Source organism: Cibotium barometz, chromosome 14 (assembly GCF_041138505.1).
Source record: "Cibotium barometz isolate CiBa-2024 chromosome 14, ASM4113850v1, whole genome shotgun sequence".
NCBI lineage: Eukaryota > Viridiplantae > Streptophyta > Polypodiopsida > Cyatheales > Cibotiaceae > Cibotium > Cibotium barometz.
Window position 1 is genome coordinate 18,720,850 of NC_141059.1, and position 72,089 is coordinate 18,792,938.

Below are 72,089 nucleotides of genomic sequence, written 5' to 3' on the forward strand. Positions count from 1 at the left end.
TTAAAAAAAATAATCTTAACATAAACCTTAATAACCCTAAGGATTGATTCACACCGAATTTACAAACCTTATCATGAAAGTTTTCACGTGAAATTCACATGGGTCCTCTACATGGCTACGGCCAAAATGAGTTGTATATTTTTCTCTCTTATGTACCTTGAAATAGCGGGTAAATATAGGCTTTGGTGGCAAAAGCCGTGGATGTTGATCATTATTTTTTGAGACGGGTGCCCTGCCCTTGCATAGCGTAGAAAAAGGTTTGTAAAATCATCTCACCCAGATTTATGAGGGCAATCGTGCCGCCCGAGCAGCCTGCGTGCTCAAAACGGAAAAATTTTTAAGATTCTCGGTGAGTTGGTAGGTGTCTAAGATGGTAGACACACGCACACATGTTTAGTTGAAGGACACTCCAATGTATATCATTGAGGGGAAGTGTTGAGAGGTAGCGATTGCGGTTGTGCAATGCTACATTGATGGGTGATGGGTTAGTGAGAACACCTCGCTTCAGGGGGTGTTGAAATATGTAAACTCGATTTATGCGTGTGTGGGAAAGTACCCTAGAGGTGCAAGATAAGAATGCTACCTGTAATATTGAATGGTGTGTGAGTGTTGACCAAAAGAGTGGAAAAGGAGTTGCCACTTGGATGATGACATGTAAAGTGGGATAAGGCTAGAAAGCACCCTAGAGGTGCAAGATAAGAATGCTACATGTAATATTGAATGGTGTGTGAGTGTTGACCAAAAGAGTGGAAAAGGAGTTGCCACTTGGATGATGACATGTAAAGTGGGATAAGGCTAGAAAGCCTATATCATTGTATGGTTCATTGGTGATATGCAATAGAGCTTGGTGTTGAGTGTGCAATCTCTCTCTCTCTCTCTCTCTCTCTCTCTCTCTCTCTCTCTCTCTCTTATGGAGTTCTTAGTGTGGTTTAATCCACCTTAATTATGTTGCTTAATCTATGTCTATCACCATGACAAGCCCATTTTAGGATTGTTTAACATGAATGACCAAAGAAGCAAAAGCATGTTACAATCCAATGTGTGTGATAAAGATTTAGAGGTATTATGTTCAAAAAATTACTTAAAGGAGGGTACATTTATCACATGTGCAAGGGTTATAAGTTTAAGATTAGCTTATTAAGGGTCATCATGCCATGATACACATGAAAAGCACGAGGTTGCTTGGCTATCAGAGGGCACACTAAGCTAGACTAAGTCTTAGCTAGTGTAGGCATGTTCATACGCATGTGGAAATGCTTAAAGAGGGCTTGATGTTTGAACTAAAATATATAACTTGGGACTTTAAAACATGGTCCTTATCTTAATCTTAAAATTTATAAAAGCAAAGATGAATTGGTTGTGGCTCATGCAATTTTGCAGAATAGCTAGTAAGTTTTGAAACGGGTAGGAGGAGAGTGTGCTGAAAGAAAATTCAGGTCCATGTGCACTTGCGATAGGCAAGTGTGCAAGCACTCTATCTTCCCTTTTGGAGGACGACTAACTAGATTTGCACTCAGGGTTTGGGAAAAGAGAGGTTCACTTCATCCACAACCTGCTTAGCTTTGGGAAAAACCTTTTCAAATTTGCACAAAAGAAGGAAAAGTCCTCTTGAAGATTTTGAAGTTTTAGTTATATTTGTTAAAATTGTTACTCAAATAATGGGCGAGACCTCAATAATATGGCACATAGACCACCACCTCTTCATTATTTCTTCCATTGCAAAGACCAACATTGTATTGCAGAGTGCCCTCTCAAGGATCTTGCATTGAGTCCCCTAATAATACGGCACATAGGCTTCTGCCACTTCAATGTTTCTTCTAATGCAAAGGCCTACACCATATTACAGAGTGCCCACCCAAGGCTCTTGCTTTAATAGGCACGTAGGCCCCACCACTGTTTCAATATTTCTTCTAATGCAAAGGCCCACACCATATTATAGAGTGCGCTCTTGCATCGAGCCCTAAGTGCTCCAAGTACACTCCAAATTTAGTGCTAAACTTTAATAATCGTTCCATATGGAGGCACACATTATAAGTGTGGATTTGAACATGCATATATGGATTGTCTCAAAAGAGTGACAATTGCCTTAGTGGTAAAAGCATCAATCGTCGCTTCGATGCTTTTACCTAGTTAGTGAAATCATAAGCCACTTTCATGAGCCTTGAGCCTTAACTTGTTGAGTATACAAGGACTTACAGTCCCCCTTAATGTCATCACATGGCTCAAACCTAAAATGAAGGTAGTGGCCAAGGAAACATCTCCAAGGTTGCAAAAAAGAAGAAAGCTCAAGTTGTAAAATTACCAAAACGAGAGGTCCAAAAGAAGAAGTCATTAAAAAAAACACACATGATAAGTCATGAAGGACAACGACGTTGTGATGAGAGCTTTAAAGCTACCTCCCTTGGGGAAGCAACATACAATCTCTTGCCTAAGCTAGCTTGTTGATGAAGAGAAGAAAGTTCATACTATCAAAAGTATTACATTATCATGCATTAAGGTTCAAAGTCCTTTATTACATGCCTTAAAAATCTATTATATGTCTTCTAAGAGTTCAAGTTCTTACAATAAATGTGATGATATGAAAGGTGAGTATGAAAATATTTATATGTGAAACGTATACGTTGCTTTTGCTCATTAAATGGATCTTCACTATTATTATTTGTCTATGCATGACATGAAATACATGTTGCCAAATCTAGTCATAGTTTAGTGGTTGGTCAAACCTCTAAACTATAGAAACTCAAAAATAATCTACTAAGGCTCACATTATTAATTGGAGAAACTCATTTGAGGATTTTCTAAAGCTTTAGAGATCCTCACTCATGGACATGGATATCCTCATCCATAAATCCAACATCCATACCAAGCCCATCTACAATTGTACAAAAGTTATGCAAAACCCCTTAAGAGCCTAGCAAAACATCTATATCACTTACACATAATTGATAAGTTCATATTATATGCACATATATACACTCACAAGCAAATAAATATTCATATGCCAATGGATGTCTATTTGTATAAAAAATAGGAGGGGTTTCAAATATAGATATCTTTTCCTAAAAAGAGTTGCTTGCATGAGTCATGTGTAGAGAAGAGATGGAAAATTTGGAGAAAGAGGCTCCTTTTAAAGGCCTACATATATGTAGTAAAAATCTTTGGAATAAGCACAAGGCATTTTTCTTGAAGTTTGTATATACTTACATTGTGCCTAATCTTGATTAATTGTTGGTCTCATTTGACTATTTTAAGCTTTGTCTAATCTCTTACACAATCGCTAGTCTAATGCATTTCAATCTTGCCCACGATTTCTCAAAATTGAGCTCCTCCCCTACTAGAAGTGCCTACTAAGAGAGGATGGCCTAGCAATTTCTCTCTTTCAATGACAAGATAATGGGAGTCTTTTACTTTAGATTTTCTACCTTCGTATCTTCATGATCTCTGCTAAGCGGGCTCTAGTGATGCCCTAGACAAAATCAAGGAGCTCAAGAGGATCAAACATTTTCATGGGCTTCATACATGAACTTTTAATCAATATCTCACACAATTTTGCATTACTATCTAAGCTTATTTTCAACACTACATCTCAATGAAAAAATTTGAGGAGGTCCTATTAAAAACCAAAACAACTTTGTGCTTCTCATGCATAATATCGCTTGATTTGTTGTATATCTAGGTGGTCATTGGTTGAAATGCTCGCATTCTTGTGCTTTACTACTAGTTTAATTACTCTCAACATGAGCTATGACACTATTGCTTGTCTTTCTCAATGCACTATTGTAGCCTTGATTTCTTCTTTAGTCGGGATATGTATGTTAAGCTGCCAAGTTGTTGTTTGTGCCCTTCATAGTAGCACCCTTCTTCTCTTGATGTGCCTACAAGTTTGTGCTTAGTGACTTTGTGTTGCTTCTACTTCTTCTTCTTCTTGTTTGCATCTTCCTTATCGTGTGTAGCTTTGAGAGTATATTAGCACCCTTCTTCTCTTGATGTGCCTACAAGTTTGTGCTCAGTGACTTTGTGTTGCTTCTACTTCTTCTTCTTCTTGTTTGCATCTTCCTTATCGTGTGTTGCTTCTACTTCTTCTTCTTCTTGTTTGCATCTTCCTTATCGTGTGTAGCTTTGAGAGTATATTAGCTACCTATTGGCTGTTAATATTATAGAAATATCTTGTTGAGCTTGAATGCCACCCTAATCACATGGAGGAAACAACGAAAAATTAGAGAAATCATAATCTAGGCAACCCTACCAACACATAGCATAATCTAGGCAGCCCTACCAACATGTAGCATAATCTAGGCAACCCTACCAACACCCCTTAACCTAAGCTCTAATACAAATATAAAATTGAGAATCAAGGGAAAAAATCAAAAAATTTCAAGAACTTCATGGTTGATTAGGGTAAATATAAGAACCACTAATTATAATTATGAGAAGATAATTAATAATAAACAAGGCTCTAATTTATTTCTAATGAAGCTCACAAAATGAGCAAAGAATTGCACCATTTTATATCTATGGAAGCATCTAGATCACATTTTACTTCATGATTCTCTCCACTCATAGCATAACCTTACTTCTAACCTTAGAATCTCAAAACTTTTCACCCATTTAATGAACCTTTCTCAACACCATACAATTTGACGTTTCCATCTAAACTAAATTTTAATACCTTGGACCCCCAAGACATGCACTAAGTAGTAGTAAGAGCTGATTAACTTGGTATATCTAGCATGCCTGAGGACGTGAGGCTATTGATGCATATGCACCTTGTCATCACATAGACTATCCATTGCACTTGTCTAAAGATCATTCACATCCTCTGATGGATTTTGGACAACTTTATGAATGATTTATAAAGTATAAAGTACTTTACATCTGATTTACAAATGCATGATTCATACAATATAGACGAGCTGGTGTTAGGCATAGAACATATGTTTTGTCCAAACCTTATTCACATCCTTCAAGGGATTTTGGAGCTCTTTACAAATGATTTATACAATGCAGAGTAGCATGCCATGCATCCTTTTTTGCATTTTAAGACTAGGTTACTTTCACACCAAAGAAAACGATCATGCATTTGGGAGAGGATGAGAAATCCTAGAGGGGCCCATTAAATGTATTTTTATGATTTAGTAAGAGGATTAGAAAGGGAAACAATGAGGTAATACCATGCTTAGAAAAAGTATTGTGTTCCTTGTCTCCTCAAAAATATCCTCAAAAGATGTGGTCAAATATTTGTTAAAATGTCCCTATTACTCCTTTTAGATGTAGGAAATAGATTCTCCCTTTTTTTGCAGAGTCTATCTCATTTCCCCTCCCTTTATCTTCTCCCCTCCGAAGCTCTCCCTCTAGCCATCAACCTTCACACTAGTCCTAGGCTCCGCATTTTCTCTCTCATCTTCCCTACTTTCTCACCTCTTTCCCTTCTCTCACATCTTTCCCTTCTTGTCTCACCTCTTTCCCTTCTTTTTTCACGTCTTGTTTCTCTCCTATGCAAAAGCTCTCTCCTCTTTCCCTTCTCTCACGTCTTTCTCTCCTATGCAATAGATCTCTCCTCTTTCCCTTCTCTCACGTCTTTCTCTCCTATGCAATAGATCTCTCCTCTCTTTCTCTATTGTTCACCACATTTGAAAGATCTTCTTCTACTTTTGAGAGATCCTAGGAGCTTTGTATCACTCCATTGAGCCCTACATCACCCCTCAGCAGTCAATCTTTAAGCTCTATGACCTTTGAGCATTGTAGCACCCTTCATGCCACCCCTAAGTTTTGGAGCACCTCTCTAAGTTTTGTAATACACCTTTAAGCTATGTGACATCCCTTTGAGATCCCAAGCACCTCTCAAAGCTCTATAGTGACACTTGAGCTCTATAGAACCCCATTTTGATCACCTCCTTCCCTTCTCTTGAAAATTTCAAATATTACCCCCACTTGCTAGGAGAACTCCATTTCTATCACTTCCCTTCCCTCTCTAGAAAATTTCAAATATTTCCCCCACTTGCTAAGAGAACTCCAAAAATCATCATTGATTCCATGCTCTCAATAAATATTCAAGGTAGGGAAAGGCAGTGGGGGACCTATGGAATTTAGCAAGCTAATGTGGGCTACCATGACCTGATGACCTGTCTCAACAATGAAGGGAGAACATAGAATACAAAGATGGTATATCTCACCCCCCATCGACCATTGGAAGCATCAAATTCTTAATATTCAAATATTCAAGAAGGGAAAATGACTTGTGATGAAGATTCAATATGTCTACGCACCACTATTGTTGAAATTGGAGCCAAGAAAGAGTGTTTTCACTTTTTTTATAAATTGGGAGTCACAGCAAAGGCAAAAAAAAAGGCTTACATCATTGAATTCCAAGCCCCTTGCGTACTATTAATGAAATATGGTTAGGAGTAAAACAATTTGATTAACTTATAAGTTTTATAAACCATTAATTTTTAATAATCCAAGTTTTATATGTGATGGTTTTTTCATGCTCTAGGGTTTGTAGTTGGTAATGTTACGTGATGGTTTTTCATAATCCAACTTTTGTATAGAATGGTATGTTTGTACGAATGGTACAAAACCTTGAAGCCTAAGGATAAAGTTAATTTCACTTGCCTTAAAACATGTTTGTGCCAAGTTTTGCATGATAAATGAAGCCCAATGGTACAACTCCATACCATCATGCAACAAGAGCATGAGTCAATGAGGGATTATGTCTCTCGACTAAAACATCTAAACTCTTGATGTAAGCTTCAATAGAGCTTGATCAATGACCACTTATTGCCATGTTTTTGAGACCCAAAGATGACCAATTATTGCCATGTTTTGTAAGGGAGTATGAGACCCAAAGATGTATGATTATCTTCTCTTATCTCCCAGAACAACTTCTATGGATACATGTTGCAAAATGACCATAGAATTTAAAGACAACATGCTTAAGTTACCCCACCCAAATGATACAAGGTCTCCACAATGGATGTACCATTTGGAAAACTTAGAATGCACTGTCCTAGATTGAGCATGCTTTAGAATGACTGGCTAGAGAAGAAGCCTACAACTTCTTGAATGGTTTCTCAGGATATAATCAAAAGTCTATTATCCCAAAGACCAGCACAAGGCCGGGGTCATGCCCCTTAAATTAAGAAATGCACCTGCCACATTTTAATGTTTAATGTGCAATGCATTTAAGGACTATTTGTAAAAGTGGAATGCACCTGCCACATTTCAACGATTGATGTGCATTGCTTATTTGTAAAAGTAGTTAGAATAGATGACTTATGTGTCCACTGAAAAGATCATCTAGCTTGCTTAAGAAAAGTAGTTAGAATAGATGACCTATGTGTCCACTGAAAAGATCATCTAGCTTGCTTAAGAAAAGTGTTTCTAAGGTGTTGATTATCTCGGATATTCTTAAACCGTCTAAAATGCCATTCTGGGTAAAGCATGGGATAATCTTGAAACACATATGTCTAAAAATGGTATTTCCATTGATGATAACAAAGTCAAACTTATCTTACAATTATCACCCCCAACAAATAACAAATTACAATGGAATACAAAGATTTATGGACCATGTTGGATATTATCAAAGTTTATTACATTCTATGTTAAAATTGCAAGATCATTTTATAGACTATTAATAATCTTTGATTGGACGAAAGAATGTCAAAAAGCATATGATGATGAATGAACTTAAGAATGCACTAGCTAGTACACTTATCTTGAGACCACCCAACTGAGACTTAAATCTTTTACGTACACACACACTTTTAATTTTGCAATTAGGTTTTGCCAACAAGCAACTCTTATCATTGAGCCGAATTATACCATCACAAAAAAACAAGAATTGACCATTTATATTGTAAAAATATCGGCATTATTTTTTAACCTATAATTTTGTTTTCTTTGTGGACTATCACGCTTTATTATAACTTGTAAACAAGCCTCACACAATAGGACATCTCTGGTCGCTTTTGCTATTGACCATAGTTTGTATTGTAAAAATATCAACATTATTTTTTAGCCTATAACTTTGTTTTTCTTGTGGACTGTCATGCTTTATTATAACTTATAAACAAGCCTCGCACAATAGGACACATCACTAGTTGCTTTTGCTATTGTAATTCGACTTTACGATCACTATATGAAAAGAATCCCAACATGTTTTAGCTGATCATTTGTCTCGAATTACTAAGAGTGAACATGACATCAGTGTCAATGATGACCTTCTAGATGCTTGTTTAATTTGGTATCTAAATGGAGTGATGTGATATCGTAATTCCTTATAGTTTTCGTAAGATCGACCATTGATCAAAAATACGATACGACGACTTATCAAGCTAGTTACACTTTATCAACTAATAGCGAGACAACCAAATAAGCTCGAAAAAGAAAAGGCTAGAGAGAAACAAATAAATACATGCTCCTAGAAAAGAAAGAATAGCAAATACACAAGCACCCATTCTGAACAAAGAAATGAAACCTACAAGAACATGCTACAATGCCAATGGACACCCTAATACTAAATGAAGCAAGAATTGAGATGTTCAAGGCAAGAGCTAGATAACCTCTGATTACACTTGCCAATAACCTCTCGAGGAAAGTCCAAGTATGATTATGTCCAAACACCCTACAAAATCATAAAGATGCGAGAGAATCGAAAAGGAGGTAAAAGTCAACTGGTAGTGAGTTTTTCATGACCGAAAAAGACTCCAGCGTTTTTCATGCCACGAGGAGCAACACACAAATCATATATTGAAGGCCTCCATAACCTCTCCATCAACTCTAAGACACCAAGAAGCAAAAACTGAAGTGGTTGATCAACCTTGAGAAACTCTAGCTTTTCATGGCCGTTAAAAACCAAGAGTTTTTCATGCCTCCAAAAAGTAGTTGTATACCTCACTTACGTTTTCTAACTTAACCCTTCAAAGTCATAACATCAAAAATCTTCAATTTTTTGCACCATGAACAACTCATAGCTTTTCAACCATAAAAAATATTCATGTATTTTTACGTCTCCATGCATTAATGTGGTTGACATGTTTTATGGGTGGCTAAATGCACTTCATAAAGATGCAAGGCTGAGAACAAAAGACAGGTTAACAAAACATCAAGTTTTTCACGACACAAAAAAACTCTAGTTTTTCACGACCATGGAAATGCCCACTTTTCTGCTTTTGATTTTTTTTCATTTCCTTCGCTCTTCATCTCCTCGCCATCGCCTTTCTGCACCATTGCCCACTTTGATCCATCAGACGCTTCCATCGCTTGCAAGCTGCAACCTCCTCAAGAAACCCATAGCCTGCTTACATGTGTCTTCTCTTCTTCATGACTTTACACATCTTCAGCACGCCTAACCCTCAAAGAAAATCAAAGAAAACACTACCATGTGCTGCAGAGCAGTCTTCCAACTCCATGAGAGTGCTTCATCAAGCTTCAAATCAAGAGAATCTAGTCACAAAACTTTTAAATGCTACAATATGTCAAGTTTAATCCCGCTTATACATGGTTCACAAATACATGAAAACGATTGCTAAAACGCATTCATTTCCTAATTTACAATGAAATCGCATCAAAACCAGCCAAGTCAAAAGCTCGTGTACATTTGTTACACCACAAATAAGCTATACTTTACAAGGAAGATCTAGACCAAACTTACCAAAACACATCTAAAAGTCCAGCCTTATCCGCATGGATTATGTTCTCAAGTTCACTTCAATGATGTCTTCGTCCTCTATATCCAAATCTTTGGGGGTGTTACTCCCCAAGATTTGTTGGCCATCAAATACGAAAACCAGTTGCGCGGGTGATGTAGAAATTGACTCAGCATATGTTAAGAACAGCTTCTCAAACTTATCATCCTGCAGGTGAAAAAAAATCCCATCAAATGCTAGAAAAACCTCAGCATCAGTTAGTATGAAGCATAACCTAAGCGAAAAGAAAACCTTCAGAGATCCTTTAAGAAAGCATCTTGTTAAGGAACACAAGCATCAGCATTGTGTGCTCAAATGTTACAACAGACTTGCATGAAGGGTGTGGTTGGCATCTCCACCATTATGACCTAAGTTTGACCGAAGGCTAGCTGACATCTCCTTTGTCCAGTTGTACCAGAGGTCATTTAAAGAGTAGAAAGGTAAATCAAAGGTTCCAGAGGGATCACATGCAATGCTAGCTCTATGGTTTGCGGATGAAAGCATTCCCTGGAAGTTGCCATATAGAACTCTTTGCAAGGAATATAATCATGTGAAGGCTTTACACTAATGACACAATCTGGCCGACCTTTCAATCAAGCATATACCATGGAGCAATACCATGTCAACTCTAAATAATAGCTGTCCCTGCCTGATGGGGACATCTCATGACGATCACCCGATTTGCTAAAACTCTGTAAGAGGTGGAGATGGAAGGTAAACTGGGAAATCCTAGATCTATCCAATATCCTGATGAGTGGTTTACATAAAAGTCATCAATCTCTCATAGCCACTTCACTTGGAGGAGGAAGAGGCCCAACCATGTGTGTGTGTGTGTGTGTGTGTGTGTGAGAGAGAGAGAGAGAGAGAGAGAGAGAGAGAGAGAAAGAAAGTCATATTAACATCCGCGGAATGCCTTGAAGGCATATGGGACCAAAAGACATGACATCACAATCATTACAATCCACTTCGGACGCAAAGATATGTGTGTCTGTGTGTGTGTGAGAGAGAGAGAGAGAGAGAGAGGTTTCGAACGCAAAGGTAGCACCCAAAAAAGCATCACTTGAATACATGAAAAAAAGTTACTACCCAATATTGAAAGTGCAGAATGTCTTGCGTCTCATACCTTGAATACTCTGAAAGCTTTACAAACCCCATCCTTGTTTTGGATGGATACCAGCACTTTCTCTCGTCTACCAGCAGCAGACATTTGTTGGTGGGCACTGGCGGACATAGGTTCAGGAATTTTTGAAGCAGAATTTTGTGCTCTGCTGTCCTCTTCTAGCTTCCTTACAGCTGCCTCCGAGGAAACAGTCAACCGTATCAATTCCTCTCTTTTTTGCCTGCAGCATCAAGAATTCTTTCAATACTTACTTACCAATTTTAAAAAAAGGAAAAAGCAAGTCCATTAGTGTGTAGCCTGGTGCTGATGGGTTTGGTCTCCCAGGGCAAGGACCAGGGTTCAATACCCACTCAGCCATAATATCCCCCCACCCCAACCCAAAAAGCAAGAAGTTGAAAACTTAAAACTTATGTTCAACTAACAAGTGCCATAGCTCAAACCTTATTTCACGTACTGTTGGATCCTCATTAATCTTACTGTCAAGAAGTGTTTTAGCAGACTTTGGTGGGGGTGGCAGCCAGTCATCATCCTCCTCTGTTTCTTTGTCAAGGTCCTCGTGTATTCTTTTCCCTGAGGGACTCTGTGACTTCAACTACAACAAGGGCCTTGGCCTTCAGGACCTTTACCTTTGCCAGCATAGAAAAAAAAAAAGACATGCGATATGGTAGGGATTTCAAGGTTAGTTAAACCACCACCGATGATGAGAGCATGTTGCGACCTCCATGTTTGGTAGCACTTTGCCAGGCCTTGCCATCAAGTATTCTTACATCCTCATCTGAATCATCTGGCAAAGACGAGAGCAATATCTTTAGTACTAAATCCATGCAATCCAGGAAGATCTATCATGTGCAAGAATTGGTATAAATGGTATCAACACTGTAAGGTAGTATAAACTAAGGTTACCTTGAAAGACAGTTGGAGGCTTTTTTATCAAACTTCACATGCATAATCTCATATCAACTTTTAACTTGGAAGAAATGCAGTCTGTCAAGTCATATTGGAGTTTTCACAGCAGACTGATATAGGGAGAGGTTCAGAGAGTGACCAGGGCCTAATATGAGCTTGGAATATGTGGAAAAAGATGGCAATCAAGAGAGCAATAAATATTGAGTAGAAGAGACAGAACCACTATACATTAGAGTGCAGACCATATTACCTTCAGCATCACTGACATGCAGGGCAGATTCAGGGCAGCGGGTTTAATTCAAGGCAGAGACTGGAGAGACGTAGCAGCAGAACCTTCAAAAAGGAATGCCATCTTGAAACCAGAAGGCTTGCTAGCAAGAGTTTATAAACAATGAAGGCCCCCTGCTTTGCATCACCTGCCAGCAAAGTACACAGCTATGCCTCTCTTTTGTGCAGCAGAAGAGCAGCTTATTAATGCCATGTGCATGTACAACTTGTCCATTTCAGCTTAGCAGATCTAAGGTGGAGTCCAAAGGACCCCCTCTATGAACAAATACAAGGACGTTCATAGAGAACGGTGTCACATGCATTGCACACTTGGATGCCACATGGACATACTACACCAACTCAAGTGTAAGGCCCTAAGGCTGGACCCCAGGCATTTTGTCAGCCCTTGTCCAGGGATGAGTCACCAATGCACTGCCAAGGAAGGGGTAGTCAAAGTCGTGCACGTCCCGCACAAGTCAGTGACATGCCCGACCCCCAGTCATTTGTAATCATCTTGTATGATGTAAAACGTTTTCCTGTCCCAGGGACTTATTAGGCCACTTGGTCAGGTGCCAGTCATTCAATGTTTGAATCGCAGTGTGTGTGAACCCATTCATATGGTACTAACAACACCACTTTTGGGGGCAATGGATTAAGGTTATCCAACAGGCCATGGGGCCCCACATTTGGGGGCCATGGATGGGTAAGGTGCCCACAGCCAAGGGCCATGGTCCACAGTGGAAGGCTCCCATGAAATGCACCAAAAAGGGGCATTTTCAGCCCACGAGAAGCCTTGTCGGCCAGCCCCACATCAAGTCGGCTTGCTCCCCATTCATAAACTTAGGCATTTTCAATTTCGAGATATGGAGTATTTTAAAAAGGAGGGAAGCATCATATTATAGAGGAAGCTCAAACAGCCATAGACAAGCAAAAACAAGACCATTACTCCCAGAAAAATTTATAAAAATGGAAATTTTTTTTGGGGAAAAAAAAAATATTTTGTTTTCGAAAAAATCCGTACGATATTGTATCGTTCAGTATTCTGTACAATATGGCGTCGTACGCCGTATGGAAACAACTATGGTTTCATGGACCCGACATCATCCTACGCATTGCTTGACCACGATGGTTTGCAGCTAGCGACTCACCACCCAACCGTAGGTTTAGTGCCCGAACCCCTCTAGGACCCCACACCCAAGCTAAGCCTTATCTTGATCCTGGGTTAACCCTAACCCTAATCATGGGTTTACACGCCCCTAGCCCTAATCCTAGGCCTGTCGAGACGTAACACCGAAACACCATCAAGGTTAAAAAAGCCCGTGTTAGTCTCGAGGTCCATACGGTGATAGAATTCGGCTAGCCACTCTCCTCCTAACCATAGGTCTCGTTTCGAAACCACCCCCAGGCATGAGGTCCATTTTGCCATGAGTCAACCAGGCCCTAGCCCTCACATCCCGTACCACCCGACTGCCTTACCCACCTACAACTACCTTTCACCTGAGGTTTCTCATCTTGGTAGACGTCTCCACCACAAGGATCCCTCATAATCATTGTAAGTGAACCTAAGGCACACTTATATATTAATAACCCGGCTATAATTGACCAACCACTTTTATTATTAGCTTTTAGCCATATTAGCCTCTAGTTAGTTTTAGATTGACCCAAGGCCAATCCAAACCTCATCCTTGCTAGCCCTTAGCCTCTTGGGCCCATACTATCAGCCCCCATGCTTCGCTAAGCCCTAACCCTAACCATTTGTTAGCACATCCCCTAAACCTTGGTTATCCTACCCCAATTAACACTGTTCCTAGGGCCTGTTAGGGATGTAACTTTGGTTGAACACAATGGTAATCGATACACTTAAATACACTAAGATTTGATGGACACTTATTCAAATACAAGAAGTAAATTGCTGAATTGACAAGAGACACACAATGAGCCGGAACAGCCGATCCCTCCCTCAAATAAAGTATATTGATCTTGGGAGAATCAAGTACATAGTGTCATGGGCATTTCTGACCATATTTCCATACCAATGCATATGAATACAGTATTGCAAACAAGTGGTTGTCGATGTAGACTTGCAACCCACACTACCCTCTCAAGTGCCCATGTTCCCTACCATCTGCTCTCTATTGTTCCACCAACACATGGTAGCAACAATCTGCAAGAGAGCACGTAGGACATGAGAACACTACACAGGGTATGTGATCTTGTAATCCGATTCCTCCCTCCTGCTACTTGCTCCCATATTTAAGCATAAAAGCTTACCAATAGCAAGTAGAGTCGATGACAGCGGAAGTCTTCGCGATGGAAATCCTTGAAGTGTTGAGATCTTTGATTTGTCGCCTTTCTTCGCAACAAAAGTCTTCAAGAGAATGAAGGGAACCTTGGGAAAGCTTCCCCTATGGTTCAACTTGAGAAAGGAGAGCTGAAATTAGGGTTTTCAACAAAAAGACCAGAAATTACAGCAAAAATGACAGCTGTTTTGCTAAATTTCAGTCATTGGGAGTGAGTAGGAGAGTGATTAGCACTTGGAAACACTCTTGGAAGCTTGGAAAACACCCTAGCAAGTTGGGTATAGCTATGGAAAGCTTGGAAATGGAGAGAAATAGTGGAAAAACAGAGTTTTCAGCCTCCAAAAATCTTCATGAAAAGAAAACACGAATTTTCTCTTAATAAGTAAGTGAATTGGGGTCCAATCAAGTGAAGGGACATGGGTTGATGCTCATTTATGAATAAAAAGGGAGGATCACGTCCTGGATATTGAATCTTGTCCGCCTCGGGACTTCAGTGAGTGTGAACTTGGAAGCGATCATAATTTATAAGTGACTTTTGAGCGCCCAAACTTTAATAAAGTGGGAACGCACTCACTTATAAATATTGGCTAAGTTCTAAGGGCTATTTGAGCCTAGATTGGGTAATACTTACCACCTGTTCACATGCCACACAACCATGTCAGCAAATAGTTTCACACGCACGGTTCACGGGCGAGCGTCCCCTTACCCGGAACTACACATTGGTCAAGCAAGCATGAAAACAGCATGCAATTTCAATTGCAAGCAAGCAGATAAAGATGCTATGCAATGCAGCATTGGTATGGACAGTCCCCGTTCATGAGACTATACCAAAATAGACATGCTCCAGGCAAGTACACAAGGTACCAGACCCAATGGAACACCAATCCACCAAGCATTTCCGGGCATGTACACAGGCACAAGTCCCAACGGAAAGCCAAGTCTACAATATCACATGAGTGGCATCAATCCCTGGCATAAACAACTGCCATGGACACCAGTCCAATGTACATACATGATAAGAAAGCACGGATGGATCAATTGGGTGGCCAAATGGTGACATCCCCCCGGCTTCTAAACAGTTGTCCACAACTGAAAAGCATCCAAATATGTCTGAAGCACATGCGGGCAATCTCTGAAGAACTCTTCATCTACCCATTTAGCATCAATGGGAAGATAGTTCTTAAACTTCACAAGGTAACGCCTCACAACTTTGCCTGTAGCAAGCTTGCGTTCCTTGTGATACACAATCTGCTCTGGCTGCAAGATCTCCTCAAGCTCATCCACTTCTGGTGGATCCTCAATGACCATTTCACTCGACTCCGGCCCTACATACTTGCGAAGGAGACTCATATGTGCCAATGACTAGGTAATGCCAATCTGAAAGCCACTTCATTGATCTTCTCGATCACTCGAAAAGGCCCATAGTACCTGGTTGCAAGCTTAGGATATGCACCCTCTTTGCCAGGCCTCTTTGCAAGTCTTGCTTTCTCAAATTTCAGCAATACCCAATCACTCTCTTTAACATCCAATATCCTTCTATGCTTGTCGGCAGCCTTTTTATGCTTGTCTTGTGACCTTGCAATGGCTGTCCGCACCTGAGCAAAAGCAATATCCAAGTCTCTTACATACTCATCAGCTACAAATATCTCATCCTTTGTGCAAAGGATGGGTGGCAAAACCACCTTACCATAAAGAATCTCAAACGGGGCCTTTCCCGTAGATGCATGCACCGTGTTGTTGTATGCAAATTCCACAAGCAGTAAGTACTTCTCCCAGGAAGACTTTTGATCTGCCACATAACATTTCAAGAGATCCAACAAGGCTATGCTCAGCTTTGATGGTCTTTTTGACCGGCAAGAAATGAGCTTGCTTGCTAAACCTGTCCACAATTGTCCAAATTGCATCATTACCCTGTTGGGTACGTGGCAAGTCCATAATGAAATCCATTGTAATACTTTCCCATGGCTGCGTGGAAATAGGCAATGGCTGAAGCAAACCTGGTGCCTTATGCCTATCAAATTTGACCTTTTGACAGGTGATACATGCACGTACATGTGCCTCTATGTCCTTCCGCATACCTGGCCAAAAGAAATACCGCTCAATCATGTGCGTAGTAGACATTATGCCTCTATGGCCAACATATGGAAGAGCATGGCACTCATCCAAAATCTTTTGCCTCATGTCAGACACCACACATAGGCAATTATCTTTCATGAGATAACCCTCTTTGATCACATATGAGGCATGTGCATGACCAGCCATCAAATCAGCCCAAATAGTGGCAAAATCAACATCCGTATGATACAAATCACGCATGGTAGACAAGTCCCTATGAGAGGCAACTGAGATAGCTGCCACATATGGCTTTCGTGACAATGCATCGGCCACTACATTCTTCTTTCCCAGGGTGTGCAAGATCTGAAAATGAAACATAGAGAGGAAATTGGCCATCCTCATATGCTTCTCTGACAACTTAGTTTGAGTAAGAAAATACCTCAAACTCTGGTGATCTGTCTTCACAGTGAAATCAGCCCCAAGAAGGTAATGTTTCCATATAGTAAGTGCATGAATTACAGCCAAGAGCTCTTTCTCATAAATGCCAAGAGATAGCTCTGCATCATGCAATCTACGACTCTCATAAGCCACAGCATGTCCCTCTTGATTAAGGACAGCTCCTATGCAATTTCCAGATGCATCACATTTCACACAAAAAGGCTTTTGCAAATCCGGAATGATCAACACTCGACCATGAGTAGTTGCATCTTTCAATTTGAGGAATGCATCTCTCTCTACATTAGTCCATTTGAACACGGCCACCTTCTTTGTAAAATCATGTAAAGGAGAAGCAATCCATGCAAAGTGCTGAATGAACCTGCGGTAGTAAGAGCATAATCCAAGAAAAGTACGGATCTCATGCACCGAACTCAATTCGGGTCAATTCCGAATTGCATCAATCTTTGCAGGATCCATCCGCACTCCATCTTTGGACACAATATGCCCAAGATAATGTATCTCTGACAAGAAGAACTCACTCTTCTTTGTATTTATGAAGAGTTTATGTTTATGGAGCTCTTCAAAAACAATAGCCAAATGAGCTTTATGCTCTTCTTCGGTCTTCGAGAAGACTAGGATTTCATCAAAGAAGACACCTGTAAATTTCCTGTACCCACGGAATATGCGATCCATCATTCTATTGAATGTAGCCGGGGCATTTGTAAGACCAAAAGGCATAACAAGATACTCATAAAGCCCAAATGCTGTCCTGAAAGCAGTTTTGTGTACATCTTCAGACACTACACGCACTTGATGATACCCACTCTTGAGATCAATTCGGCTAAAGCATGCCGATCCATCCAACTTGTCAAGGATGTCGTCTATGCGTGGAATCGGAAACCGATTCTTGATAGTAAGCTTATTCAAAGCTCTATAATCCACACACATACGAAAGGATACATCCTTCTTTTGAACCAAGAGGACAGGTGAACAATATGGGAAAGAGCTTGGCTGAACCAAACCCTTCTCAAGAAGCTCATTCACTTGCTTCATGATCTCCTCTTTTTGGGATGCACACTGGCCTATTAGGTGGTGAGCTACCCCGCACAAGATCAATGCGATGATCTTCCGGTCGTGCAGTTGGTAACTCATCAACAAAACAATCATTGTGCTTTTGCAAAAATTTCAGCCTATCATTACTAAGAGTGTTTACATGTACATTATTTTCAACATGATCTCGTACAAAAATCAAGTATGCAAAAACACTCTTTTTCATTACTTTCTTAATTTGTACATGAGATACAAGGGGAATGGTATCACCCTCTTCACCAGTATAAATTACATGCTCTCAGTCTTTATGCATGAAGGTGATCCTGCTGGTCTTATAAGCCTTGCACGGATCAATACGTGTATGCCAAGGCTTTCCAAGCAATACATCACAGCCATTCAAAGACACCACAAGAAAATCCTCATGATCCACATAGCCTTGAATGTGTATGCGCAACTTGCCAAAAATAGGCATGACCTGCACATCTCTACCAACAAAGACAGCCCCTGCTTCAATTTGAAGACCCATGTCCTCGACTTCAATACCCAAAGCAGCTGCCATCTGAGTGGATATGAAATTTTCAGATGCACAATCATCAAACATGAACAAAGCGGGCTGATCTTTGAGCTGTCTCGAAGCTTTACATACAACCCTATCTTTGCTACCATGTGAAGTGTTACCCTACACATCTGGAACCATATGCACATTAGGCTTTGATACATTTGCATTATCACGCTGCTTCTTGTTTGGGCATGCCTTTGCAATATGCTCGGTGCTACAACAAGTAAAGCATTTCCCCTCACTCATATATTGCTTTTTCTGTTCCGGAGTGAGACCATAGTCTCTCAGTTTAAAGGGACGCTTCTTAGTAGTGTTATTTTGAGCCTTTGGACCATTTTTATCTTGGTTTTGATCCTTTATAGGTGACTGTTCATCATTTTACAGGTTTTGGATGACCCTCTCTTTGCCTTGAAATGAGGGTTTAGCCTTATTGGATCGACTCAATTTGAGTTCCAATTGCTCGGTGGCGGTGGCGGTTGCAATTAATTGGTGTAAGGTATGACCAGGATACATTTGTACTCCCGCTTTGTACACGGGTTGCAATCCCGATTGAAACCTTCTCTTCCTTTCCGCCTCGGTGACATGCATAAATGGAGACACCTCCAAGAGCACTTTCCAAAACTTTTGTACATATGCATTTATCGATTCTCCCTCATTTTGCTTTACCCAATCCCACTTCATTGTTATCTCATTCAATGCATTGGGAGGCAAGAATTGAGTATAGAACCTCTCCTTGAACTCTTCCCATGATCTAACAGGATTCGGTGAGAGCTTCTCCGTGAGCCACCAATGGGCAGCAGTGCCTTTCATGAACATGCTTACATGCCGGATCATGGATTTCTGAGTGAAATCCTCATCACTGAAAGCAATATCAAACTGGGCAATAAAAGCAAGTGCCTTTGATGCATCATATTCCCCATGATATGTGTCAAACTTCACAGATTTGTCTCCGGCTTTGAAGTCACGAGACTTTGATGCATGTGTGTGCATCTCAACATGTTTTTCCCCATGTTTTTCCATTGGGACAGCCCTTGTGACTGGCATCATTTTTGGACCAAAAGGTGATGCATAAGGCTTAGATACATGTGCCCTGTAAGCATGAGGCATGGCTGACCCCTCAACATGCATTGATACATTTTCAGCCGTAACTTCTCCCTCACGAGCACACTCAAAGGCGTGAGTGGCATGAGAGATACGCGGAATACCTGCACCAATAAAAAATTGCAACCCATGTTGCATGTGTTGTGCATGCACATTTTCAGCCGGCAATGGCATTTGACATACATTTTGACCACTGCCATAAACATTGTATCCTTCACGGGCTACATTAGGTGTTCCTGCATGGCGTGAAGTCATTGATTGTTTCTCTCCCATAGCATGGAGATTCATCCTCTTAGACATAAGTTCTTGTTCGGGCACTTGTGGGGATTCCAAGACATGTGGGATGGTTGCCTTTTCTGCATAGGCATCCTTCATCCACTAAAACACTGATGATCTGATAGGTGATGATGCGCTTCTATTTATATGCGGGTACTGATGCAGGTCGGCCACTTTGCTGCAGTCGGCCAGCTCTGAATATGCTCACGACTGCCATAAAATACTATAAATGCCATAAATGCTATAAAGGCTGGTCGGCTGACTTGAATGCTGTCGACTGCCTCCACAAGCCCCAATGCTTTTGTCTAGATGATTAATATGATGCTACAATGCTGAATCCAACTCATACCATGTGGTACATGTTGAAAACATTCATTTAAATGTCCATAAAATGCCTGATGATGTTTATGATGCTAAAATGATGCCATGTCACTGTACACCTGAATGGTGTGCACGTGACATTCCCCGCTGCTAAACTGTTGCTAGGTGGTATACCTGGCAACCTTCGACTCCTCTGGTGATCCTTCTCCTCTGAACCACTGCCCCTTCTGTCTTCTACTGCCAAGATTGAGGTCGTCTGCAGGAGTGAAATCCTTTGAGCCAAGACTCTATGTACTGCGGGAACTGAATGGCAAATGCTGCTAAACTACGTGGAAATACTTGAGTCACCCCTGACCTGCCTGTGGAAACCTTTCACCTACCATCTCCGTCGTTCCTGAAGCTCTGAACCTCCTGAGGCGATGTTGGAGCAAACTTCCGTCTTCTGTGGAAGAGAAACTCCCTGCTGCTGCCAGTTGAAGCCCAAAACTTATGTCCTCCTTTGATGATGGATGTCATTCTTCCCCAGAGAGTTCATGGGCAAACATGTATGCCTTGCAGATGCAAGACTGACTACTAAGATGTCTGCTATGCAAGCCATGTGCAACCCTATATGCTGTACAAGAATGCAGATGGATGGGTTACTAATGCATTCCTAAGGGAAAATCCCTAAGGGTGTGTCACCATTTGGCCACCCAAATGGTTCACTCTTGCTTTCACACTATGTACATATTGGATTGGTGTCCATGGCTTATGGAATATGCCTATGTAGGTGATTGACACGTGTCATGCTGTATAGTTGGATATGATATTCCGCTGGGACTTGATGTTATCATGCCCGGAATATCTGGAGGACTTGGCTTTCCGCTGGGACTTGTGCCTTTGTGTACATGCCCGGAAACGCCTGGAGGACTTGGCTTTCCACTGGGTCTGGTATTGCGTATACTTGCCTGGAAACGCCTGGTCTTATATGGTTTCATGAACGGAAATTGCTCATGCCAATGCTGCATTGCATAGCATCTTTATGTGCTTGCCTGCAAATGAAATTGCATGCTGTTTTCATGCCTGCATGACCTATGTGTAGTTCCGGGCTAGGGGACGCCCGCCCGTGAACCGTGCGTGTGAAACTGTCTGCTGACATGGTTGTGTGGCATGTGAACAGGTGGTAAGTATTACCCAATCTAGGCTCAAATAGCCCTTAGGACTTAGCCAATATTTATAAGTGAGTGCGTTCCCACTTCATTAAAGTTTGGGCGCCCAAAAGTCACTTATAAATTATGACCGCTTCCAAGTTCACACTCACTGAAGTCCCGAGGCGGACAAGACTCAATGTCCAAAACCTGATCCTCCCTTTTTACTCATAAATGGGCATCTCCCCATGTCCCTTCACCTGATTGGACCCCAATTCACTTACTTATTAAGAGAAATTCGTGTTTTCTCTTCATGAAGATTTTTGGAGGCTGAAAACTCTGTTTTTCCACCATTTCTCTCCATTTCCAAGCTCTCCATAGCCATACCCAACTTGCTAGGGTGTTTTCCAAGCTTCCAAGAGTGTTTCCAAGTGCTAATCACTCTCCTACTCACTCCCAATGACTGAAATTCAGCAAAACAGCTCTCATTTTTGCTGTAATTTCTGGTCTTTTTGCTGAAAACCCTAATTTCAGCCTTCCTTTCTCAAGTTGAACCATAGGGGAAGCTTTCCCAAGGTTCCCTTCATCCTCTTGAAGACTTTTGTCGCGAAGGATTGCGGCAAATCGAAGATATCAACACTTCTAAAGCTTCCAACGCGAAGGCTTCCGCTTGCAACAACTTCTATGAAGACTGGTAAGCTAATTGGACAATGTGTTGTCATTACTTACTCAGTAGAAGGGCAGGACTCCTTGTTTAGCCGCCCTGTGTAGTATTTCTCTTGTCCTATGTGCTCTTGAAGATGTTGCTACCTTGCTTGGTAGAACATAGAGCCAATGGTAGAGAATATGGGCACTGAAGTCGGGCCGGGCATCAAGGCAGCTCCTTGGTGATCTACATCGACATACCATTGTTTTCTAAATGCTGAATTTCATATGCATTGGCATGGAGGATTTGGCAATGGATGCCCGTGAAGCTATGTATTGAATTTCTCCAATAGTAATACAATTTACTCAAGGAAGGGGTCGGCCGTTCCGGCTCATTGTGTACCTCTTGTCAATTCAGCAATTTGCTTCTTGTATTTGAGCAAGTGTCCTTCAAATCTTAGTGTATTTAAGTGTATTGATTAGCATTGTGTTCAACCAAGTTACATTGGTATCAGAGCATACGGTTCTCTTTCACTTCTATCGTGAGAGACGATCACTGTGAACACTAGCTATCTCTACACTTAGAACATTATGGACAGCCATACAATGAATGTTGGAGATGCTAATACAAGAGGCAGGGACAATGAAATGCATGCCTCCAATGTTTTACAGGATGAGCAAACTCATGTGGTGCACAATAGGGAACATGAATATGTGGGACAGCCGTCTCGTGGCAAAGAGAAGATGCAAGAAAAAGAGTCGATAGTCTTGAGGGCTGAACTTACTCGTATGCAGGCTCTTCTCCAAGCACAACAAGAAGAATTGAATCTCTATCGCCGCGAGGATCCATTGGTACATGACAGTTTGAAGACCAAGAAAGCTGAATCTTATATGGATCATGCAATGGCGATGATTGCTCAAGAGTTGCACATGCAACCAAGGGATGCAGCACGTGCATACTTGGCTCGTACCGAGGATGCCTATGCAGAAAAGGCAACCATCCCACATGTCTTGGAATCCCCACAAGTGCCCGAACAAGAAGTTATGTCTAAGAGGATGAATCTCCATGCTATGGGAGAGGAACAATCAGTGACTTCACGCCATGCAGGAATATCTCATGTAGCCCGTGAAGGATACAATGTTTATGGCAGTGGTCAAAATGTATGTCAAATGCCATTGCCGGCTGAAAATATACATGCACAACACATGCAACATGGGCTGCAATTTTCTGTTGGTGCAGGTATTCCGCGTATCTCTCATGCCACTCATGCCTTCGAGTGTGCTCGTGAGGGAGAAGCTATGGCTGAAAATGTATCAATGCATGTTGAGGGGCCAGCCATGCCTCATGCTTACAAGGCACATGTATCTATGCCTTATGCATCACCTTTTGGTCCAAAAATGATGCCAATTACAGGGACTGTCCCAATGGACAAACATGGGGGAAAACATGTTGAGATGCACACACATGCATCAAAGTCCCGTGACTTCAAAGCCGGAGACAAATCTGTGAAGTTTGACACATATCATGGAGAATATGATGCATCAAAGGCACTTGCTTTTATTGCCCAGTTTGATATTGCTTTCAGTGATGAGGATTTCACTCAGAAATCCATGATCCGGCATGTAAGCATGTTCATGAAAGGCACTGCTGTCCATTGGTGGCTCACGGAGAAGCTCTCACCGAATCCTGTTAGATCATGGAAAGAGTTCAAGGAGAGGTTCTATGCTCAATTCTTGCCTCCCAATGCATTGAATGAGATAACAATGAAGTGGGATTGGGTAAAGCAAAATGAGGGGGAATCGGTAAATACATATGTACAAAAGTTTTGGAAAGTGCTTTTGGAGGTGTCTCCATTTATGCATGTCACCGAGGCGGAAAAAAGAGAAGGTTTCAATCGGGATTGCAACCCGTGTACAAAGCGGGATTACAAATGTATCCTGGTCATACCTTACACCAATTAATTGCAGCCGCCATCGCCACCGAGCAATTGGAACTCAAATTGAGTCGATCCAATAAGACTAAACCCTCATTTCAAGGCAAAGAGAGGGCTGTCCAAAACCTGCAAAATGATGGACAGCCACCTAAAAGGGACCAAAACCAAGCCAAATCAGGTCCAAAAGCTGAAAATAAGTTTGCTAACAAGCGCCCTTATAAGCCGGCAAACTTTGGTCTTAGTGCTGAGAAGAAGGAGCAATATATGCGTGAAGGTAAATGCTTTACTTATGGCAGCACTGAGCACATGGCAAGAGCATGCCCAAATAAGAAGAACAAAGCTGAAAATGCTAATGTACCGAAGCCTAATGTGCATATGGTTCCGGATGTGCAGGGCAACACTTCACATGATAGCAAAGATAGGGTTGTATGTAAAGCTTGGGGACAGCTCAAAGATCAACCCGCTTTGTTCATGTTTGAAGATTGTGCATCGGAGAATTTCATATCCACTCAGATGGCAGCTGCTTTGGGTATTGAAGTGGAGGACATGGGTCCTCAAATTGAAGCAGGGGCTGCCTTTGTTGGTAGAGAAGTGCAGGTCATGCCTATTTTTGGCAAGTTGCGCATACACATTCAAGGCTATGTGGATCATGAGGATTTTCTTGTGGCGCCTTTGAATGGCTGTGATGTATTGCTTGGAAAGCCTTGGCATACACGTATTGATCCGTGCAAGGCTTACAAGACTAACAGGATCACCTTCATACATAAAGGCCGAGAACATGTAATTGATGCTGGTGAAGAGGGTGATACCATTCCCCTTGTATCTCATGTACAAATTAAGAAAGTAATGAAAAAGAGTATTTTTGCGTACTTGATTTTTGTACGAGATCCTATTGAGAAAACTAATGTACATGTAAACACTCTTTGTAATGATAGGCTGAAATTTTTGCAAGAGCACAATGATTGTTTTGCTGATGAGTTACCAAATGAGTTACCACCTGTACGACCGGAAGATCATCGCATTGATCTTGTGCCGGGTAGCTTACCACCTAATAGGCCAGCCTATCGTGTAAGTGCATCCCAAAAAGAGGAGATCATGAAGCAAGTGAATGAGCTTCTTGAGAAGGGTTTGGTTCAGCCAAGCTCTTCCCCATATTGTTCACCCGTCCTCTTGGTTCAAAAGAAGGATGGATCCTTTCGTATGTGTGTGGATTATAGAGCTTTGAATAAGCTTACCATCAAGAATCGGTTCCCGATTCCACGCATAGACGACATCCTTGACAAGTTGGATGGATCGGCATGCTTTAGCCGAATTGATCTCAAGAGTGGATATCATCAAGTGCGTGTAGTGCCTCAGGATGTACACAAAACTGCTTTCAGGACAGCATTTGGGCTTTATGAGTATCTTGTTATGCCTTTTGGTCTTACAAATGCCCCGGCTACATTCAATAGAATGATGGATCGCATATTCCGTGGGTACAGGAAATTTACAGGTGTCTTCTTTGATGACATACTAGTCTTCTCGAAGACCGAAGAAGAGCATAAAGCTCATTTGGCTATTGTTTTTGAAGAGCTCCATAAGCATAAACTCTTCATAAATGCAAAGAAGAGTGAGTTCTTCTTGTCAAAGATACATTATCTTGGACATATTGTGTCCAAAGATGGAGTGCGGATGGATCCTGCAAAGATTAATGCAATTCGGAATTGGCCCGAATTGAGTTCGGTGCATGAGATCCGTAGTTTTCTTGGATTATGCTCTTACTACCGCAGGTTCATTCGGCACTTTGCATGGATTGCTTCTCCTTTGCATGATTTGACAAAGAAGAAGGCCGTGTTCAAATGGACTAATGTAGAGAGAGATGCATTCCTCAAATTGAAAGATGCAACTATTCATGGTCCAGTGTTGATCGTTCCGGATTTGCAAAAGCCTTTTTGTGTGGAATGTGATGCATCTGGAAATTGCATAGGGGCTGTCCTTAATCAAGAGGGACATGCCGTGGCTTATGAGAGTCGTAGATTGCATGATGCAGAGCTATCTCTTGGCATTTATGAGAAAGAGCTCTTGGCTGTAATTCATGCACTTACTATATGGAAACATTACCTTCTTGGGACTGATTTCACTGTGAAGACAGATCACCAGAGTTTGAGATATTTTCTTACTCAAACTAAATTGTCAGAGAAGCACATAAGGATGGCCAATTTCCTCTCTATGTTTCATTTTCAGATCTTGCACACCCCGGGAAAGAAGAATGTAGTGGCCGATGCATTGTCACGAAAGCCGTATGTAGCAGCTATCTCGGTTGCCTCTCATGGGGACTTGTCTACCATGCGTGATTTGTATCATACGGATGCTGATTTTGCCATTATTTGGGCTGATTTGATGGCTGGTCATGCACATGCCTCATATGTGATCAAAGAGGGTTATCTCATGAAAGATAATTGCCTATGTGTGGTGTCTGACATGAGGCAAAAGGTTTTGGATGAGTGCCATGCTCCTCCATATGCTGGTCATAGAGGCATAATGCCTACTACGCACATGATTGAGCGGTATTTCTTTTGGCCAGGTATGCGGAAGGACATAGAGGCACATGTACGTGCATGTATCACCTGTCAAAAGGTCAAATTTGATAGGCAAAAGGCACCAGGTTTGCTTCAGCCATTGCCTATTCCCACGCAGCCATGGGAAAGTATTACAATGGATTTCATTATGGACTTGCCACGTACCCGACAGGGTAATGATGCAATTTGGACAATTGTGGACAGGTTTAGCAAGCAAGCTCATTTCTTGCCGGTCAAAAAGACCATCAAAGCTGAGCATATGGTTAAAATATATCTTGCACAAGTGTTCAAACATCATGGAATGCCGAAGTCCATTGTGGGGGATAGAGATCCCAGGACTACAAGTCTCTTTTGGCGGGCCTTATTTGATAATATGGGCACCAAATTGGACTTCTCATCAGCTTATCACCCTCTAACGGATGGGCAAAGTGAAGCTGCAAATTCAGCCGTGTTGGATCTCTTGAAATGTTATGTGGCGGATCAGAAGTCTTCTTGGGAGAAGTACTTACCGCTTGTGGAATTTGCATACAACAACACGGTGCATGCATCTACGGGAAAAGCCCCGTTTGAGATTGTTTATGGTAAGGTGGTTTTGCCACCCATCCTTCGCACAAAGGATAAGATATTTGCAGCTGATGAGTATGTAAGAGACTTGGATATTGCTTTTGCTCAGGTGCGGACAGCCATTGCAAGGTCACAAGACAAGCATAAAAAGGCTGCCGACAAGCATAGAAGGCAATTGGATGTTAAAGAGAATGATTGGGTATTGCTGAAATTTGAGAAAGCAAGACTTGCAAAGAGGCCTGGCAAAGAGGGTGCATATCCTAAGCTTGCAACTAGGTACTATGGACCTTTTCGAGTGATCGAGAAGATCAATGAAGTGGCTTTCAGATTGGCATTACCTAGTCATTGGCACATACACAATGCTTTTCATGTGAGTCTCCTTCGCAAGTATGTAGGGCCGGAGCCCAGTGAAATGGTCATTGAGGATCCACCAAAAGTGGATGAGCTTGAGGAGATCTTGCAGCCAGAGCAGATTGTGTATCACAAAGAACGCAAGCTTGCTGCAGGCAAAGTTGTGAGGCGTTACCTTGTGAAGTTTAAGAACTATCTTCCCATTGATGCTAAATGGGTAGATGAAGAGTTCTTCAAAGATTGCCCGCATGTGCTTCAGACATATTTGGATGCATTTCAGTTGCGGACAACTGTTTAGAAGCGGGGGGGAATGTCACCATTTGGCCACCCAAATGGTTCACTCTTGCTTTCACACTATGTACATAATGGATTGGTGTCCATGGCTTATGAAATATGCCCATGCAGCTGATTGACACGTGTCATGCTGTATAGTTGGATACCGCTGGGACTTGATGTTATCATGCCCGGAATATCTGGAGGACTTGGCTTTCCGCTGGGACTTGTGCCTTTGTGTACATGCCCGGAAACGCCTGGAGGACTTGGCTTTCCACTGGGTCTGGTATTACGTATACTTGCCTGGAAACGCCTGGTCTTATATGGTTTCATGAACGGAAATTGCTCATGCCAATGCTGCATTGCATAGCATCTTTATGTGCTTGCCTACAAATGAAATTGCATGCTGTTTTCATGCCTGCATGACCTATGTGTAGTTCCGGGCTAGGAGACGCCCGCCCGTGAACCGTGCATGTGAAACTGTCTGCTGACATGGTTGTGTGGCATGTGAACAGGTGGTAAGTATTACCTAATCTAGGCTCAAATAGCCCTTAGGACTTAGCCAATATTTATAAGTGAGTGTGTTCCCACTTCATTAAAGTTTGGGCGCCCAAAAGTCACTTATAAATTATGACCGCTTCCAAGTTCACACTCACTGAAGAGGCGGACAAGACTCAATGTCCAGGACCAAATCCTCCCTTTTTACTCATAAATGGGCATCTCCCCATGTCCCTTCACCTGATTGGACCCCAATTCACTTACTTATTAAGAGAAATTCGTGTTTTCTCTTCATGAGGATTTTTGGAGGCTGAAAACTCTGTTTTTCCACCATTTCTCTCCATTTCCAAGCTCTCCATAGCCATACCCAACTTGCTAGGATGTTTTCCAAGCTTCCAAGAGTGTTTCCAAGTGCTAATCACTCTCCTACTCACTCCCAATGACTGAAATTCAGCAAAACAGCTCTCATTTTTGCTGTAATTTCTGGTCTTTTTGCTGAAAACCCTAATTTCAGCCTTCCTTTCTCAAGTTGAACCATAGGGGAAGCTTTCCCAAGGTTCCCTTCATCCTCTTGAAGACTTTTGTCGCAAAGGATTGCGGCAAATCGAAGATATCAACACTTCTAAAGCTTCCAACGCGAAGGCTTCCGCTTGCAACAAGTTCTATGAAGACTGGTAAGCTAATTGGACAATGTGTTGTCATTACTTACTCAGTAGAAGGGCAGGACTCCTTGTTTAGCCGCCCTGTGTAGTATTTCTCTTGTCCTATGTGCTCTTGAAGATGTTGCTACCTTGCTTGGTAGAACATAGAGCCAATGGTAGAGAATATGGGCACTGAAGTCGGGCCGGGCATCAAGGCAGCTCCTTGGTGATCTACATCGACATACCATTGTTTTCTAAATGCTGAATTTCATATGCATTGGCATGGAGGATTTGGCAATGGATGCCCGTGAAGCTATGTATTGAATTTCTCCAATAGTAATACAATTTACTCAAGGGAGGGGTCGGCCGTTCCGGCTCATTGTGTGCCTCTTGTCAATTCAACAATTTACTTCTTGTATTTGAGCAAGTGTCCTTCAAATCTTAGTGTATTGATTAGCATTGTGTTCAGGGTGGCCTGCAAGATTTTGAGAACTGGGTTTAACTGTGCGGAAGCGATTAGCATGATGTCTGACTGAATGACTGATGGAATGAACATGATCTAAGGCTGGTTACCCTGTAACGCTCTGATACCAATGTGACATGTGGGGTCTTCGACCGTAGTAATCACAACCTTAGTCTAACTAAACTGCACTTAATGATGTTTAAGAGATAGAAAAATATGTGTCAATGCAATGCAGCTATATTAGATGATGAATGTGGTTACAATGAGATCTGAATAGATCTATGATGCTGAATATGCTGCCTATATGCTGAATATACTGTTATGCTGAATGAATTGCTGTCCCACTGTCTTTCCCTTGTCTCCTGGGAAGGAAACGCTGAAGGGATGGCTTTGGGACTGAAGCAATGCTGATGTGATGTTGAAAACACAGATGTTCTCCTGTTACCTGGGAAGGAAACGCTGAGGAGATAGATGCGTTTGCTGAATATGATGGACTGAATGCTGATGCGTGGCTGAATATGCTGCTCCCAAGGCTTCCTGGAGGAGAAACGCTGGAGAACACTTTGCTGAATATGCTGCTCCCAAGGCTTCCTGGAGGAGAAACGTTGGAGAACACTTTGCTGAATGCTACGATGCTGGACTGAATGCGATGAAGGGCTGGAATGCAGATGTCAGATGCCCCTTCATCCACTAAAACGCTGATGATCTGATAGGTGATGATGCGCTTCTATTTATATGCGGGTACTAATGCAGGTTGGCCAGTTTGCTGCAATCGGCCAGCTCTGAATATGCTCACGACTGCCATAAAATACTATAAATGCCATAAATGCTATAAAGGCTGGTCGGCTGACTTGAATGCTGTCGGCTACCTCCACAAGCCCCAATGCTTTTGTCTAGATGGTTAATATGATGCTACAATGCTGAATCCAACTCATACCATGTGGTACATGCTGAAAACATTCATTTAAATGTCCATAAAATGCCTGATGATGTTTATGATGCTAAAATGATGCCATGTCACTGTACACCTGAATGGTGTGCACGTGACATTAAGTGAGTGTGAACTTGGAAGCGGTCATAATTTATAAGTGACTGTTGGGCGCCCAAACTTTAATGAAGTGGGAACGCACTCACTTATAAATATTGGCTAAGTCCTAAGTGCTATTTGAGCCTAGATTGGGTAATACTTACCACCTGTTCACATGCCACACAACCATGTCAGCAGACAGTATCACACGCACGGTTCACGGGCCGGCGTCCCCTTACCCGGAACTACACATGGTCAAGCAAGCATGAAAACAGCATGCAGTTTCAATTGCAAGCAAGCACATAAAGATGCTATGCAATACAGCATTGGTATGGACAATCCCCGTTCATGAGACCATACCAAAATAGACGTGCTCCAAGCAAGTACACGAGGTACCAGACCCAATGGAACACCAATCCACCAAGCATTTCCGGGCATGTACACAGAGACACAAGTCCCAACGGAAAGCCATGTCTATAGTATCACATAAGTGGCATCAATCCCCGGCATAAACAACTGCCATGGACACCAGTCCAATGTACATACATGATAAGAAAGCACGGGTGGACCAATTGGGTCGCCAAATGGTGACAAGGGATGTAACAATCAGCATGTTATAACAACCACCTGACCACTGCCGATTGCCCAGCTGGGCTGCCTGATCTGCCCATTCACACATGGGCAGCTAGCACAGTTCCTAGCTATCCAAGGCACCCTCTTGGGGGTGGCCAATCGGCTGGCCCAGCCTCTGTAAGATGTGTAGGTGGATGACACCTTTGGAAGTGGACTAACTGATGTGCAAATGCCCTCCATGTACCTACTGGCCAACAAGTTGGAGACCAGAAAGTTTGATTGCATCTAGGTAGCAGATCTACTGCAACCAGCAGTAAGATGATGCTCCTGAATCTGGATATCGATCTCAAAACCTGCCGGAGCTCCTGTCAAATCCCCACGAATCCCCTCGTGATCGATCTTGGTTCGAAACTCGAATCCTGCAAACAAACGAACAAACAAACAAGCAAGGGGGTGCAAGCCTGACTCACCTCCCAACCATAACAGCCGTGGGCGAGCCCACAGTCTTGGTTGTCCCCACCGAGCCACGACCTGAGCTAACTAGGTTGTCGTACCGACCAATCTCCTCCTCGCGACGTCCCATACCGCCACAAAGCTGCCCTCGCAGGCCTCGAGACTGCTGCCGGCCTCGGCTGCGTAAAGCAGATGCACGTCTGCACTAGATCCAGGCTCCAAGACCATAGAGCTCTCACAAACTCGCGAGACTCTCTATAATACAATAACTAACCTTGGCCACCCTTTTATAGGCTCTTGGCCGGTCATCGGGCGTCCACACTTATGCAAGACTAGTTTCGAGGCTTGGGGAAGCTTGGAACTAGGCAGGCTGATTGACGAGCTGAGTTAGGGATATACTAACGGGCGGGCACCCAAGTATGGACGGGCGAGCACCCAAGTGTGGACGCTCGATGACCGGCCAAGAGCCTATAAAAGGGTGGCCAAGGTTAGTTATTGTAATATAGAGAGTCTCGCGAGTTTGTGAGAGCTCTATGGTCTTGGAGCCTGGATCTAGTGCAGACGTGCACCTGCTTTGCGTAGCCGAGGCCGGCAGCAGTCTCGAGGCCCGCAAGGACAGCTTCGTGGCGGTATGGGACGGCGCGAGGAGGAGATTGGTCGGTACGTCAACCTAGTTAGCTCAGCTCGTGGCTCGGTGGGGACAGCCAAGAATGTGGGCTCGCCCACGGCTGTCATGGTTGGGAGGTGAGTCAGGCCTGCACCCCCTTGCTTGTTTGTTTGTTCGTTTGTTTGCAGGATTCGAGTTTCGAACCAAGATCGATCACGAGGAGATCCTTGGGGATTTGACAGTGGTATCAGAGCCTTGGGCGCCGCTGCCTGGCTGGCTACGCACCTGCCTAACGGCCTTAGGCGCCTGCCAACAGGGCCCCTTTCGACCAGTACGCACACCCGCCAGCAACGCGTCGACCAGCAATACTCTCGCTTTCTCTCTCTTGTTCGAACCAGAAAAGCAAATGTGCTTTTTCTTTCTTTTTTTCTGTTTTCTCTCATGCGACTGCACACACAAGACTCCTCTTCCTTGCAAAGCAAGCGACCCTTATTACACTACCATCTCCCATCAACATGGGGTTCTTTGATGAAGAAAAAACACATACCAAATCTGAAAACTGCAGTATGCACAGAAAAAACAGCAAGCTTTTTAACACATACCGTTCTTCGACCTCATCTTCTCTACCTACCGGCTTGCTCGTTCACGAGGTATACTCTGATACCACTGTCAAATCCCCACGGATCCCCTCGTGATCGATCTTGGTTCGAAACTCGAATCCTGCAAACAAACGAAAAAACAAACAAAGGGAGTGCAGGCCTGACTCACCTCCCAACCATGACAGCCGTGGGCGAGCCCACAGTCTTGGCTGTCCCCAACGAGCCACGAGCTGAGCTAACTAGGTTGACGTATCGACCAATCTCCTCCTCGCGACGTCCCATACCGCCACGAAGCTGCCCTCGCGGGCCTCGAGACTGCTGCCGGCCTCGGCTGCGTAAAGCAGGTGCACGTCTGCACTAGATTCAGGCTCCAAGACCATAGAGCTCTCACAAACTCGCGAGACTCTCTATAATACAATAACTAACCTTGGCCACCCTTTTATAGGCTCTTGGCCGGTCATCGGGCGTCCACACTTGGCCGCCCGTCCGTCCATACTTGGGTGCCCGCCCGTTAGTATTTTCCTAACTCAGCTCGTCAATCAGCCTGCCTAGTTCCAAGCTTCCCCAAGCCTCGAAACTAGTCTTGCATGCGTATAGCACACGGTAGATACACACTGTGCACATGACATATATCTACCGTGTGCTATACGCATGCAAGACTAGTTTCGAGGCTTGGGGAAGCTTGGAACTAGGCAGGCTGATTGACGAGCTGAGTTAACGAAATACTAACGGGCGGGCACCCAAGTATGGACGGGCAAGCGGCCAAGTGTGGACGCCCGATGACCGGCCAAGAGCCTATAAAAGGGTGACCAAGGTTAGTTATTGTGATATAGAGAGTCTCGCGAGTTTGTGAGAGCTATATGGTCTTGGAGCCTGGATCTAGTGCAGACGTGCACCTGCTTTACGCAGCCGAGGCCGACAGCAGTCTCGAGGCCCGCGAGGGCAGCTTCGTGGCGGTATGGGACGTCGCGAGGAGGAGATTGGTCGGTACGTCATCCTAGTTAGCTCAGTCATCCTAGTTAGCTCAGCTCGTGGCTCGGTGGGGACAGCCAAGACTGTGGGCTCGCCCACGGCTGTCATGGTTGGGAGGTGAGTCAGGCCTGCACCCCCTTTGTTGTTTGTTTGTTCGTTTGTTTGCAGGATTCGAGTTTCGAACCAAGATCGATCACGAGGGGATCCGTGGGGATTTGACACGCTATATATATATATATATATATATATATATATATATATATATATATATATATATATATATATATATATATATATATATATATATATATATATATATATATATATATATATTCAAGGAAAAAAAACACACAAAAACAAAGCAAAAGCTAAGCCTAGCTTTTGGAGATTTTTTGGCTTTTGGGAAATCTTTATAAACCCCCTCAAGTGGGCTTCTTGCCACACATCTCTCGAGTTCTCAAGTTTTCAAACTCTCAAGCTCTCGAGGTCGCTCGCACTTTTATTGTGCAAAGATCGAATTTTCTCTCCACGTACCCTCTTCACGATGTCGACCCAAGAATCGGAGTTGGAGCCCCTTGTGGAACGTGAAGGCTTGCAGGCTACGGAAGGTACCGATGCCGATCTTTTTGACGATTTTGTATCAAAATCAGATTTCCAAGAGTTCAAAGTAGCTCTCAAAGCTTCTTCGACGGAACTTCAGGCACAAATCGCAGCTCAGATGCAAGCTTTGCAGAACTCCATCACTCTATTGACAACTACCCTCTCTACTTTCTCGAGAATGGATACCTTGGCTTCTGCTTTAGGCCCCAATATTACTCCGGAACCGTTCGGGGGCGAGCGAAAGCAGCAAACCAAGGAGATCGTGGACACGTGGCTACACAAGTGGCAAGTTCACTTTCAGTTTCATCCATATGATGATGGAAAGAAGATCCAGTTAGCAGCAGGTTTCCTGTGCGGCAAAGCTTTGCTTTGGTGGAAGAAACTCAACCCTAAGCCAACGACTTGGGCACAATTTGAAGATATCTTCAAGAAAGAATTCCTCAAGAAAGAGGATGACTATGATGTTGTTGCCCGGTTTTCAGCTTTGACCATGACCTCGCAGCACCTCACTTATGAGGTCTACCTCCAGAAGTTTCGTGACTTGCAGATGAAAGCTACAAAGATGGATCCCACTACTCTTTTGGGGTTTTTCGTAGCTGGTTTACCATACTCGTACCGATTACAGGTTAAAAATAACAAATGTAAAACTTTGGACGAGGCCATTCATTCAGCTCATATCTATGATGATACGATGGTCTCTTCCAAGTCGAAACCTGTTTTACCGAGCAAGGGAACAAGCATAAAAGAAAGTTCTCCGCACCTATGGCTAACACGACAGAGGGAAAGTCTTCGGACCAACCTTCGAAGAGTTCCTGTTAGACACCAACGAAGAAGAAACGACTCCTTAGGGCTTTAAAGCTCAAGAAGGAAGGACGTTTTATCTGCGAAGAAAAAGGACATATGCGTAACGAGTGCCCGAAGCAAAAGGGTACCAAGTCAAACGCAGGACCCAAGCCAAAGGCAGCTAAGCAGTTGTCTTTGACAGGTACGTCGATTACTGTACTTTCTCGCCCTAGTACTTGTTCTGATTGTCTGTTCAATTCTAAGGTATTTGGCATGCATGATCTTCTCCGAGTTTATGGAGAAGTGAATGGCCATAAGATTCACATTCTTTTAGACCCTAGCAGTTCGCATAACTTTGTCAACTACAAACTTGTGCAGAAATTGAATCTTGATACGACACTCAGCGACCATACCTATGAGGTATGCCTACCTGCGGAAAGGCAAGTTTGGGATCGCAAGATGGAGATGCTTCCAATCCAGATTCATGACTACAAAGATACTCTGGAATGCTATGTTATGCATCTGGAAAATGTAGACTTGTTATTAGGGATTGAGTGGTTTAAGACTCTTGACGTCCAGATAGATTGGTCTAGTCATATTTTTTCTTTTCAGCATAGAGACACCAAGTATAGTATTTTAGGTGATTGTATTCATCCCTCTCAGGGACCTCTTGTAAATACAATTGATTTTGGAAATATAATGAATTCTTCTTTGTATACCGCTTTCCATTGTGTATTAATTCCACTTTCTTCTTTTCTCATCCCTTCTTTGGATGTAAATGAATTAAGTGTGTTGAACGCAAAGAATTACAGAAGATACTTGATTCGTTTCAAGATGTATTTCCTAAGGAACTGCCATCGGGTTTACCACCTGAACGGGCAGTAGATCATCGTATTGACTTGATCCCTGGTGCTCATCCTGTGAGTATTCCACCTTATAGGATGAGCCAAGCTGAGGAAGATGAGCTGGCTAAACAACTCGAAGATTATTTGAGGATGGGCCAGATCCGTCCAAGTAAATCACCTTGGGGTGCACCTGTGTTGCTTAGGAGAAAGAAGGACAATACTTGGAGAATGTGTATAGATTACAAGAGATTGAACAAGCTGACCGTTAAGAACCGTTATCCTCTCCCTAGATCAGATGACCTGATTGACCGGTTAGCAGAAGCGAAATATTTCACGAAGATAGATTTACGTACTGGCTATCACCAGATACGTATTCATGAAAGGCATGTCGAAAGAACCGCCTTTCGGACTAGGTATGGCCATTACGAGTTTCTCGTATTACCTTTTGGGTTAACCAATGCTCCAGCCACTTTACAGCAAATGATGAACGATTTTTTTCGTGAACATTTGGGAACATTTGTGGTCTAAGCCAACGACTTGGACACAATTTGAAGATATCTTCAAGAAAGAATTCCTCAAGAAAGAGGATGACTATGATGTTGTTGCCCGGTTTTTAGCTTTGACCATGACCTCGCAGCACCTCACTTATGAGGTCTACCTCCAAAAGTTTCGTGACTTGCAGATGAAAGCTACAAAGATAGATCCCACTACTCTTTTGGGGTTTGTCGTAGCTGGTTTACCAGACTCGTACCGATTACAAGTTAAAAATAACAAATGTAAAACATTGGACGAGGCCATTCATTCAGCTTGTATCTATGATGATACGATGGTCTCTTCCAAGTCGAAACCCGTTACCGAGCAGGGGAACAAGCATAAAAGAAAGTTCTCCGCACCTATGGCTAACACGACAGAGGGAAAGTCTTCGGACCAACCTTCGAAGAATTCAAGTTCGACACCAGCCAAGAAGAAACGACTCCTTAGGGCTTTGAAGTTCAAGAAGGAAGGACGTTGTTTTATCTGCGAAGAAAAAGGACACACGCGTAACCAGTGCCCAAAGCAAAAGGGTACCAAGTCAAACGCAGGACCCAAGCCAAAGGCAGCTAACCAGTTGTCTTTAACAGGTAAGTCGATTACTGTACTTTCTCGCCCTAGTACTTGTTCTGATTGTCTGTTCAATTCTAAGGTATTTGGCATACATGATCTTCTCCGAGTTTATGGAGAAGTGAATGGCCATAAGGTTCACATTCTTTTAGACCCTGGCAGTTCGCATAATTTTGTTAACTACAAACTTGTGCAGAAATTGAGTCTTGATACGACACTCAGCGACCATACCTATGAGGTATGCCTACCTGCGGGAAGGCAAGTTTGGGATGGCAAGGTGGAGATGCTTCCAATCCAGATTCAAGACTACAAAGATACTCTAGAATGCTATGTCATGCATCTGGAAAATGTAGACTTGTTATTAGGGATTGAGTGGTTTAAGACTCTTGACGTCCAGATAGATTGGTCTAGTCATATTTTTTCTTTTCAGCATAGGGACACCAAGTATAGTATTTTAGGTGATTGTATTCATTCTTCTCAGGGACCTCTTGTAAATACAATTGATTTTGGAAATATAATGGATTCTTCTTTGTATACCGCTTTCCATTGTGTATTGATTCCACTTTCTTCTTTTCTCATCCCTTCCATGGATGTGAATGAATTAAGTGTGTTTTGATTCATTTCAAGATGTATTTCCTAAGGAACTGCCATCGGGTTTACCACCTGAACGGGCAGTAGATCATCGTATTGACTTGATCCCTGGTGCTCATCCTGTGAGTATTCCACCTTATAGGATGAGCCCAGCCGAGGAAGATGAGTTGGCTAAACAACTCGCAGATTATTTTCGCTGATTATTTGAGGATGGGCCAGATCCGTCCAAGTAAATCACCTTGGGGTGCACCTGTGTTGCTTAGGAGAAAGAAGGACAATACCTGGAGAATGTGTATAGATTACAAGAGATTGAACAAGCTAACCGTTAAGAACCGTTATCCTCTCCCTAGATCAGATGACCTGATTGACCGGTTAGCAGGAGCGAAATATTTCACGAAGATAGATTTACGTACTGGCTATCACCAGATACGTATTCATGAAAGGCATGTCGAAAGAACCGCCTTTCGGACTAGGTATGGCCATTACGAGTTTCTCGTATTACCTTTTGGGTTAACCAATGCTCCAGCCACTTTCCAACAAATGATGAACGATTTTTTTCGTGAACATTTGGGGACATTTGTGGTGGTGTTCCTGGATGATATTTTGATTTATAGTCGTTCTCTTGAGGATCATGTCAGACACCTCACGATTGTCTTATCTATTTTGAGACAGAATCGACTATATGCTAAGTTAAGTAAATGTGAGTTCTTTATGACCGGCATCATTTACTTGGGACACAAGATCACTAGAGATGGATTGAGCATTGACTATGACCGAGTTCAGAAGAACACTGAAACAACTTCCTTCTTTTCTCGGTTTTGTTGTTTTTCTTCGGAAATCTGTACGGGAGTACTCTCAGCTCACACTACCGATGACCGACTTATTGAAAGGTCGTGGACTTAAGTCCAATCAGCCTATCACTTGGAATAACGATTTGGATATGACCTTCAGACTTTTGAAAGATAAAGTCAAGGAAGCACCTATCTTAGCATTGCTTGATCCTAGTCGGCCTTATGTTCTTGAAACTCATGCCAATGACTATGCTATCGGGGCTGCTTTATTTCAAGATGGTAGACCACTTGCTTTTGAAAGTAAAAAGCTAGACGACACTCAATCTCGTTGGCCAACCCTTGAGAAGGAGCTTTATGCTGTGATTCATGCTCTCAAGGTTTGGAGACATTATTTATATGGCTCCAAGTTTGTGGTATTGACTGATCATCAGTCAATCAAGTATGTGTGTGATGCGGATGATTTGAGAGGAAGGAAAGCTCGTTGGGTAGAGTTAATGCAAGATTTTGATTTTGAGATCCGTTATCGGAAAGGGTCCATGAATAATATTGCAGATACGCTTAGTCGAATTAGAGAGGTGAATTCTTTGTCGTTCACCGAGATTTCTACTGACTTATTTCAGTCATTGAGAGGGCTTTGCAGGACTGATAGTTATTTTGGTCCATTTTGGCAGAAGATCCAAGACAAGAGCACATTGATTGACCAAGACTCGGTGACTAAGTAGTCTACCATTCAGGCTGCAGGAGGCCAGTGGATGATTCGGAATGGTTTACTGTTCCGTAATGGCAAAATTTGTGTACCACAGATCCCGGACATTCGGTCCAAGATTCTTAAGGAGTGTCACGACGCCCCTTCTGCTGGACACCTTGGGGTACATAGGACACTATCATTAGTGCAACACACTTTTTATTGGCCAAAGATGAAAGAGTATGTAGAAGATTATGTTCTCAAGTGTCAGATTTGTCAGGCAAATAAAGCTGAACGCTTTAGACAGGCTGGGTTGTTGCATCCTTTGCAAATCCCAGGTAATAAATGGGAAAGTACAGTAATCGACGTACCTGTCAAAGACAACTAGTTAGCTGCCTTTGGCTTGGGTCCTGCGTTTGACTTGGTACCCTTTTGCTTCGGGCACTCGTTACGCATATGTCCTTTTTCTTCGCAGATAAAACAACGTCCTTCCTTCTTGAGCTTTAAAGCCCTAAGGAGTCGTTTCTTCTTCATTGGTGTCGAACTGGAACTCTTCGAAGGTTGGTCCAAAGACTTTCCCTCTGTCGTGTTAGCCATAGGTGCGGAGAACTTTCTTTTATGCTTGTTCCCCTGCTCGGTAACGGGTTTCGACTTGGAAGAGACCATCGTATCATCATAGATACGAGCTGAATGAATGGCCTCGTCCAAAGTTTTACATTTGTTATTTTTAACCTGAAATCGGTACGAGTATGGTAAACCAGCTACGAAAAACCCCAACAGAGTAGTGGGATCCATCTTTGTAGCTTTCATCTGCAAGTCACGAAACTTCTAGAGGTAGACCTCATAAGTGAGATGCTGCGAGATCATGGTAAAAGCTGAAAACCGGGCAACATCATAATCATCCTCTTTCTTGAGGAATTCTTTCTTGAAGATATCTTCAAATTGTACCCAAGTCGTTGGCTTAGGGTTGAGTTCCTTCCACCAAAGCAAAGCTTTGCCGCACACGAAACCTGCTGCTAACTGGATCTTCTTTCCATCATCATATGGATGAAACTGAAAGTGAACTTGCCACTTGTGTAGCCACGTGTCCACGATCTCCTTGGTTCGCTGCTTTTGCTCGCCCCCGAACAGTTCCAGAGTAATATTGGGGCCTAAAGCAGATGCCAAGGTATCCATTCCCGAGAAAGTAGAGAGGGTAGTTGTCAATAGAGCGATGGAGTTCTGCAAAGCTTGCATCTGGGCTGCGATTTGTGCCTGAAGTTCCGTCGAAGAAGCTTCGAGAGCTACTTTGAACTCTTGGAAATCTGATTTTGACACAAAATCGTCAAAAAGATCGGCATCGGTACCTTCTGTAGCCGGCAAGCCTTCGCGTTCCACGAGGGGCTCCAACTCCGATTCTTGGGTCGACATCGTGAAGAGAGTACGTGGAGAGAAAATTCGATCTTTGCACAATAAAAGTGCGAGCGAACTCATGAGCTTGAGAGCTTGAAAACTTGAGAACTTGAGAGATGTGTGGCAAGAAGCCCACTTGAGGGGGTTTATAAAGGTTTCCCAATAGCCAAAAAATCTCCAAAAGCGGCTTAGCTTTTGCTTTAGCTTTTGTGTTTTTTTTTCCTTGAATATATATATATATATATATATATATATATATATTCTAGGTTCTTAATAAAAAAATAAACACCTTTAAACTTTTGAGGAGGGGTCTTTTAAAACTTTTTTTTTTTAAAAAAATTAACTCCAAAAAAAATAAAACGAAAGCTTTTTTTTTTTACGTAAGCTTTACTTGTTTTTTTTTTTCTCTCCTCCAGGAATAACCCACCGGTATGCTGCTGCTGACGTCACCTGCATAGCTGCTTTCGCTAGCTCTCCTGCCGACGCCACACCAGCCTGCCGTCGGCTGCCATCGTCAGTTGCGCTTCCTCTAGCCTTCTTGCCAACCATCGCCTGCGACAGCCCCATGTAGGCATGGCCATATAGCCACGTGGGCCTGGGCGCTGCCTGCGTTGGCTGCGCAGGCCTGACCTGGGCACTGAATGGGAGAGTTAATTAGGGTTTCATGTGGGAGACATACACAGAGAGAAGAAGGGAGAGAGAGAGAGAGTTGTGGAGATAAGTCAACTCATCAAGATGAGTGTGTGACTCCCCTATCACACATGTATATTGCACTAGTACACATAGTGCACTTAGTGCATTAAAAGTACTAAGTGTACTATGTACTATAACTTATGGGCTTGTACGCACTATAAGGGTGGGCATAATGCCTTTACCCCAACAACCTCCCACTTAAAGGCAAAGTGCCCTTAAATTTAGGAAAAGAAAAATCAGCATATACATGATAATATACAAGGCCATATCAAGGCTGAAACTGGCTTCATCCAATGCCCATCAAGTGTCTGCAATAAGCAAACCGCTCTGGAGGCAAACTCTTTGTCAATAGATCAGCCGGGTTGTCATCCGTATGAATCTTAACAAGCTGAATTTGCTTGTTCTCTATCACCACTCTGATGAAGTGATACTTCACATCCACATGCTTCGTCTTTGCATGAAAGACAGGGTTCTTTGCCAACTGGATGGCACTCTGACTGTCACAATGCAACAATGGAATATCACCTGTATAGCCCAAATCAACCACTAACCGAGATAGCCATAATGCCTCCTTGCAAGCCTCTGTGGCTGCAATATACTCGGCCTCTGTAGTAGATAAGGCAGTGCACTTCTGCATCCTGGATATCCATGACACAGCACCTCCTGTGAATGTAAACACATAACCGATAGTAGACTTCCGGTTATCTGGATGACCGGCATAATCCGAATCTGTGTAACCATGCACTAATGCATCCTGTTTGCCAAAACAAATGCACATATCCTGTGTGCCCTTCAAGTATCTCATGACACCTTTCACTGCTTCCCAATGCTTCTTGCCAGGGTTGGCCATGTATCTAGAAACCACTCCCACTGCAAATGCAATGTCCGGCCTAGTAGCAACCATGGCATACATGAGACTGCCACAAGCTGAAGCATACGGAATCTTGGCCATATCAGCCCTGCCACTATCTGACTGTGGGCTGTCCATAGCACTGAGTTTCACATATGGAGGCAAAGGAGTACTAGTCTTCTTCCCCCCGTCCATATTGAACCTTTGCAAAACTTTCCCAATGTATTCCTTCTGAGACAAATACAACACATGCTGATTTCTGTCCCGAAGTATCCGCATACCCAAAATGTGATTTGCATCACCTAAAATCCTTCATATCAAAGGTTTGATGCAGCCTCTTCTTCAAGGCATCCATCTCTTTGCGAGATTTCCCGGCAATCAACATATCATCAACATACAAGATGAGGATCAATAGACTGCCATCCAAAGCTTTCTTGGTGTATAAGCAGTGATCTATGTCACTTCTCCTGAAATTCTGGGATTTCATGAATGTATCAAATTTATGATACCATTCCCTTGGTGCCTGTTTGAGCCCATAAAGACTCTTTTTCAGCTTGCATACAAGCTTCTCCTTTCCATTCACTGCATAACCCTCTGGCTGTTGCATATATATCTCCTCATGGAGATCACCGTGAAGAAAAGCAGTCTTCACATCCATCTGAATCAAGTCCAGATCATCATGAGCAACCAAAGCTAATACAGCTCTAAGTGTGGTCATTTTGACCACTGGAGAGAAGATCTCATCAAAGTCCACACCATATTCCTGCTTGAAGCCCTTAGCCACTAACCTGGCTTTGTATCTTGGCTTTGCATCAGGTGCAACTTTGAGCCTGTAAACCCACTTGCATGGCAAAACCTTCTTGCCTGCAGGCAAATGCACCAACTTCCATGTTCCATTTTTGTGCAGAGAATCCATCTCTAACCTCATGGCACGCTCCCAAAGAGCCTTGTCTGCCCTCTATAAAGCCTCCTTATAACAAGAGGGCTCCCCACAGTCAGTGAGCATCAAGTAGTCAACCCCTGGAACAAACCTGTCAGGGGCTCTAGAGGGTCTTATGGACCTCCGTACCCAATGACCATCATTTGCAGGTTGCTGTCCAGCCTGCATATCACCTATTGGTGGCTCCTGTTCCATGCCATAAGGCTGAAATATCATGCCCGGTATCTCCTCTAACTGTGGTATATCCATAGGGATATTTTTTGCCATCTCTGGCTGTCCATTTGGACCATTTTCAACACCATTTAAGGACTGGTTTTGCTGCTGTAATGGCTGATTTACAGCCCTTGGTTGTTGTCCATGATATCCATCATCATCAAAGATGACTCTGCCAGGCTCCTGTTGCCTTGCAGGCTCCTTATACATGCATGTTTCATCAAAAATGACATCATTGCTGCGTATAATCTTTCTATTCACGGGATCCCAAAGTCTATACCCCATTTCACCTCTGTCACCATATCCTAGGAATATGCATTTGTGAGACTTAGGATCAAGTTTGGTGCGCATTTCCCTGTGTATGTGCACGTACGCAACGCAACCAAACACTCTCAAGTGCTTGTATGACGGAGGCTTCCCTGTCCATACTTCTTCTGGCACTTTTTCACCAAGCCTCGTGTTAGGTGACCTGTTTATAAGATGAACGGCTGTCATAACAGCTTCAGCCCAAAAACCATGAGGTAACGCAGCATGTGACAACATAGAACGGACCTTCTCCTGAATGGTCCTGTTCATCCTCTCTCCTGCCCCGTTTTGTGGAGGATCATAAGGAGTAGAGAGCTCCCTCTTGATGCCTTTAGCATCACAAAAGTCCTGAAACTATTTGGACATATACTCTCCACCATTGTCGGAACGCAAAGCCTTCAGTGTTTTGCCAGTTTGATTCTCAACAAGAGCAACAAACTTCTCAAACACTGAGAATGTACGAAGAGGATAAACCCACACCTTGCGTGTGGCATCATCAATAAAAGACGCAAAATATTTTGCCCCTCCCAAAGAAAGCTGAGGCATCTCACATACATCTGTATGCACAAGCTCTAACTGAGCATCTTTCTATCCAAGAGCTTCTTGTGGGGACACTGGAGTTGCCTGCCATATATACAATGCTCACAAAACTGAAAACTTGAAAACTTTAGAGAAGGCAAGTAACCCAAACGAGACAATTGCTCCATTCCTTTGACACTCATGTGTCCCAACCGGCTATGCCACATAGAGATTTCCGGCAGCTCGGTTACATTTACATTAGCATGGTGACAAACACCTGCATGCATGAAGTAAAGAGTGTCCACCTTAGAGCCTCTGGCAACAACCAGTGAGCCCTTACTAATCTTCCACTTTCCACGACCAAATGTGGTAACATGATCAGCATCATCAAGCTGTCCAGTAGAAAGCAGGTTCTTCTTGATCTCAGGCACATGCCTGACATCATGGCATAAGCTGTGAGCCATCTGAAAACACAAGCCTCATATCACCTCTGCCAAGAATCTTGCATGCATGGTTATCACCCAAATAAACTACTCCTTCATTGCCAGCAGTATACCTGACAAACAAGTCTCTGCAACCTGTGACATGAAAGGAGGCACCTGAATCAATGATCCATGAGTGCATACCATGACCATCTCCTGTAAGAAGTGAATGGGCATCAAGTGAAGACGTGAATAGGACTTCATCCTCACTGTCACCTGCATGTGACACATTGACTTCTTCAATCTTGACTCCACTTTTGCCCTTTGGCTTTACATCTTTGGCTTCATCTTTGTCTTTGTCTTTGCCTTTTCCCTTTTCCTTTTGATCATTTTTCCATTTGTAGCATTGCTTTTTGATGTGTCCCTTCTTGCCACAATAATGGCATTCCAAGTCCTTTTTGGAGCGGGACTTGCTTCTTCCCCGTTCTTGGCTTTTCCCCCTTTGCTGGGATCTCCCACGTGCATTCATTGCATTGGACTTTCCAACAGAGTTGTTTTTTCTGTTCATCTCCTCTTGAAGAAGTGCACCCTCAACATCTGCATATGACAGCATAGCATTTGAATTGCTAGTGGCTGTCCTGAATGTGTCCCAACTCTCTGGCAAAGTGCATAAGAGAAAGGTGGCTTTGAACTCATCGTCCATTGCCAACTTTTGATTTATAACTTGGCTGACAATACCATTAAACTCATTTAGATGGGCTGCCATAGACGCCCCTTCCTTCATCTGAAGACCTATGAGTTTCTTCAACCAATACACTTTGCTTGAGGCACTTTGCTGGGCATACAAGTCCTGCAATCTTTGCCACATTCCCCAAGTTGTCTTCTCTTCACGAATGCTGAAAAGTAAAGTGTCTGACGCAGACAACATGATGGTGGATCTTGCTAGCTCATCCATATCTTCCCACTCTTCAGCAGTAAGAGAAGCGGGCTTTACACCCCTTTCTTTGATGGGCTTGTGCTGCTTCTTCTGGAGCAACACATTATAGCACTGGGTTTGCCAAATGTCATAGTTATGTGAGCCTTCAAGCTTCTTGATGTGAAGCAATGAAGAGCTCTCACCTGTGGTTGCCATAGCAATATGCAACCTGTCAATGCCCGACTCCCTGCAAAATGTGCAAACACTGCACCACAAGCACACAAAGTGTCACAGTTGTTCTCCCAAGCTTTATCTCCCACTGCGGAAGCACGAATGCAACTCTACTCCCACTGTATGTGATGAAATCACCAAAATCTGGTTGCTGCAGATTTAGGACAGCACCTTAAATGTGCTCTGTTGCCCTTCCAAAGTACTCTACAACAGTACCAAGTGCTCACCAATGATGTACCAAACCTGTACCGGCAAGTACAACAGCTGAAATTGAGATTTTTACTCACTCAAATCAATGTGCAGCCATGCCAAAACTTGTACAAAGCTGTACCAAATCTGTACCAGCAGGTACAATAACAATAAATGCTCTCCTGGCTGTCCAAATGAGTGAAAATCAGACTTTTACAGTCCCGAACACTGCATACAACAGTCCCGAACAAAAATTAGGGAAAAACCCCTTGACTGCAAGCTGATTTCTGAGCATTCAAGGCATAAATGTCTTGCCTGCTGCTTTGCCAAGCTCAACAAGCATAAAATCTTGAAAAGCCCCTTGATTTAAGATCAATTGCTGATCATACATGGTACATTGACGCACATGAAGGCATCCAGAGTCTTCACAGTGCTTCCCCCTGGCCACATATACATCCAATACATGAAAGCCCCTTGATTTACAGGCACATTGAGTGCTTGACAAGCATCAACACATTGCCCAAAGCATCAAATGTGATTTGCCTGCATGCAAATCAATCCAATCGGCACAAAAGCCCTTTGATCTGCACTACAATTTGATGCAATTTTGCCCGAATGTGCGATTTCTCACATCATACAGCATGTATGAATGCTTAATTGCACAATTACATCAAAAGCCCCAAATTTCGACATCCAATTTCCTGCAAATTGACTTTGATTGTGACCAATGTCACCCAATTTTGCCAATTTTGCTCAAAATTTGAGCAATTTGGCACCTGTACCTGCTCAATTGATTGAATTGATAAGAAATTCCCAAAGAATCGAAGCAAATACCTCTTAATTTTCTGATTTTCTACAATTTGCAGGGGAATTTCTTTGTGTTGATGCTGTATACTATTGTTGTAGTCGTGCAGGCGTACAAGGTTTCTCCTAGCTGCTGGTGATGTTTGCCATAGAGGAGAAGAAGGTGAGGGAGGCCCAGTTTTGCTGCGATCGGAGCTGGTAGTCTCTGAGCTGCTCCGCAAGGTTGGATGGAGTGATCATGGCATTAGCTTCTGTTGCTTGCTGTTCGTGCAGGTGTACGTTGCTACACCTTGGGGCCAGGAGTCTGACGCCTTGTGGCCACCAATGCTACACGCGACGTGCGACTGTTGTCGCCGACTTAATGTTGCTGCCGACTCAAAGTTGCCGCCTTCGCCTAGTAGCCTTACCCCTTGTGGCTACCAACGCTACACACGACGTGCGACTGTTGTCGTCGACTTAATGTTGCCGCCGACTCAAAGTTGCCGCCTTCGCCTAGTAGCCTGCCGTCTAGCGCCCAACGATAACACGCCTGCTGTGCAGCGCTTTGCAGCACCTGTACCTGGCTCACGCTGGCCAAATTCCAGCGCTGTTTCCAAATGCTCACTCGCACAGGAAACTTGCAGCGCACGTGCTCCTTGCTGAGCACCAGAAAGTTCTTCTGCTCGTGCCAAGCTCAAGGCTCCATAGCCGAGCTTCTTCTTCGCGATGAAAATGACTCCGCACACCCACACACACACGGACACAACCGTGGCTCTGATACCAGTTGAATGGGAGAGTTAATTAGGGTTTCATGTGGGAGACATACACAGAGAGAAGAAGGGAGAGAGAGAGAGAGAGAGTTGTGGGGATAAGTCAACTCATCAAGATGAGTGTGTGACTCCCCTATCACACATGTATATTGCACTAGTACACATAGTGCACTTAGTACATTAAAAGCACTAAGTGTACTATGTACTATAACTTATGGGCTTGTACACACTATAAGGGTGGGCATAATGCCTTTACCCCAACAGGCGCTGCCTGGCTAGTTACGCAAGCCTGGCCTGGGCGCCGCTGCCTGGCTGGCTACGCACCTGCCTAAACGGCCTTAGGCGCCTGCCAACAGGGTCCCCTTCGACCAGTACGCACACCCGCCAGCAACGCGTCGACCAACAATACTCTCGCTTTCTCTCTCTTATTCGTTCAATCAACGAAAAGCAAACGTGCTTTTTCTTTCTTTTTTCTGTTTTCTCTCATGCGACTGCACACACAAGACTCCTCTTCCTTGCAAAGCAAGCGACCCTTATTACACTACCATCTCCCATCAACATGGGGTTCTTTGATGAAGAAAAAACACATACCAAATCTGAAAACTGCAGTATGCACAGAACAAACAGCAAGCTTTTTAACACATACCGTTCTTCGACCTCATCTTCTCTACCTACCGACTTGCTCGTTCACAAGGTATGCTCTGATACCACTGTCAAATCCCCACGGATCCCCTCGTGATCGATCTTGGTTCGAAACTCGAATCCTGCAAACAAACGAACAAACAAACAAGCAAGGGGATGCAGGCCTGACTCACCTCCCAACCATGACAGCCGTGGGCAAGCCCACAGTCTTGGCTGTCCCCACCGAGCCACGAGCTGAGCTAACTAGGTTGACGTACCGACCAATCTCCTCCTCGCGACGTCCCATACCGCCACGAAGCTGCCCTCGCAGGCCTCGAGATTGCTGCCGACCTCGGCTGCGTAAAGCAGGTGCACGTCTGCACTAGATCCAAGCTCCAAGACCATAGAGCTCTCACAAACTCGCGAGACTCTCTATAATACAATAACTAACCTTGGCCACCCTTTTATAGGCTCTTGGCCGATCATCGGGCGTCCACACTTGGCCGCCCGCCCGTCCATACTTGGGTGCCCGCCCGTTAGTATTTCCCTAACTCAGCTCGTCAATCAACCTGCCTAGTTCCAAGCTTCCCCAAGCCTCGAAACTAGTCTTTCATGCGTATAGCACACGGTAGATACACACTGTGCACATGACATACTCCCCTTCCTCTAAGAGCTCACTCTTGAGCTCACTAAAAAGCCAGGGTAATCTCTCTGAAGAGTAGTCAATGCACCCAAGTATGGACGGGCGGGCGGCCAAGTGTGGACGCCCGATGACCGGCCAAGAGCCTATAAAAGGGTGGCCAAGGTTAGTTATTGTAATATAGAGAGTCTCACGAGTTTGTGAGAGCTCTATGGTCTTGGAGCCTGGATCTAGTGTAGACGTGCACCTGCTTTATGCAGCCGAGGCCGGCAGCAGTCTCAAGGCCCGCGAGGGCAGCTTCGTAGCGGTATGGGACGTCGCGAGGAGGAGATTGGTCGGTACGTCATCCTAGTTAGCTCAGTCATCCTAGTTAGCTCAGCTCGTGGCTCGGTGGGGACAGCCAAGACTGTGGGCTCGCCCACGGCTGTCATGGTTGGGAGGTGAGTCAGGCCTGCACCCCCTTTGTTGTTTATTTGTTCGTTTGTTTGCAGGATTCGAGTTTCGAACCAAGATCGATCACGAGGGGATCCGTGGGGATTTGACTGTTGATACGAGCTGAATGAATGGCCTCGTCCAATGTTTTACATTTGTTATTTTTAACCTGCAAACGGTACGAGTCTGGTAAACCAGCTACGAAAAACCCCAACAAAGTAGTGGGGTCCATCTTTGTAGCTTTTATCTGTAAGTCACGAAACTTCTGGAGGTAGAGAGGTGCTGCAAGGTCATGGTCAAAGCTAAAAATCGGACAACAACATCATAGTCATCCTCTTTCTTGAGGAAATCTTTCTTGAAGACGTCTTCGAATTGTGCCCAAGTCATTGGCTTAGGGTTGAGTTCCTTCCACCAAAGCAAAGCTTTGCCGGACAGGAAACCTGCTGCTAACTGGATCTTCTTTCCATCATCATATGGATGAAACTGAAAGTGAACTTGTGTAACACGCGGAAGCTCTGGGTAGTCTTCTTTCAGCCCTAAACACTCTTGGAAACCTTCTGATGCAAAACGCTCCATCTAATGCAAAAACGCAAGTAGAGAGAGAGTAGAGAGAGAGAGAGTGAGAAGTGCTGGAAATTCAGTATATACTATGGTACAAAAAGGGTACATATCTTGCAGCCCTTGGCTGCCTTCTTGAAAAGGTGGTTAACCCTAAAATCTGTCCCCTATGGGACCTCTAATGATCCAATCCCCTAGTGGGAGAGAATGCCTAAAACAATGAGTACTTGGGCCTTTTTATAGGTCCCTTGGACAAAGGGTAGACTGGCCGACTGCTGGTCGGCCAGTATTAATGCATTAGATGCTTATTAATTCAGCCGACTGGGTGGTCCTCCTTGATCTTGATGCGCCTGATGCTTTGATCTTGATGCGCTTGATGTTGGTTCAGCCGACCACCTCCATGAGCAGCGACAGTCCTTTCTATGCAGCCAGCACCAATGTCCTGCAGCAGCTGACACACTTCTGATCTTCAGCTTGTTCTCCATGCCAGTCTACTCTGCCACAAGTGCTCTGTACTCCTTCATCTCGGTTCTTCTCTTTATCTGGCTGCCTCTTCTGGATCTAGCCCTGAGAATGTCCATGGCATCTATGATGCACATGACATCCCCCTTTGCTAAACTTGATGACGGAATCCAACCTGCTCTTGGATGACTGTCATCATCCCAATCTTGTCCCGAAGTCCCTCTGTCATCTTCCATCCCTGGCAAACCTTTTTCTCTGAAAATCCGGTCTGTTCTCCAAACCACTCTGTCTCTGATGAAGATCTATGCATCTGGTCTTCCTCTAGTCCACAATCCATTCCTGCCCTGACTCTGAACACCGTCTTGGTCTTCATTCCTGGAACTGAGTCTGGCACTCTCACATCACCCTTGGAGGATAAACCTCCCTTGGGACCGTTACCTGAGAACCTATCTGGCTCACGGAACTGCCATCCCCATCTGGCACTGTGGAACACCACCAACAAACCTCCTGGGAGTTCTTCCCGCTTCTGTGTTCTTCCCTTGGGCTTCGAACTTTCCTGTACCTTGGAGCTGTACACCATCATATGGGACTGAGTCAATGTTTAGCTTGGCTGAGCCTGATGCTCTGGTACCAATGTAACACGCGGAAGCTCTGGGTAGTCTTCTTTCAGCCCTAAACACTCTTGGAAACCTTCGGATGCAAAACGCTCCATCTGATGCAAAAACGCAGGTAGAGAGAGAGTGAGAAGTGCTGGAAATTCAGTATATACTATGGTACAAAAAGGGTACATATCTTGCAGCCCTTGGCTGCCTTCTTGAAAAGGTGGTTAACCCTAAAATCTGTCCCCTATGGGACCTCTAATGATCCAATCCCCTAGTGGGAGAGAATGCCTAAAACAATGAGTACTTGGGCCTTTTTATAGGTCCCTTGGACAAAGGGTAGACTGGCCTGCTGGTCGGCCAGTATTAATGCATTAAATGCTTATTAATTCAGCTGACTGGGTGGTCCTCCTTGATCTTGATGCGCCTGATGCTTTGATCTTGATGCGCCTGATGTTGGTTCAGCCGACCACCTCCATGAGCAGCGACAGTCCTTTCTATGCAGCCAGCACCAATGTCCTGCAACAGCCGACACACTTCTGATCTTCAGCTTGTTCTCCATGCCAATCTACTCTGCCACAAGTGCTCTGTACTCCATCTCGGTTCTTCTCTTTATCTGGCTGCCTCTTCTGGATCTAGCCCTGAGAATGTCCATGGCATCTATGATGCACATGACAACTTGCCACTTGTGTAGCCACGTGTCCACGATCTCCTTAGTTCGCTGCTTTTGCTCGCCCCCGAATGGTTCCGGAGTAATGTTGGGGCCTAAAGCAGAAGCCAAGGTATCCATACCCGAGAAAGTAGAGAGGGTAGTGGTCAATAGAGCAATGGAGTTCTGCAAAGCTTGCATCTGGGCTGCGATTTGTGCCTGACGTTCCGTCGAAGAAGCTTCGAGAGCTACTTTGAACTCTTGGAAATCTGTTTTTGACACAAAATCGTCAAAAAGATCGGCATCGGTACCTTTCGTAGCCGGCAAGCCTTCACGTTCCACAAGGGGCTCCAACTCTGATTCTTGGGTCGACATCGGTACCTTTCGTAGCCGGCAAGCCTTCACGTTCCACAAGGGGCTCCAACTCTGATTCTTGGGTCGACATCGTGAAGAAGGTATGTGGAGAGAAAATTCAATCTTTGCACAATGAAAGTGCGAGCGAACTTGAGAGCTTGAAAACTTGAGAACTTGAGAGATGTGTGGCAAGAAGCCTACTTGAGGGGGTTTATAAAGGTTTCCTAAAAGCCAAAAAATCTCCCAAAAGCTAGACTTAGCTTTTGCTTTGCTTTTGTGTTTTTTTTTTTTGAATATATATATATATATATATATATATATATATATATATATATATATATATATATATATATATATATATTCTATTATCTTTAAATAATTAAAAAATAAACACCTTAAAACCTTGGAGAGGAGAGGACTTTTAAACCTTTTTTTTTTAAGAATTTAAACTCCCCCAAAAAAAAACAAATGCTTTCCTTGTGTTTTTTTTTTCCGCTTCCCTCCTAATCTGTTGGCGTCACCCACCGGGCTACAGGAGTCTCCCGTCGGCCAACTTACCTGGCGGCTGCTGGCGTCACCTGCGCTGGGCCGCCTACCAACACAGAATCGGCCTCCTGCCTGGCTGGAGCGCCTGCGTAGGCCTGGGCTGGCTTGGGTGCTACCCGGACTGGCGACGCAGTCTGGCCTGGGCGCCGGCTTGCTTGGCCTAGGCGCCGCCTGGGCTGGCTGCGCTAGTCTGGCCACAAGGCCACGTGGCCTGGTCGCTTGGCCGCCTAGCCTTAGGCGCCTTCAGCCCGCCGGTAACCACTGCCTGCAAGCGTGCCAACGCATCAATCTGCCCGCGTATAAGCAATCCAGCACGTCTCTTGCTTTCTCTCTCGTTCGAACCAGAAAAGCAAACGTGCTTTTTCTCTGTTTCTCTCCCTGCAGTTTATGCACCTACACAACAAAACAGGCCTCTTCTTTGCCAAGCAAAAAGACCCTACTTTTTGCAAAACAATCAACCCTTCTTAACTACCATCTCCCATCAACATGGGTGTCTTTGATGAAGGAAAAAAACACATACTATTCTGAAATCTGTAGTATGCACAGAAAAAACAGCAAGTTTTTTAACACATCGTTCTTCGACCTCTTCTTCTCTACCTACCAACTTGCTCGTTCACGAGGTATGCTCTGATACCACTGTCAAATCCCCACGGATCCCCTCATGATCGATCTTGGTTCGAAACTCGAATCCTGCAAACAAACGAACAAACAAACAAGCAAGGGGGTGCAAGCCTGACTCACCTCCCAACCATGACAGCCGTGGGCAAGCCCACAATCTTGGCTGTCCCCACCGAGCCACGAGCTGAGCTAACTAGGTTGACGTACCGACCAATCTCCTCCTCGCGACGTCCCATATCGCCACGAAGCTGCCCTCGCAGGCCTCGAGACTGCTGCCGGCCTCGGCTGCGTAAAGCAGGTGCACGTCTGCACTAGATCCAGGCTCCAAGACCATAGAGCTCTCACAAACTCGCGAGACTCTCTATAATACAATAACTAACCTTGGCCACCCTTTTATAGGCTCTTGGCCGGTCATCGGGCATCCACACTTGGCCGCCCGTCCGTCCATACTTGGATGCCCGCCCGTTAGTATTTCCCTAACTCAGCTCGTCAATCAGCCTGCCTAGTTCCAAGCTTCCCCAAGCCTCGAAACTAGTCTTGCATGCGTATAGCACACGGTAGATACACACTGTGCACATGACAGCTCCTCTTGGACCAATGTATCCGAATGAGGCTGCACACTCCTCCCTATCACGTGCCACATGGCCAGAGGAAGAGGTTGCAAACTCTGCTACAGCCACTATTGGCTTTTGAGGACCTTTACCATGGTCTGAAATGGTCGAAAAGGGCAATCCAACAGGAGGCAAAGTTGCTCACCATGGGCCTAGGTGACCCACCAAATGAACCCATTGGGCTGATGCCCTGTCTTAAGCCGAGGCATGAAAAGTGAAGCATCGAAAGTACAATATCAAGTACTTGACCAGATATTTTAACCATGCATGATTTACGGCATTAACTTGCTTATTTTTCAAATTTTGTTTTTAAAATTTGTCTTTTGTAAACTTAAATGGATCAGTAATGTAAGAGGAATGGAAATTTCCTGTTTTTTTCTCTCTCTCTCTCTGATTACCAGAAATTTATGGTTTCTGTAGCAAATTTTCTTGCTATTTTGTTGAAAGCTAAAAAAGAAACCGTGAAATGCAAAGGCAAAGAGAATTATGTAAGCTGTGCTCATACCATCGGAGGGTGGTCTACAGACCCTTTGATAGCTAAACAGGGGTTCGAACTCGTCGTCGCCGTCGTCGTTGTCAATTACCACCTCCTGCACCATGTCTCTTGTGCCCTAAATTGGATATGATTTGCAAAAGTCGCCCTCTTAATCCAAGTGAAGATCCGAAATCGCCCTTTTGGTTCTGCAACAGCGTATGGTTTGTATTCCACGCATTTTTGCCGCCAACTCAGGGGCTTATATAGCTTATTTAGGGCTTCTCTATGTCTGAATAGCAATAATATATGGCCCCCAAACGTTTTTCAATTGATTAATTTAATAGGGGCATACAATGTGTGAAAAAAAGAATTCAATTAAATAGTTGGGATGATGGATTATCATTATTGTTGAAGGTTTTCTAAAACCTTAATTTGAATTTGATTTATACGAGAGAGGCGTCTCTACAAAAAAAGCCAAACGACACCCTTACACACGCATGTATCATTTCCACCAACTGCCAGGAAGATGAGGAGGCGACACCAACTGCCATGATGAAGTCGACGCCGCAGTCGAGGAGCATCTGGTCGGTCTGCAAGGTGATGTCTTCGACCTTAAGTGTTGCGATGTTGATCTGCCGATTGACGTAGGTGGTGTCACGGGGGAATGGGGTGGTCTCGACCGGGCCAGAAGCGCTGGTCCAGCGTTGGAGATGCTGGTCGTGGAACAAGACCGCCTCCCCGTAGGCGGTGGGTGTCGCATCAACCTCCGGGATGCGGACGCCAATATGGACACATCCCTGGAAAGCCTGGTCGCTGCACTCGTGGACGGACGGGCAGGCGAGACTTGTCGTCGTGATTGGCATACCCGCGGTGGGCAATTATGCCGACCTTTCCTGGCATCCAGTTGTCGAGGGTGACCTCGCCGATCTTTAGCAAGGCCTTGCCGAGAGGGCCATCTTTCCAATCGCGATCCTCGTAGCTCGGAATCCTGCGGGGATCAAAGACGGAGAATTCCGGGGTCTGGCCAGACATGCTGTCGGGCCGTCGGGTTAGTTCTCAATTTGGGCTGCGAGTGAATTGTGTTGCTATCAATCTTGCATTTATATTCAGCACCAACTACTCCAGCGCCTCGCTCATGCACCAATCGACCAATTGTTGTTTAAGTTTGACGATTGTTTCAAGGATTGGAATTTTGGGGACTAATTCAAAAGGCGATATCCCTGGATTGTATAAATGCAACTTCAGTCAATAGTTGTATAAGGTGATTAAACCTGCATTCATGGCTTTATGTGGGTGACCTCCTCTTTGCATTTTGTTGATCGTGTTCTTAATGTTGGTAGTAGTGATGGAGGGCATTTGACATGCCTAGTGTTCATCAATGCAAGTACTTAAATGACATTTTTAATATGTTTCTTTCAAATGTGAATCCATAGGAATTTTTTTCATGAAAAAAATTTATCTATGGTTTTCTTTTTGTTGTTCTCTTTTTAAATCTAGAGTTATAATTTTTTCCGAATAGTAGAGTGAATAGGGGTCCACAATGATGAAAAATAAAAATCTTTCAATTAATCGTAGGAAGCTATGGTTTTCAAGCACTAACCTTAGCTAAGGTTAATGGGATCGTTTTTTTTCTTTTTGATTTTTTAATTTTGTTGAAACGCTACAACCGTCCTTCTCTTTGTTGCCTCATCTTTGCTTTGTCCACCTGAAAGAGTTTGTTGGTAGAGAGGGCCTCAGCAGAACCCTAACATGCCTCCGATCTTCAAAGACTGGGTGGTGGACATGAAGGTGTGACTGCAACCCATAAGTATGTCGGATTTTTTTCGTATCCTGTGTTGTTGTTATGTTGTCTATTTTTTCTTTCGCCTGTAGAAGCTTGGTTGCAATGGCATCTCCGACCGAGGCCAACAACTCGATATACAGCCAACTCCTCCAGCGCCAGTGTCAAATTTCCCTCTATGCATGTTCTCTCTCTAGCATATCTCTGCATGTTTCTTTTTTTTTAATGTGCCTTCCAGCGCCAGTGTCAGATTGCCCTCCATGCGTGTTCTCTCTCTAGCGTATCTCTGCATGTTTCTTGTTTTAAATTTGCCTTCACATTCCTCTAAGCCATTGCAATGTCTGAAAGTTTTAACCCTACAAAGATTAAGCACAATTTTCACCAACCCTAGACATAAAATGAATTTCCTATTTTTATTAGCCCCAAAGACAAAACAGGCAGCCTGATTTTCCTTAAAATGAAGAAATCCAAGCCAAATATTCAAAACATAGATAGAGGGAAAATAAAATTGAGGTTTTTTTTTGTGTTTGAATCCATATGAATTTTTGTCATGAAAAATATTAAAATATCTATGGTTTTATTTTTATCGTCCTCCATTAAATGTCCCATGTGTGTTTTAACCAGCAGCCGCTTGATTGCATTCAAAGTCACCGTCTCCTCCTTTTCTTCACCCCAAGAATGACCACAGCCATCGTCCATTGCAAACACTGCATTTTGTAGCCAGCCACTTGATCAGGCGTTGCTTTGAAGGTTCATTTTAATGTTAAAAACGTTATTTTGATTAAAGGTATGGAAACATTAACCGTACTAGATTAATTCTTTTTGCACTATTAATCGTACTAGATTAATTCTTTTTGCACTTACATTTCAGGCTCGTTGTGCTTTTGGAGTCGAATACAGTTCGCCAAAGATACTTAGCATTAGACCAATTTCCTAAATTTGGTATGCCCCTATTATTTCATGAAGACCATGGTTTAATTTGCAAATAAATATAAGGTTCTTAACCTTAGCCAATCAAATGTTAATGTTTCTTTCCAAAATCGTATTATCACTAATTTGACTATATGTATTTTAGATTTTTAACTTATTCATTTTTTTGTTATTTTGAAGTGAAATGTCAAAAATTTTAAAAAAAAAAAGAGCAAGAGAAACAATAATTGGAAAATTTAAAAATTCAACTAATGAAAGCAATGATGTTTCAAGCATAGAATCTAAGAAAAATCATGGTAGACCTAAGAAGTTGTCTAATGAAGATGCAATGTTGGATCAATCCAATGTTAACTTGAAAGTGCTTGAGCTAAGTGTGACAATATCATTAGGTGGTATAGTGACATTGATGAAGCATTAATAAATAATCTTCATGATTTTATCACTAAAGAATGCCTTGCTGGTAGTTGCTCATTGGAAAGAGGAGACATAGTTTTTTATTTACACTATCAAATGGTCATTTAGAATTCATGCGAAGTCAATAATTGTAGTTAATAAACTCATTAAAAAGTATCTTGGATGATGGGATAAGAATAATCCAATTGGTGGCATTGTAATGTGTAGAGCAAAAGGAAGAAGAACATGCACACATTTCATGGTATGATAGGCTATTGTATGAAAGATCTTAATAAGCCTCATTATAAAAATGTGTCACATAATATTACTGTTGAAGATATTTCAATGGGAATAGAAATTTACATGCAATATGGTTCAGATGATTTGAAGAACAAAGTTTGTCTTACTCCAACAAACATTTTTGATAGAGCACTGATGTTTTGGAAGTTCTATTTAAAGCATCCTTTAGGCAATAATTTCTGCACCACTATTCATAAAATGATAAAGACATGAAAGTACTACCCATCTTCTAATTGGATAACTCCATATCAAGGAATTGGAATGGAGCTTCAAAAAGTTGATGCTTTATGGAGGACAATGGTATATCCATCAAACACAACAATGAAAGATATCTTTGACATTTTTATTAATAAACATAATTTTGATGCTTCACATCCAAGATTAGATTAGTTCATGAATAGATGCAAAAGAAATGAGAATGAAGTTGACGATTTGAGGTATGCCTTTAATGAGAATGAAATAGTAGAGAATTTATAAAAGACAAATAAGCAAACAATAGAAATAATAGATGAAGAGCAAACCGGGTAAAGAAATAGAAAAAGAAAAAGACATTCCTATGATGATAGTGACAATGAGGAGAACATCCACAAGCTAGAATATATTCCTTTATGCCAAAAAACAAAAATTGGTATTGTAATCACATGAAAGATCAATAAATGACATTTTTAATATGTTTCTACCAAATGTGAATCCATAGGAATTTGTCATGAAAAATAAAAAATATCTATGGTTTTATTATGGTTGTCCTCTTTCTAAAAGTTGAGTGAATAATTTTTCTTGAATAGTTAAGTGAATGGTTTTATTATCAGCAACGTTTAATTATTTGACTTGGGAAATGTTTAATCAATACACACACAACGACTTCGACTCCTTTTTTGGGTGGAGGCATTGTACGCACACGTGTCCTTTCTTTCTATCATGTGTCGACACATTTGTGTCTCTCTTGTGTGCATGCACACCTTCCTTTTCAGGCTACGCTCTTCTAGTTTGCTCCTTACCTCTACATCGACTTTGCTCTTCTCGTTTTCGTCGGCTATTCGTCCATTTTCTTGTAGTTGTCCATTCTTCTGGAGACATTCTGTCATGCGTGCACGCAGTCATTTTTGAGAATACTTTTTTTCTGGGTAACACCTCTCTGGATTGCTCTTTGCTTCTTTACTGGTTTCGGTCTTCTCGTTTTCATCAGCCATCTGGCCAGCAGCTATCCATTCTTTTGGAGAAGTCGGTTGTGATTTCGAATGGGCACTTCTACATCATTCTATCACACTGCCATCTCTACATGTCGTGCTGTGAGACTGCCTTCCGTGCGTCCTTACCAAATGACTGTGCTTCTCTACTTGTTGTGGAGAACCTGTGCGCCATGTTCTTCTACAAGTGCTCCTGCTTGTGGACATGTTCTTCTTCTCGACATTTCTCCATGCTCGTGCTATTGTTTTTTCTTTGGTTCTTGGAGATTTGTGCCCTACCTTCCAATCGCATGTTCCACATCGTTGTGCATGTCGATTTTAATTGGGTTCTCCATGCTCGTGCTACTGTCTTTTCTTTGGTTCTTGGAGATTTGTGCCCTACCTTCCAATCGCATGTTCCACATCGTTGTGTATGTCAATTTTAATTGGGTTCTCTTCATCTTCTCTATATTGTTATGTGTGTTTCTTTTTGTGGAGTGTCTGTCACTTATTTAACATCCCTGCGTTGCTTGTTCATTCCCTCCCACCTCTCCTTCTCATGCCTCTTAGAAGGAAACCCTTTCATGACATTACCAATGTCATGAAAGTTGTTCGTCAGCCTTCTTCTTTCGCTTTGCTCTGTCTTGAGGGTGAACCTTCCGCATCAACCGTACCGAGGACTGTGGTTAATCAACTATCCTCTCAAATTATGACCCCTCTGAAAGGGCCATCCAGTGTTAGTAACCTTCATGCAATGAAATAGAAAGCTCGCTCCTCTGGTGCGTTTCTTTTCCTTCCAACGTATTCTATTCTTGCTCCTTGCTATACATTTTTTGGTTAATGCTTCCAGATCGTCTTCTTGCTTATATTATTCGTTCGTTTCCTATTGTGCAAGTTCATCAAAATTCAACAACAAAGGTAAACATCCAGCATCGTGCCCATATGTGGAACCTTTTACAAATGACAAACATACCAGCTCGAAGCCATCAGTGCACAAGATACCTCATTTTCTTGCCGACAAGAAAACCAAACTATTTAAAGTCTCGATGACTGTAGCCAAATTGGAAATGCATACATTAATCTATTGTGTTGGGAACCACTCGAAGAGTTCATGAGGATGGAGTTCTTAAAGGGCTGGTTTTGCACTGGAGAAAGGTGCCACTCTGAATCATTTACACTTTTAGATGGTAGTCACTCTCATGGCTCCATCACTCTCATAAGCATTGGCAAGCTCATCAAATGATACATGGGCTAGCACTTCTTCAAACCGAAGGGTAGTATAGTCGTGTGTAGAGGTTTAAGACAAATAAGAATGCAACATTTGAAGGCATGATTGGTTATTGCATGAAAGACTTGCAGAAGCCAAACTTCAAGTTCTTCTCACATAACATATCGAGTGAGGAGATGACAAGAGGCCACCAACTCTATGCTCTTTATGGACAAGCTGATTTAAAGAACAAAGTTTGCTTCTCAACAGTTAATCTTTTTGAATTGCTAACAAGCTTAGTGCCTCACTACAAAGCACGCTTCTCAGAATGCTCCATACAGGTAAATACTATCCAATAGCATCATGGATAATTCCAAAGACGGGCGATGGAATGAGTAGAAGAAGATCATCTGCAACTTGGAAAGTGATGAAGCTACCTCACCTCACGCAATGTATAGACATAGATAAAATTCTCTTTGTGGATACTCCCAATGTGAGATACTTCAACCCACTATGTCAGCACTCCAACATGGATGAACGTGCTAATGATGCAAATGAAGATCCCAATGGAGCATACAATCTTGCTAATGTGGACGCACCTCTGAATGACTTGGATGAGTGCTCCATGCAGGTAGGTACTCATAGTAATCCTATTGTCATTGAGATGATGATGATAGTGATCATGTCCAACATGACTATAGTACATCATACCTTTCTGTGTGTGGGAGAAAACGGCAAACTTTAAAAAAGCAATCATAGATGGTTCATGACTTCGTCTCACTCTCACCTAGTGTCTATAAATCTATTGGGCTTAAAGAGGAAGAAGCCTGCTTTCTTTAGTGGGCTTAAAGAGGAAGAAGCCTGCTTTCTTTAGTGGGGTTACAATTACGTGCTCACAAGAAGTCTATGTTTTTTGGGAGTTTGTAAATGTTTTCTACTTCATGGCAACTCTCTATCATCACGTCTCTTGTGTTGTCTTATATAACACTCCACTATAATAAAGTTTGGCTCTTTTTTGGCCTTATATTTCTTAGTCATGGACCATTGAAAATCTTTTTCACATCATTTATTAATTAGTTTCCCACTTTTGGCGGGCAACTAATCAATGCACACCAGATAAGAGTTCTCAATATGCATACTAGATAAATATGCATACTAGATAAATAGAAACAAACATTAGTGAGGCCATAAATTAATACTTGTCTCATATGGGTGGTACGATGAATTAATTCCTTTAATCAAATTAATTCTAGCAAATCTTCCCTAAAAGAATATAACCTTAGGTGGGGGGGCACTCAAAGCTCTTGATCGGTCTCTGCGTGCTCTATCGTCACTACTACTTGCCTTGTCTTCACACTTCATGCCTCGCCTCTACCTGGAGTTCTCCAAGCCGACCCCCCCCACAAGCAAGGCCACCCTCCGCCCTTGAGAAACCTTATGTTCTTGTGAAGGCTTCTCTAGTTCAAGATCAAAGGGATTGTACACCTCGCATGGCCCTGGTTCCTAAGTGATCTAGACGGTGTATTTTCGCTCTACCTCTCATCGTGACTGGTAAGGAAAGCTTCAAAATGTATGTTAAGTCACTGCCACTTTAGATGGGACAAGTGGCACAAGTCTTCCCAAATCCTCCAATATTCATCTTTCCTTCAGGCGATTCGCACATAGAGCCCCAAAGGAACTATGTTCGCTCTCCCTCTCTATGCCCTTGCATTTCCCCATTGATTCATGGAAGAACCCCCCATCCACCCCCCCTCTTTCGGACAAGGGGCCCATGATCGGACTGTGCTTGAAGAACGTAGGAGTCAAAGCACCGTTCCTTTTGGAGGAGGAAGTTTGTTAGCTAAGGGACCTCCTTCGGCTACTACCTTGTGGCCCTCAGGCTCTGCCCAAAGATCTCCCTCTCACAAAGGAGGAAACAATGACGATTCTAACAAACTTGGAGACTCAAGCAAGAAAGGTATGTCTATCTCAATCTATGTTCCTCTCCATCTGGTTCGAGATTGGGCTGTTACATACCAAGCAAGGGCATTAATTGGACTCTACTTTGCTCCCCTCTCCCCCGGGTGGATTCTTGAAAAGCTAGATTAGGGACAACGGGGAAAGCAGAGGTCTATGGGTAGAAAGGACCCAGTTTCTGCTGGAACATATGTGATCTAGCATCCATCCTTAGTACAAACCTTTGTGGGAAATCCTTAGTGGTACCTTAGAATGCCCTTGTTTTACTTGATTGCTATGTGTAGGTCAAGTAGGTGACTCCCTTATTCTAGCCATCACCTTTTAGGTGAGCCAGGTGAGAGATCTTAGGAGAGGTGGAGTGCTTCTAGGCCTCTAGGCATCTCCTCCTCATCATGAGCCTATATAAACAGACTCTTCTACCCATTCACAAGCTATATGTGGAGAGAGTAGAGTGCATACTTTGTGTACTTGCTTAGTGCTTAATATTCTAAGTGGTCTTTTGTGGAAATACTCTCTTCATTAGCATTTATTTATGATTATGTTTAGTGGGCTGATTTCTTGAGCACATTCCATTGCACTTGAGTCTCATCTATTTATGCTTTTGTAGCTTGTTCATGTGTTGAGCAAATTGATGATAGCTTGTGTTAGTGTATTCAATCATAGTTGTTTTGAACTTCATCTCCTTATAATCAAGCTCTCGTCATTTCTTTTAACATGCTATCAGAGCTCCTTTCCATGGGAGTGTGTTCCTTTATGTGTTAATGGGATACATCTTAGTGTTAATGGGATACATCTTAGTGTTTATGGGTATATGTGTGATTTGTTCACAAGCATTCTTCTCTTATCATTAAGTGGCAATTGTTGAGAGTCTCATTGTTGCATTTGTTGCTTATTGAGCTGATTCATTATGCTAATGAGTGGCACATTGAGGGATTAAGGGACACATCATTGTGGGTGTAATTACCAGTGTGAGATGTATTTGTGAGAGAGGGCAAAGAACATCCTCTTGGAGCTGAGCTTGGAGGCCTTCTTCAAAGCCATCATTAATAAATAAGTATTGTGGAAGACCTTGAGAAATCAACAAATTCAAGTGGTGGAAAATCTTGGTGATTGGGAGCATCGACAAATTAAAGAAGGTACAAGTCTCTGATATTCTATGTGTAAAAAAAAAGTGAAAATAGCATTGTTTGGAGGCTCAATTTCTATGTACGAGGCAATCTATTATCATAAATTTTAGGGCTTTAGTAGCCTAGCTCAGCGAGACTTTGTTCAACACCATAGCTTATAAAAATTATGGAACTCCAGTCGCCTATAGCATCATCAATAGTGTAGAGCTTATAAAGGTTATGCTGTACAATCAAAAAAATAAAACCTACTTTAAGGCTCAATTGGGATCATTGCACTTAGTATGTTGCAATTATTGTAGGGATTTAGTAGCCCAATTCAAGGCAGAGCTGCTCTATGCTTGGGCCGATGGAAATCAGTCTCTTGTAGTCAGCACAAGGCAACCTTCTCAGATGGGGCTGAAACTGCAAATTTGCAGAAAATGTAGAGACAAATTATGACCTTAATCAAGGCTTATTGAGTAAGTCATTGCAACAATTGATATTGTAGGTAGTTGATGCAATCAAGGCAACTCCTCTCCAACAAAAATCATAAAGTTTGGTGCATGGACCTAGGAGAAATTGACACTCCACTGATTTCTACTTTCCTCCTCCATTTTAGGAGGGAAAGTGGGAAGTTTAAAATCTTTGACATTAAAGTCTCTTCCTCATATTTCCAATCTTAGTGGTAAAGGGATTTTATTAAGACCTTGATATATATCATCATTTTAAGGGTACACTTGCATTCTTTCTGAGGCTCATGTTGTACAAGGCTCTAAAAATATAAACAGCACATTGCACCTTGCATTTCTGTTGAGTGAAAGGGGTGAAAGTTCATGTATCATAATGCTCAGATCTCTACACACTAAAACCAAAGCGCAACTTGCATTAGCATGAGCATCTAATAAAGTTGTGAAGAATACATCAAAGCCAGCTAACTATCATCATTGTAAATTCCTCGGGTGGTGTACATATCTTCACTTATTTGGTGAAGGGGTAAGAGAGTAGAGGATTTCTAGGTGAAAGAAAAGCTCCATTGTAAAGTCCTATAGCTATAAAGGACTTCACTATTTGTGTAATTTGGGAACATTGTGTGTGTGTGTGTGTGTGTGTGTGTGTGTGTGTAAGGTTGAGCACCATGGCAAATATGGTAGGAAAAATGTTTGATAAGACAAACAATTTTGATGGCTCTAAGCACCATACTTGGGGCATCAAAATGCAATTGTGTCTTATATAGAAAGACATGTGGGGAGTGGTCAAGGCTTTATCCCTTATCATTTATGGGCTAGGAGATAGTCAAATTCATCAGGCGAGCTTAACAAAGACTTATAATGAAGCGTGGCTTAGGCTCAAATCCAGTTTTGGGCAAACCAATACAGCTGCACAATTCTTCTCAAGGAAGAAACTTTATAGGATGGAAAAGGATGAAAAAACTAGTGTTGCTTCTCATGTCAATGATATTAAATGTATGATTAATCAACTAAGTGGTGCAACCAAGTGATATTAGATGTATGATTGCTATACTAAGTGGTGCAAGTGTTACCATTGATGAAGAGAAGGCTTGTGAGGGAAACTGTTGTTAACCCAATTCTAGGGTTAACATGAGCTACCGCCATCATCTTACATCAAGGAGCCACGATAGGTACACCAAAGGGTCATACATTCAAGATATGAAGCAATAGTGTCCAAAGTTACAACTTGGATGGGCGCTCGTAATGGTATGACGGAGTATTTATAGCGATTCTCGCTTCAAGAGTGTGTGGTAACAAGTTAGGATGAAGTCCTAAGTGACATACTTCATGAATATATTATGAGAGTAGTCATTGTTGTAATAGCATTAGGCCTCTTATGAGCCTAAAGAGCACGGCCAGCGCCATAGCTTAAGTGAACACTTATGGCCATGTATATAAGTGAATTTCTCTCATAATACAACACAATCTCCCATTGTGCAATTGAGTCTTGCTCTTGCTAATCCTCTTGCTAATCTTTCTCCCTAATGCATGTTAGCGACTGTGTGTGAGTGAAGTGAGGTGAGAGGAGGGACAAGGACCCGTAGTGCAACGCGACGATGTGACAATGCTTGGGAGGTACGGTGGAATTGCTTCTCAAGGAGTTGTATTGGAGACCTCAAGGGTTACGAGCTTGTCTATTGGAAAGATCCTCACCATAGTTGGAGTTCACCAGGTAATCTCCTTTTGGATGTGTTTCAAGGAGGGTTAGGGTGAGCCATAACATTTTTGGCGCCGCTGCCGGGAACCATCCCCTGGCTTTTTCTATCATTTTTCCTCTAATCTATACATTACCTATTTTCCTTTATCTTAATTAATGGTTTCCCATGAAAAAGATGTGGATTGGATGGTGATTTGTGTGAGATCTGGTGTAAAATAGCTCTCTTTTTTGTTTTTGAAAAGAATACTTTTTGCTTAATTTGTAGATTAATTTGTTGTTTTTATGGTTTTTCATGTTCTTAGGGCTTGCATATAGTTTGTATTAGGCTTAGTTTGCATCCATTGCATCAAACAATGCAATAGAATGTAATTTTTAGTGAATGTTAGCTCTCTTTAGTGTTAAACATAGAACTAAGATCATTAATTTTAGTTTAATTCTGAGTTTGTTGTTCAAATTGTTTGGATTAAAGTGTTAGCAAGCATTAGGAGTAGCTTAATCTTTCAAAAAATTTCTTGAAACCATCAAAAAACCGTTGAATTTGATAAATTTCTCTTAATGCATTGGTTTTTGTCATTAAGGGTGATTAATCTTGCTCAAGAGGTAAAAAAATTTAGAAAATATGTTAATTGGGGTCTAACTTGATCATATGAGTAGTTGAAATTATTGTTTTTGGAGTGTTTTGAGAGCATCTAGATGTATCAAAACAGCTAATCACATCAATGTTTTCATCAATTGGAGAAAATTGACTCTCTTTACTTAATTTTACCTTAAAAGAGGAGACCATAATTAAGATTCTAATTAATCTCCTATTTTAGATTAATTTACACATTTATTGATGCAAAAAGATTAGCATTCCCTTGCTCTATCCAATGATGTGCTCAATTGTGTGAATTAATTAAAGATTAGTGGTTAATTAGAGTCCTTGATTAGTGTAAAAGAGGAAAAGATTAGTAAAAGGATTAATTTTAGATTACTTTTAATCACTTTTTTAACATAACTCATTAAGGCTAATGAGCATTTCAATGAGTAGATGCTAATGAGTTGTCAAATTGTCCATTTTGGGGGTCAATAATGAAGGGTGTAATTAAAAGGTTGACTTTTTTGATTCCCACTTACCTTTTTGGAAAAATGCCCATATCCCTTTCATTTTAAATTCAAAAAATATCTCCTCCCCCCAAAAAGGAAAATTCATATTTCCCACTAGACTCCAATAATAATAATAATAATAAGTAAATAAATAAATAATCGAATTTAATATTCCGTGAAGTCCGAATGGGATTTCGAATTGAATAAGATTAAATATAGTGAAAATAGATCGTATGACAAAAAAAGGATATCTTTTCAGTATAAGAGAGCTTTAGGTAGGTTGAGACAAAGATATATTAAAAGATTGGAAGACCGATTGGATAATATATCGTTACGTAAGCAATTTCTCGAATTGGGAATCTCCGACTCATCTAATCAATATGAAACACATGTAATCGATCCGATGAACCGACTCGATTCTTAGGGGGGCGCTTCATCTGGGTCCCTGTGCTTCTGTTCCAGCCGGATTATAACATTCCTTCCTCGCGTCGTAGTTTATTAGTGAAGCAAGAATTGGTGCGGAGGCTTTACATCACTTACGGTATGAGAAGGGAGCGCGAAAAACATTTCTCAAATGAAAAGATTAAGAATTTCTTTCTCTATCATGGATATGATCAAAATGGATAGCTGAATCATCTATTAAGCGGTGGAATAAATTCCCTTCCGGTTCACGACGTGAACCATTTTCTGCAACTTCACACGGAACTAAGAGTTCATGCCCAAAAGGTTCACATCCTCGGGAATCGCACAAAAAATATCGAATTTAATATTCCGTGAAGTCTGGAGTTCACAGCGTGAACCATTTGCTACTACAACTTCACGGAAATAAGGGTTCACATCCTCGGGAATCACGCAGGCACAAAAAATAAATAAATTTAATAGTTCTGTGAAGTCCGGTTCACAGTGTGAACCATTTTCTACAACTTTACGGAACTAGAGTTCATGCCCAAAAGGTTCACGTCCTCAAGAACCGCACGTAAAAAAAGGTTCACGTCCTCGAGAACCGCACGTAAAAAAATCAAATTTAATATTTCGTGAAGTCCGGTTCACAGCGTGAACCATTTTCTACAACTTCACGTAACTAGAATTCACGCCTAAAAAGTTCATGTCCTCAGGAATCACACAAAAAAATATATCAAATTTAATATTCCGTGAAGCGAATCCGGTTCACGCCGCGTGAACCATTTTTTGCAACTTCACAAAACTAGAGTTCATGCCCAAAAGGTTCACATCCTCGAGAACCGCACAAAAAATTATCAAATTTAATATTCCGTGAAGTCCGGTTCACGGCGTGAACCATTTTCTGCAACTTCACGGAACTAGAATTCACGCCCAAAAGGTTCATGTCATTGGGAACCGCGCCAAAAAAAATCAAAATATAAAACCCGTGAAGTCTTATCGGCGTGAAGGGGTCTGTCGGTCCCAAAAAAAAAGGGACTCTAGAAAACACCCATGTTTGGAGGCCCGTATCTCCTAAATCGTATATCTAATGAAGGCGCTCTAGGGCTCATCAAAAAGCTGACATCGAGCTCTTCGACTTTGGACTTGGCTGTCTGAAGTCAAAATCAACCATTTTGGCCTCTGACTAGCAGCCTCAAAATTCGACCCAAAAAATCGAGGAAAAAAAAGAGCCCAAAAACCACGAAAAACAACACGAAAACAACGACAAGCCATATTCGGGCTACTTTTTGAAGGTCTAAACGACAAAATCACGGAGGACTCAGGGAAACAAAGTTGTGGTATTCCAAAAATACTACAACTCCCTCTTACAGAGTTTTTCAAAATTCCTTTTGGAACACCCTCAAAAACATGGTGCGAAACAGGGAAAAAATTCTCAAAATTTTTTTCCCATCTCGAGACAATGATGGAAAATAGGTTTTAGGACCTCCTCTTTCATTTAGGAAGTTACTAGCATATGCTTTTTCTGAAAAATTATCTTAGGTTGTTCATGTGCGTATAGCGTCAGCTAATTAGGGCGAACGGACACCCGTTTGACCCAACGAAGAGTACGCCAAGCCTCTTGAGGTTGTAACGGGCTGTGGGAGAATATAAAAAGCAAAAAAAAAAACCTATGTTTACTCATTAAGGAGCATTTAGGCACTATGAGGATTGGGATGGTCGTAGTGATTGCACTCAACACAAGGCATTTGGTTCCTCACTTATAGAGGCATTAAGGATGTCTGGTTTTGAATGTTTTCATCCTCTCTTAGTGATTGCACTCAACACAAGGCATTTGGTTCCTCACTTATAGAGGCATTAAGGATGTCTGGTTTTGAAGGTTTTCATCCTCTCTTAGAGATGTTGGCTGTAAGGTTTTAAGCAAGGCTGCATAAAATTCTGGGAATGTCAATTTCGAGATCGATCTTTGTTTTGCCATTTCTTCACTTAGTTTAGATGAGGAACACCTCATAGAATGATCATCTTCTAGCATGTTGTCATCTAAACATATTGCTTCTTTACAACATTGATCGAATGTTTCTGGATTGGATGATCAAGTTATGTAAGCTGTTATTCTTCAAGCCCATCATGAAACATCTCTTCAATTAAACATCGTTTAATTTTTCCCATGACTCACAACATGAGTCCAAGAGTTTTATCCCAAAGGATAAAATCTCTAATGGATTCATTTGGTTGACGCTCAATTGAATAGAGTTCTGTTGCTGCACTCCACCGATCACCTTGTCTGGAAAAGCCATGTATAAAGGCCGATTTCAAGGTTTTAAAGTTGGTCTTGATCTCGCAGGCATCAATGTGATGAGCCATCGACTAGCTTTTCCCTCAACGCATGTACCTTAGTGGGACAGTTGGGATTTCCAAAGGCTTCACATCTCTGTTTAAACATTTGAATGAATTGAACAGGGTCTATTATTCCGTCATATTTGCCCATAATTTTGGAAATTTATACGACGGTATTTTTGTTTGTCACTGAGGCCATATGTGAGTGCTCTTGTTGGAAGAGACTCACTGAGTCCTTGGGCTACCCCCTTCCTACACTAGTCAATATGTCCAAGGTGTGGGCATCTAGGAAAGTGTTGGTACTTATAGGATTTTTGGAGATGTTAGGTAAGGGACCAAAGCTCGGTGGGATGGAAGTGATAGGGGGTGTAAAACCCGATGACACGCTTGTTATAGGCATAGCCAATGGTATTGGGAGGTGCATTTGTGACATAGATCTCAATGGCTTGAAGATGTCAGCCATTAGGTTTAGTCCTTGTATGATCCATGGCAATCCCTCCATTCTAAGGCACCCGTTCTTGTATACTGCATATATTGTAAAACCTTTGACCATGATACTAAAAAGTGTCCCGCTTCATCCACAATTGACTCAAAACCTCCATCTCCAATGCACCAAACAGAAACAGTCCAAAGGGTAGAAACTGCTTAGGAAGCAGTTAATCAAACACTTCAGTGTTTTTATTGTCGTGGACCTCACAAGGTGGCAGAGTGCATAGTTTGGAACACTTCCATGCCCATAGTCACTGACAATTTGCGACCCATATGTGAACGGGGGTTTCCATTTTCCAAGCAGAAATTCCCAAGCAGAAATACCCTAGTTTCTTGATTGGTCTATGTGGTACACTGAGTAGTGAAGAGTAAGAACTTGTTTCATCCTCACTTAGTGACGTACTAGAACTTGTTTCATTTTTTGACTTTCTTTGGTTTGTCAGTTTTTCATTATGTTTACCCATGCGACGAGATCGATTTTTTTTGGGCTTTTGATAATTCGTCACACCATTACGGGCGCCCGTCCAAGTTGTAGCTTCGGACACTATTGCTTTGATATCTTGAATGTATGACCCTTTTGTGTATCTACCGTGGCTCCTTGATGTAAGATAATGGTTGTAGCTCTTGTTAATCCTAGAATTGGATTAACATTCCCCCCTTCCTGATGACAATCGCATCCTCAGATCATGTTGAAGACCTTTGTGTGGGGGGAGAATGAATAAGCTTTGTTGATGGCTTTGATGTTGAATAACGTTCAATGGTCTGTGTTCCTCCAGAAGGAATAAGAAAAGCTAGTTAATGAATGAAGAGGTTAGTGGTTTATTGGGAATTCCTAACGGGGTGGGGGGTTTTTGCGAATGATTGCTTTTTTTATATTTGTGTGAGCCGCTTTTTTTTTTGGCTCACTTTGTTTTTGGCAATCATCGGCAAAGTTACATGTGATTTTTGTTAGTGGGGACACTAAGAGATGTTAATAATGGGAGAGAAGAGAGAGAAGGATCCGGAGGAACGTAGACTTAATCATTAGAACGAGTCGGTGATTCTCAGTTCCTCATTTGATTCATTGAAGCGTATTCATCATTTGAAGTAATTGGCTTGTGATGGTCCCTTTGTGTGGCAGGATTCTTGTCAAATGTTGTTGAGTAGGACTTGATCCTGTCTTCTTCTGTCAAATGTTGTTGAGTAGGACCTGATCCTGTCTTCTTCTGTCCATGTTGTTGGAGTAGGACATGATCCTATCTTCTTCTGTCCATGTGCTTTTTATGTTTTTATGCATAATTAAGTGCCCTTAGAAGCAGATTTTCAAAAAGTACAAGAATTGAGTCATGTAGACTCTTATTGAACTACTCTGTGTTGAAGTAGCCACTAGTTGGTGAGGATTGAAAGAATTACGTCGACTTGTGAGGCTAATATAGATATCTTCACTAAGGATTGAAGATCTGATTTGTGAAGATGGTGGCATCGTTTGGAGAGGTTTGTAATTTAAAGGAAAATTCTAGGCAATGGGCTGTACCATTGACCAAGCTTTTGCCCACCACGACCCCCCCATCTAAAGATGTACCTCGAAGTTGTCGATGGTGAGGCTTTGGTGTAAATGTTCTCCAGTGCATGAGGATGGATATTTACTCATGGAGCAGTTGCTACATTAATTAAGCCAAAAGAATAGTAAGCAATAAGCTTAACAAATATATAGTGGCTACCATTGTGTGATATGTCTTAGTCCATGATGAGAATTAAATCGTGAAAGTGCAGGTCCTTAAGCCTTGAGATGGAACTCCTTGAATTTGTAAATTTTGACCTCGATACAGAGGCGTGAAAGACCAGACGTGAAAGGAGGTGAGCCATCATGACATGAAGAATGAGCAGACGTGAAAGTCATGATATGAATCTATAGACATGAAAGTCATGACGTGAAGATCCAAGAAGTGAAAGTCATGAGGTGAATCTACCATTGACTGACCAACATATTTATGGTAAAAGGGTTATGAGCTCGACCATTGGAAGGATCCTCACGACAGCTACGGTTCACCAAGTAATCTCTTTTTGGATGTGTTTCAAGGAGGGTTAGGATGAGCCATAACACATGCACGTAGGTGACATCCCTCTTTATTGTGAGTGAATCCCCCAGGTCCCATCTCTCGCTTGTGTCTTGCTTTCTCTTATGTGTGTGTGTGTTTTTTGCAAGGAACTCAAGCTCCCCTCTCACCTACACTCTTTATTGGAGTAGTAAGAAACATGCAATAATTACTTTGTCCAAAACAGAGGAAAAGTACAGGGGTGCTGATATGGCAGCTTGTGAGGTAGCTTGGTTTCAGAAGCTACTTGGTGATATGGGTTTGCCATTGTATACAGAAGTTGTCACTTATTGTCAACATGAGTAGCATACAATTGGCTGGTAACCCAGCATACCATGCTAGAACCCAATTGGCTGGTAACCCAGCATACCATGCTAGAACCCAATTGGCTGGTAACCCAGTATACCATGCTAGAATGAAGCACATTGAGATGCATTATCACTTTATGAGGGAGAAAGTTCTAGCAAGTAATGTAGATCTAGTATCATGGAGACACCAATGTATGAGCCACCATAGCACCTTCCATGTTTCCACTCATCTCTACCATGTTTTTCCACATGTAATCAAATAAAACCTGGTATTCTAACCCAACACAAAACCTCACCACCAAATTTGGATACTACCACTAAGTTCAGCTCACTTTTTATAACCTTATCCTCTCTTTCTTCACTCCCTAGCACTACCAGACTGTCAATCTTTGCCTCTATTCTTCCAGCAGCACAAGGCATATTCTATCAAATGCTCTTACGATGTTGTTTGAAGACCTAGGGTGGCCTTCTAGTAGTCAAGAGGAATTAGAATATTCGGACATGTACTCTTCCACAATAATGTAGCACTGTATGCCTTCACGAATTTGGGGAAAAACGTCATGCTAGAGTTGCGTGTGATTATAGTTAAATTCCCCTCATCTTCATGGTCTATGTGGCCCCAAGAAGGTGTGTATAAAAGGGTTTGAGCTAATATTACTACTGCATGGAGAACTAGGTAGATAGGGTGCAATCTGCCTATTATCTCCTTTCACGACTCTAGTGCGCCATGTGGACTGCAGATTTAGGCAGCCTCTAGGCTTGGGAGGGGAGGCCAAGTGGATCATTTTGTGCCCTTAAAATCTCACGAAGAGATATGCTATTGTAGAACTCTTATAACC

The 72,089-nt window shown here is 42.6% G+C and overlaps 1 protein-coding gene across 1 annotated transcript; it reads right to left on the bottom strand.

Moving 5' to 3' along the window:
- Positions 1 to 9,427: 9,427 nt before the first annotated feature.
- LOC147631741 (Ubiquitin-like superfamily protein) lies at positions 9,428 to 53,828 on the bottom strand. The gene is made up of 5 exons (XM_086808284.1): positions 53,583 to 53,828; positions 11,502 to 11,593; positions 11,250 to 11,401; positions 10,813 to 11,029; positions 9,428 to 9,857 (listed from the first exon to the last, which is right to left on the bottom strand). Exons 1-5 carry the CDS (start codon positions 53,674 to 53,676, stop codon positions 9,693 to 9,695), a joined length of 720 nt encoding a protein of 239 aa, XP_086664410.1. The 5' UTR covers positions 53,677 to 53,828; the 3' UTR covers positions 9,428 to 9,692.
- Positions 53,829 to 72,089: the final 18,261 nt, after the last annotated feature.

Coding starts and splice junctions, on each gene's coding strand:
- LOC147631741 (XM_086808284.1), bottom strand. CDS start 53,676: ATGGTGCAGGAGGTGGTAATTGACAACGACGACGGCGACGACGAGTTC. Junction 11,402..11,501: donor ACATGCTCTCATCATCGGTG/GTGGTTTAACTA, acceptor CCCTTGTTGTAG/TTGAAGTCACAGAGTCCCTC. Junction 9,858..10,812: donor AAGCTTTCAGAGTATTCAAG/GTATGAGACGCA, acceptor TTTCACCTGCAG/GATGATAAGTTTGAGAAGCT.